The following is a 72,089-nucleotide window of genomic DNA, read 5'->3' on the forward strand; positions in this document are numbered from 1 at the left end:
CACCTCACTACAACACTTCCAAGTACTAGTGCCTTGCCTTATTATTCCTAGTGCAATAATATATATTTTGACATTGTAACATGGTTATTGGGCTTCTTATAGGATTCCAATCAATGATTTTTGCGAAGGATTGAGACTCAACACATTCATACAATTCCCAATACTTGCCAAATTTGACCTATATAGATGATCTATAGGTAGATCTGTGCTTTGCACATGTATTAATTGCCAAATTTGACCATTAAGTAGATTTTGGGGCATGGAAAAAGCTAAAAGTGATGATTGGTGGGCTTGCAACTACATCAAGGATAGTCTCATTAATGTGGTTGGAACCAAGATTGAGGTTCTACAACCACATGTAATTGGCAAGGGTATTCTCTCTTGCCCAAACTTTAGAGAAGTAGAACTATTTTATTGTGGTGTACCAATAGCTACTTAACTAACTCTAAGACCATTAATTTTCTTAGAAAAACAAAAAGGAAAGTAGTGCTTGAATAATTAAATTATGAAAACATGTAGTTGTGACCTCCTCAAAGCTTGAGCCCAAAACCACTTTCACAATTTGCACATGCATCATAGTCTATCTTAGAAACTTGAATTTGATTTACCTTTCCTTTTTGGTTACCTTAAATTTTTTGCGGGACCCATTCTCCACAAAGTGGCATGGTTTAAAAGAGGTTGAATGCTAAGTGATGATTGTAAGCTTAGTGACATAAATAGAGTTGTAACTCCCTTTGTTATTCTCACATTCATTTATTGGGTTCATATATATGTTAGCCACAGTATAACATTATATATCAATCGAATATAAAAGCTTATAGGAAATGCATGCATGATTATCACACTTAGCCGGAAACTTGGATCTGACGGAGCACATATTTTAATTGCAAAATGATTGCGACGTAAGCAACATAGAGACCTAATCAACAAACTCTTCCAACATCAATATGCTTGCATCCAAAGAGAGCATTATTATGAGATTATTGTGAAATTTTACAAAAGGATTGAGCCTGAGACGGGAGATAGTGCCTCCCACACACGCATCACGCTGATGAAGACGCTTGGGCCTTCTGAGATGTTACAGCCTCTTGAGTCACGGTCACACTGCAGCCTCCCGAGTCACGGTCACGCTGCAGCCTCCTGTGTTGGGATCAACGTTGCAGGCTGAGGCCGTCGGCCTAATGTGCTGATGAAGACGGAGTTGGGATGAAGCCGACTGTGGGAGGGATGAAGACGGAGGCGCATACAAAACTGGAGATGCCGAACTGTCTCACCGAGACAAAAACGCCGACTTGGGAGATGCTAATGTGGATGAAGACCAGCATGCATCCGAATGGGCATGGGATGCGCACTTTGAGAAGACTAAGACGCCGAGCTCTGTGGGTGGCGCACGCTACTCTGGTATGCACCGCCGAGTTGGAATGAAGCCGCCGAGCTAGGAGGGATGAAGCTGCCGAGTTGGGATGAAGTCGCAGAGCTGAGTGGGATGAAGCCGCAGAGCTCTCGGGGAGGGATGAGACGCCGAGCTCCCAGGACATGAGACGCAGAGCTCTCAGGGAGGGATGAAGTCGCAGAGCTCCCAGCTCGGGATGAGACGCAGGAAAAGCTCTCAAGGAGGGATGAGACGCCGAGTTCCCAGGGTAAGCCGCAGAGCTCTCAGGGAGGGATGAGACGCAGAGCTCCGAGGGTATGAGAGAGAGAGAGCTCACGAGAACGGAAGACGGTGCAAATGTGTAGATGAAGACGCATCTGGGACTTTGCATGCTCCCAGGGCTTGATATCACCTTGTTCGCTGGCGACGGCACATTCTGCGGGGCCCCTTCCAATTATAAGGAGTTAAGGCGTCTCCAGTTCGCATGCGCAGACACGTATCAGACGGCCAATCAACGGCGGCACTTTTCCGGCTGGTCTAATTTATGATTTGGGCGGGATGACCAAAGGAGGATGGGTTTAATCTCCCACGGGATCGACGTCTGTGCCGTGGTCGTGAGGAGGGGGATCAACGTGAGCCGTTGATCCCAACTCCCCGAGGTCATAATGACCCCGTGGGACTCTGGATAATGACCCCGTGGGACTCTGGATCGACGTCTGCGCCGTGGTCGTGAGGAGGGGGATCAACGTGAGCAGACGTCGATCCCGTGGGAGATTAAACCCATCCTCCTTTGGTCATCCTGCCCAAATCATAAACTAGACTAGCCGGAAAAGTGCCGCCGTTGATTGGCCGTCTGATACGTGTCTGCGCATGCGAACTGGAGACGCCTTAACTCCTTATAATTGAAAGGGACCCCGCAAAATGTGCCGCCGCCAACGAACAGGGTGATATCAAGCCCTGGGAGCATGCGAAGTCCCAGATGCGTCTTCATCTGCACATTTGCACCGTTTTCCGTTCTCGTAAGCTCTCTCTCTCTCATACCCTCGGAGCTCTGTGTCTCATCCCTCCCTGAGAGCTCTGTGGCTTACCCTGGGAGCTCGGCGTCTCATCCCTCCTTGAGAGCTTTTCCTGCGTCTCATCCCGAGCTGGGAGCTCTGCGGCTTCATCCCTCCCTGAGAGCTCTGCGTCTCATGCCCTGGGAGCTCGGCGTCTCATCCCTTCTTGAGAGCTCTGCGGCTCAGATGCGTGCCTTTTTTCGGGGTCAAGAGGAGCCGTTGATCCCAATTCCCCGAGGTCATAAAGACCCCATGGGAGATAGTGCTGAGGCACCACCACCAAGCACATTCCACTATGTGCACGTACACACTCTCTCTCTCTCTCTCTTTGTGTGCGGCCCCTAGTTTAGAAGTCCACTAACTACATGCCCACCACCAACAACTACCTAGCATACTCCGTTGCCCAATGCCTCCTCTCTCTCTCTCTCTCTCGTTTTAGTGAGGGCACATTAGGATTTTTGGGGCAATGCAGCAATGAGACCAACTGTACAACCTAGAGAGAGAGAGAGAGAGAGAGAGAGAGAGAGAGAGAGCGCTTTGCTAGTGCCTGCCTCTCTTAATTTGATTTTTATTCTCTCTCTCTCTCTCGCACCCGACTTATCGTGTCATCTACCTTCTCCTATGCCGTCCTCCGACCTGTGTGTCCTCCCACCACCACCTCTCTCTCTCTCTCTCTCATTGCTGCCACTTTAACATCCTCCTTGCTTCGCTCCTTGCTCTCACTCTTGGTCGCTGTCGCCCAGGCCAAAACTATCATCTCTACTTGATTGCCCTGCTGCTCTCCTCTCAGCGCAGGTTGCCACAGTGTCTTGGCCTCATTGCAGCATTGCCTAGCTGTCATGCCTTGCCTTAAACCCTCAACTGGATGCTTGTGAGTTATGAGGGAGAGGGAAGGCTCCGTAACATGGGGGGAGAGGGGCGAGGGACAGGGGTTGGAGAAGGGTTAGTGCACTGGTTGTCTGCTCATGCCCTAACCTGCTTAAGCGAGAGAGAGAGAGAGAGAGGACCAACTGCAAGCGTTGTCTTGCAAGCACCACCAGGTAGGTGCTGTGGCCTTGCTTTGACAATTCCACCCTATCACCGTGCTTTACGTGCACACCAGCCTGGGGGCCTTGGCCTGTCGCCCTGCTCTGGGGTCCCGCTGCCCTGCCCTGGGGGCCGAGAGAGAGAGAGAGAGTGCGCGTGCTCTCCATGGCCGTGGGCCCCATGGCTCCTACACTTGGCCCTTACTTTGATCCACTGGCCCTAAACTCTCAACTAGTGCAACCCACTATGAGAGGGGGAACTCCATAGCATGCACAGATAGTGAAAGAGAGGGAGAAAGATCGCTTGAATCTCCATAGCTTACGCAGAGAGAGAGAGAGAGAGAGAGAGAGAGAGAGAGAGAGAGGGGGGGGGGAAGAGAGCGCTCCCCATGGGTGCAGCTCCGTGTTGGAGAGAGAGAGAGAGAGAGAGAGAGAGAGGGGGGGAAGAGAGCGCTCCCCATGGGTGCAGCTCCGTGTTGGAGAGAGAGAGAGAGAGAGGGGTTTGGGGTAGAAGGGAAAATTCTTTACTTTCTTTCAAATTTATTTAAGCTTGGAGCATGGTATAGGTTCGGGAGGTCTTGAGGAGGTTTGGGCTCTTCTTTAGGGGAAAGGGGCTAATAGATTGTTATCTAACAATTCTTCATTATAATTTTTTTTTCCAAGTGAGTTGTATAAATATTTTTTAATGGTTAAATTATTTTGTATAGAGTTTAAAGAAAAAATATTAGAATATTTTGATATTTTTATCAAGTAGCCTTAGTTACAAATAAAAGGTTCATAAAATAGGGACATTGAGGGGCCAATAGAGGTCACTCATGGATGTATTGCTTTAGGGTTTTATAAAATCTAAAATATAAAAAAATTTATATGTCTCAATTGTTTGACTTAAGTTAAATTCACTTGTAATTAAAAAAATTTCATATTATATTGTTAAGTGGCTAAAAAAGCCACATCTTTCTTGTAAAATTGCCACTCAATTGGGATGGGGTGTGTTTTCCTTTTGGAGGGTGCTCTTTTATTGGCCCTTTTACCTTAGTCAAAATAATATATAATAGATAAATTATTACAATAGAAAGATTGCAAAAATCAATTTATCATCATGACTACATAAATCAATATATAAGATCTTTGAAGCTCTTTTGGAGGATTCTAACTGTGAGTTAGATGGAGGTTAGATGCCTTTAGATGCTTAAATATCATGAGCATCCATGTCCAACAACCTCTTGTCTAGACACTCAAACATTGAAAGACAAATAACTAACTTATTTTTTAGACCTCAAAACTATCAAAATAACATAGCAAAATATTTGTGCATGGTTAAGTGTGTATGTGTGCTAGCATATATGAAATATTTTGAGAGTTGCCATATGAAACCTTGTTAGAAGAAACAACTCTCTAAAAATGCTGAAAAGCCAATACAAAAGGCTTCAATGTAAGTGGGTATCTACATATGCAACTATCCTTTCACCATCTATGTACTCATGCAATTAGACTATTAGTGCAACATCATCCTTTGATATGATCATTAGCAATTGTTGCCTCTCTCCTTCCCCTTTGCGCGTGCATGCACAAATGCTAACCCATGTTGCTAGGTCCAAAGATTGAAGCATATATATTGCTATTAGCTAACATATTTTTTGTCACAACTTGCTTGCCATGCCAGACAACCTTCATAAACTATTTCATATGACCATACAAAGTACGGGTACTCGCCCTTAGTTTAGATTTAAAAGTTTTATTATGTACATCTCTCTCCTTGTTTCCATATGTGCATATGCATGTGCCACTTTGTATAGTAAATGTGACTTGTATCAAAATCATATGAAACTGCTCAATAACTTTATGATTATGATTGTACTCTCTCTGTGACAAGTAAGAAGTCCCTTAGAGCAATTCTACATATAAACATGTGAGAAACATATCCTATATCCTTAATCTCAAAGCACTTCTTAAGCTAATCTTCAAATCATCTAGCTTACCATGAGCACTCCCATCAATCAACATGCCATCAACATAAAGCACCAAAATATATAAGACTACCATCATAGGTTTTGTTCGTATAAAGACAGATCCATATCACTATGGGAATAACTCTGTGAATGTATAAAGCCATCAAACTTATGATACCATTTTTAGGTTCCTGCTTAAGTCCATAAAGACTTTTCCTTAACTTGCACACTAGGTATTCATTGCCCTTTTCATCAAAGCCCTTAGGCTACTACATATATATATCCTCATGCAGGTCCCCATGTAAGAAATCTATTTTAACATCCATTTACTACAAGTCCAAATCCATTTGTGGTGCAACCAAGGCTAGTACCAAGCAAAGGACAGTGATCTTGACCATTGGTGATAATATCTCATCAAAGCCAACTTTCGTTTCTTGTTTAAAATCCTTAACAACCAAAAGTACCTATATGATGGATTTGGGCGACTAGGGGTGCTCTTCAACTAATACACCCACTTGCATGGGAATGCATGTTTACCATTTGGTAAGAAAACTAAAACCCATGTATGTTTTTTTAAGTACACAAACAAAGGACATCCATGACTACACTCAACCCCATCGTCCAAAAGCGTGCCTAACCCGTGGGGGCCAGGCGCAGGAGGTGGCGGCATAGCTTCCATTCGTGACGGAGAAGTTCACTCGTCGACATAGACGTGATGGCCTAGGAGGCAGGTCGATAGCGACCTATCCAGCAGCAAGCATGCCAAGTCGATAAGGCTGAGCCTACATCTGTGGGGTCTGTCCTTTGACGTGTCTTCATCACCCGTGTGCCAACTCTCATCTTGCTTCTAACTCGCGTCTGTCAAACCCCGTCTTAACACCACCTGTCAGCATTAGTAGCAACTCCATAGCTCTATCATACGAGGAACGTCTCGAGGCCACCAACACTTGCGGAAGCACCTTGCCTACACTCTCTTCATCCATTGATCTTCTTCATCCCTTGGCTTTGAAAGGGAGTGGTCGAGATTGGGTGGGATTGATTGAGAGAGAGTGGCGCTAATTAATGAGCCCATATTTAGAAGAGAAGCTCGACTCATATTGAGAAGATACCCTCCACTCTGTCAGCCAAGTAGAGAGAGGAAGAAGGAGGTTGATTATTGAGACCATATTTGTAATACATATTTGGTTGGAGAGACAACAGGTTCAACATAAGCTCTTGTAATCAACAAGCGGCAGCTCTCATGGTGCTCATGTGCCATTCTATATTTGGTGAGAGTGGTGTAACATAGTTTGGTGCTTGTTGAGGGTTTTCATATTTTGAATTTTATAAAATCTAGGAGGTTAGGAATTACCCTATTAGTGCCATGTAGGATAGGATGTAGGTTAGGTGTTTCTTTCCATTCTAAAGCTGTATAGATTGATTATGAGGGGAGGTTTGGGATCATCGTAGAAGTGCCATGTAAGCTCAGTTTTAGGTTTGGGAGATTTGTGTATTATATATAGATAGTATCAATATTGATTTGGTAGAGTAAATAGAGTGGAGAGGAAAATATTAAGATATATGCATTATAAGATAGTATAGATTTGGGAGAGCAAATAGAGTACATTTCTTTGATCTTTAATATTTTATTATTAGAGAAAATAGAAAACATGGAGTGAGACCTTGATGAGGGTTTGATGCATCCCCAAAGTTTTCAAAGATCAACAAAAAGAAGACCCTCTTATTTCTCAAGTCGCCTTGATTCATGTTCCTCAATCTTATTAGGCCTGTCTTTAAAGATAATCTTCGATGTCATTTTCACCAATAGTAAGACCAAAGCAAAATTAAATAATTCATGATCTCAAGCTTTAAAAATGACAATTTAGACGAATAGTTATTGATCCAAGAGAACTCATTATACAATTGCCGATTAAAAAAATTTGTTGATCCAAGAGAACTTTCAACTCATTATACAATTACCAATTAAAAAAATTTGTTGATCCAAGAGAACTTATGATACAATTACCAATTAAAAAATTTTGATTCGAAAGAGGATTGATGATTTAGCAAAGATGAAAGTGCACAAACATAAAGAGTGGCATACACTAAGGTAGGGTTGCTACAAAAGACAACTTGGTAGAACAAAAACAAGTATCTCTAAGACATTTTGTTGCTCATGTTGCGAAAACAAACAACACATGGGTCAAAGGAATGTTCAATGTGTCTAGACATGTTTTCTTTGTAAACATTATCCTAAAGCACCACTTTGTGGAATAATTGATCCTTTTGGTAGAAAATGTGAGTCACTCAAGTTGAAGTTAAAAAATGTCAAGCGTTAAAAATGTGTAAATGCACATCTTATTAAAAGACTTGACATCACTAGGATTATTAACTAAATTGGAAAGCAACCATGTATATGACATTGCGTTTGTGCCAAGCTTACCAACTTCCTTTCAAGCTCCTTTACAAGTAAAGAGGGAAGAAAGAAACACTTGAACAAAGCAAAGAGTTTGAAAAGTAGATAAACTTATCCACGCAAGGTAGCATCAATAGAAAAAGCAAGAAGTTGGTACGTAGTGGGTAATTAGTATTGTTCAAATTGAATGATCCTTGAGTTCTTATCTCAAATAGATTATGCACTTATTATATATAGGCTACTTGATATTCATGCGTACAAGCACATATGTATGTATTTATATATGTCCGTGTGTATGTATGCACGTACGAATGTGTCAAATAAGTGCTATGAATCATTTAGCTTTTGACTCTCCTTAAGTTCCAAATGGAATGAAAACTACCCAACTTTATGAGTGGTTTCTAGTTCGTCGTCTCTAGCTTTCTTTTTCATAAAGGAAAAGATGTGTTAGGAATGATTAGCATCAACATCTCTTAACCAATGCTGAGACAACAAGAAGGCATGTTGTAGTGGGAAATAAGAATTGGTGCATTTTATTATGTTTTTAATGCAAGATACAATACAACATTCCAATGCTTGTCATGGTAGAGTAAGAAAATGTCAGCAAATCCGGAGCTTTGAATTTAGCATGCATGCACAGATGTGAAAACATAGTTGGTTTGCACACTACTAGTGAGTTGCATTGTTTTGATAGGTCCATATTGTTGATTGCAAATTGTTACATCTCTCAAAACTTGCATTCCTTAAATGGATTGATTGCCTATATATAGTAAATCGTCCCTCGAGTATTTTGATGCACACGGGTCAACAACAACTTCTTTTCAATTCACAGAAAATCATATTGGGTAGGAAAACATCCACCTTTAAAGTGGCAAGGCATTTGCTTGTTTAGATGAATTAATGCATCTCTCTTTTGGAGACGAATATATTGTTACTTAATAGAAATGTAGAACACGTCAGCAATGTGTGAGGGAAAAGGAAAATATGGCATGGTATAGTGAGAGCCATGTTAAATGGAAACTCTATGGCATGATTATTGATATAGTTAGAGCCATATTAAATGGGAATTCCTTGAAACGACCGCTTATCCAAGACTTTGAAGAACAATAATTGTGCCAGCATGTTGGTAGAGAGATGTTAAAGGGAAACTCCTCGACTGACATCACAATAATCGTTCCAACATATCTGACATTTGTGGGACGTTTGGTGGAGTTCTCTACGCTAAGGCAAGAAAGGGATATTGACCTACCGTCTCCAAAGGAAGGTATTACATATATATATATATATATATGTGCACACACACACACACACGGAGAGAGAGAGAGAGAGAGAGAGAGAGAGAGAGATTTCCCTTAGAGGCAGTCGGTAAATTATCAACATGGGCGATGATCTGCGTATGCCATCTAATATTATCTTCTACCTTGACATACATACATACTAGTTATGCTTAATATCACCCTCAGGCCTCCACCTTGTAGTAATTAATTATCATTTGTTCTGTCTATTATATCGACTGCAGGCAATGAGGGCACCGCCCTGCAACGACACGTGGCCTTCTTCGATCGCAATAAAGATGGCATCATCTATCCTTGCGAAACCTATCGTGGTATGATTCTTATTCCTATCGCTCGCTGCAGGCTTCTAAATTGCTTTTCCATCCATGTACACACATCATCATTCCGTGTTATATAGCCGCTCAGAATATAATCTACACACATCATCGCGCTTCGTCGTCACATTTGTGAATGTGAAACTGCCTTCTTGATCCGCGGTAGCATGTAATTATACCGTACTCATATACACATACATACCATGCCTATGCGTACGATACGATGTGTGAACCTAACTGGATGGCCGACGTCCCCGACCCGGCGGGATTGCAAAAAGCTCTCAGGCTTGTGTGTCACTTGCTTTGCTTTCTACCTTTGTCAGCTTCCATTAGCTCACCAAAAAGGACAAGTAGCACAACAAAATCATGCATTACACGTGTAGTGACATGCGAAACCACATCATGATCATGTGTGCTAGGGGTATATGTATACCCTCTATATCATGTACACTCAAGGCCTATTTACAAATAGTCTTATTTGAAGAGTTAATAAAATAAAATAAAATAAAACATACCATTTTTCTATTCAATTTGTAAACTATCCTTTTCTTTTTCATGTGCCAGTAGTGAGATACAAGTCAACATCAACCACATTCCATTGTGGGACCAAAGTTCGTTTCTTCCGAAGGAGTGAGGTTATCCGTTATAGTGATAAATAAAATGCTTGTGAGAAATATACACGGATTTTAAAATAGAATCAATATAATTGTTAGCCCAAATGACATGAGAATGACAAATCAAATATTCCCTTCAACGCTTGAAAATGCCATGCCAAACGTAGTTCACATGCAACTAATTGATCATTAATTTTGTTTAAGAAAGGTAACACATCTATTACAATCGAGTCTAAAGACAATTACAAATTACTTGTTATCCAAATACAAATTCAAGGGAATGAAATCCTAGACACACTCACTAGACATGTAGACATTCTTTGATGCATGAAAACATACATTACACCTTACATGCACAAAGAATGGTGCCGTAGCAAACACAATAACCTCAATGTACACAAAGGGAAAAGATGAGAAGAAGAAAGGGTAAATGCTTATTTGGTGGCGTATTAAATAATTATGCCACACATGCACCATTATTCACTTATTCATCAACCTCACATGCATATAAGAAACCTAACCAATTAATTGAGAGAGAGAGAGAGAGAGAGAGAGAGAGAGAGAGAGAGAGAGAGAGAGAGAGAGAGAGAGAGAGAGAGAGAGAGAGAGAGAGAGAGAGAGAGAGAGAGAGAGAGAGGTTTGCCCAAGGATGTGTGGTAAGAAGGATGTGGTACCAAGATATTTTGAGAGAGATATGGGTAAGTAGAGAGACCAAGGTAGATAGAGAGAGAACATAGAGCTCTATCTCATCTCATTTTAGGAGTTGAGAGAGATATGGTGTAAGTTGACAGATGGACATCGAGAGAACATAGAGCTCTATCTCATCCCATTGTAGGAGTTGAGAGAGATATGGTATAATTTGAGAGACTAAGGTGGACATCAAGAGAACAAAAGCTCTATCTCATTTTAGGTGACTTAATGAAAGCAAGCTCGTTCAAGATGTGAAACAAATAGGGATCAGAAGGATGATGCTACTCAAGCGATTAGCAAGGCCAAGGCTTAAGTTGTTTGTCCTTACAAAAAAGAAGAGTACGGGTTAGCAAAACACCTAGACTAGAAGGAGGCTGGCCCATTAATAAGGGATGTCAGAAAGGGAAAGCCAAGAAGGTGTATCCCTCAAGAAGCTGGCAAGCAACCCCCCTCTCCCCATTTTTATGCAATTATTGATGGTTTTGATGACCTTTTTGATTATGTTAATGGATTTTGTTAGCCAAAATAAGTAGTCTATCAAGATCATCCTAATCACATGGAATACGAGAGGGATAACCACATACATGCATCGAGAATGTGTGCTATAATCTGATTCAGAGACACAAACTAGGGATTGTTGTTGTCTAAGATATCAATCTTAATGATTTTGGAGAGTCAAAGATGCCCCCTTTCTTAGGTTCTTTGTTTGGTAGTTATGGGTAGTTGATTGTAGCTTCTATAAAGGATAATTTTGCACTAGATTATGCCAATACATCCCAAAGTCAACAAAAATTGCACTTGCTTAAAAATATGCTGGTTGCACAACATATACACTTGACATTGCACTTACTATATTAGAGGGGAAAGGAGCACCTTAAATCCCTCTTTAATATGAGCTATGAATATGCTCAAATGATTGAGTGTGATATCTATTGTGAGCAGACCTTGGTTTGATGCAGCTATGGTTGCCTTGTGGTACTTTACACTTTGAGGCATTGAATGGTATACCTTTCTTCAATAATGCCCAAAGTGTTGATACCTTAGAGATCTTTTGAAGTCCTCTTGAAATGATGCAAATAGCTCCAAGATTGGTTGAGTATAGAGAGAGAACTACGTGATACTTGCATCTAGGTAGGAGCTACAAAAAATAATGAAATTTTAGGTGGAGATAATAGCAAAAACCTATGACAAGATTAATCATAAGCATCTCAAGGTACTCATGATGTGTGCACACGTGTGCATATATGTTTCTAGGTAGAAAAAGAGAGAAAGTAAGATAAAATCAAGATGGGATGACAAAGAGAGAATCTATTCTATATATTATTTAGAGATTTGCCTTGGGGATCCCAAACCAACTAGAAAGCCTATATGGCACAAGGGGAAGAAGTTTGATATTCAAAAAATAAAGATGGTTTTTTCTTGAAGGGTGAGTGGGGGTTATAATTAGTTTCTATCAACTCTCTCTCTTTCTCTCTCCATTGAACACCACACACACACACACACACACACTCTCTCTCTCTCTCTCTCAAAAATAAAATAAAATAAAAATAAACATTACAATATGACCATGGAAAAGAGAAATGCGAGTCTTTGAAAAATTATACGGTGGCTCTCTCTTTTTTCACATTTTCTTAGAGAAACTAATGATTTTCTAAAAAAATAGACATATGATATGATATGATATTTTAATGGTTGAACATATGCATGCATGTGTATAGACTCCAAACATACAAATGCACATATACTATTAAAAAGAGTTGGATTTCTTTTTCCATTGTACATATAGATTGAGACAATAATTTTAATGGTTAAACATATTCATGCAATGCATACATACTCTTAAATCACACATAAATGCATATAAACGATTAAAATACATAAACAATACATGTATACATATGCATGTATGTGTGTACACATATATGCAAACACACATACATATATGCATATATACATGTATACATGTTCATAAACACATAAGAGGAATGCATGGTTACACACTTATAAAATATGCACTTATGCACATATGCACATACGTAAACACATACATCCACATACACACATATGTATGCATATATGTATGTACATATATATGCAATGTACATACATGTAGACATATGTGTATACTTGCACACATATAAAGTGAAGAAATATGAGAGAGAGAGAGAGAGAGAGAGAGAGAGAGAGAGAGAGAGAGAGAGAGAGAGAGAGAGAGAGAGAGAGAGAGATTTACAAGTCCATATAAATAGACACACATGTATTAAACATTTGTATATATATGTGTACACACATACACATGTATACCAATATATATGTATACACATGCGCACACACATGGAGCATAGAAAAAAAAAAGAAAAAAAAGGAAAAAAATATGTGTGTATCATTCATACGTACATACATACATATATGTGTGTGTGTGAGAGAGAGAGAGAGAGAGAGAGAGAGAGAGAGAGAGAGAGAGAGAGAGAGAGAGAGAGAGAGAGAGAGAGAGAGAGAGAGAGAGAGAGAGAGAGAGAGAGAGAGAGAGAGAGAGAGAGAGAGATTTACAAGTCCATATAAATAGACAAACATGTATTAAACATTTGTATATATATGTGTACACACATACACATGTATACCAATATATATGTATACACATGCGCACACACATGGAGCATAGAAAAAAAAAAGAAAAAAAAGGAAAAAAATATGTGTGTATCATTCATACGTACATACATACATATATGTGAGAGAGAGAGAGAGAGAGAGAGAGAGAGAGAGAGAGAGAGAGAGAGAGAGAGAGAGAGAGAGAGAGAGAGAGAGAGAGAGAGAGAGAGAGAGAGAGAGAGAGAGAGAGAGAGAGAGAGAGAGAGAGAGAGAGAGAGAGAGAGAGAGGAGGAGGAGGAGGAGGAGGAGGAGGAGGAGGAGGAGGAGGAGGAGGAATTCTTGATACAATTTATGAATTGTAAAATTTTTGTAATGTTCAGGCTTAGTGTGTGAGGATAATATACATGCCACAATAGACTCATTGTGAATAGAGATCAACATTAAATGTGTTTGTCTTTGAGAAACTTTGAGAAATGATCATAAGGGTTCTTTGAAGAATATATAGCTTAGGCTTAATCCTATTCATATTGGTCTTCCACTCTTTATATATCAGTGAGTGCCATATCTCCATGTATTGTATTTACGTGCATTCAATATTGTACTAGTCTAAATTACCAAAAATTTTTAAGTTAAAATTATATTTTTTATATTAAACTTTAATGAACTATCTTGCCACATCAAAGATGCTTTCAAACCCCGGTGATGAGAAGCACTAAGAGAACATCTGTGTGAAGCACCGAGAGAATCATTTCATTATGAAAAGGGTGCCTCTTATATAGGCATCTACAAATTTTAAGCTTACCTAATTAGTAACCTCATATATCAATCACCCTTTTTCAATTGCATAAGCTATTAGATTTGGATTTAACTCCCTTTTTCCACAAGATAGGGAAGGATTCATATGAGTTGATTTTGACATAGTGATTGAGGTTTTTGTTTCAATGACATAATGTCCAAAAGGAGGAGTTGCAAGTACTACATGAGAGAGAGAGAGAGAGAGAGAGAGAGAGAGAGAGAGAGAGAGAGAGAGAGAGAGAGAGAGAGAGAGAGAGAGAGAGAGAGAGAGAGAGAGAGAGAGAGAGAGAGAGAGAGAGAGAGAGAGAGAGAGAGAGAGAGAGAGAGAGAGAGAGAGAGAGAGAGAGAGAGAGAGAGAGAGTGTGTGTGTGTGTGTGTGTGTGTCTTTGTGTGTTCGTACATGTTGCAAGTTGCAAGTCTCTTGATGGAAATACCTAGTCTTACCAACCAAGTCATGTCTAAGAGTTACATGCATGTGTCTCTAAGAGTAGCAATCAATATTTTCCATGTAGGATTGGTGTTATGTATGATATTTGTTTCCAGTATGAATGAAGTATCTAATATATAAATGAGATGGTTTATGTCCCAAACACTTCTTGAAGAGAAAAATTCTCATGTTGGGTCTAGATCTTTAAACATCCTAGAAGTAGAGCATGTGTCTTTCTAGTGGCTTATAAGCTTCTTATAAAGGCTAAATAAGCTCCTTGACCTTTGGTTTTCCGTGACCCATAGATCAGTCAAGACCATTATCATGATATTATAGATATCTTACTTCAATAAATATATTTTCATACTTAATTAAGAATTCTATGTCTATATCCCATAAGTAGGTCATATATAAGGTCTCCTCTTGTATAGCAATTCCATGGTGAAACTTGGTTCTAACTACTTTAAGTCCTTTCGGAGTTCAAATAATTTTGCCATTTTTCCATAAGCTTACTTGGAATGCATGATTGTGCACCACTGTTATAATAGGTAGTGTAATTGGGGGAACATGTGGGGTGGCTCCTCCAACAGACTTGAAGGAGTCCTCTTAGTAGTCGGTCGAAATTCATATCCATGCACATCACCATCCACTCTCCCCATGGGAAACCTAGGACTTAGTTGAACATGGAAATCTCACTTCTACTTCACAGGGGAAGAATGGACAAGTCACCCCTAACAACAATCTAATGCCCACCTAAGAAAGATCACTTTGTAATCAATCAAAGGCAGGGATGAAGTTAACACTGCACTTGGTTCAAAGAGAGTGAGAGACGGGGGAGAGTGTAACTTATTTTATTTCATAATCCTATCGATATTGGGAGGGTCAGGATTTAATCTACTCTATCTAGTGTTGGTGGAAAGTTACCTGACTGATCGGGTCCACCCAGCCATAGGCGTTCGATCGTCAGGATCGAAGCCTCCAACTTTCCTCGATTGGGTTTGCTTTAGTTTTCTAATTAGCAAAGCATACTACCACACTATTTGGACATTTAAAAAAAATAGCTTCCTTTAATTACTTAGTTAAACTGGGTTTATTAAACTCAATCTTTAGCACATAACAAACAATTCGAAAATCAAATACTTTATTTCATAATAACAAGCAGAACCACCACTTCGCATAGTGGTACAAAACTGTCTTTTTGCAAAAAGATATTGTCCAAGGACCTTCCAATCTCATAGAATTGGGTTGTATGTGATTGCACTCCGTTTGCGATCAACAGAGAATTTACTGGCTTAGAGCCCCTCTAAGCTTCCCTGAGCCTCAGGAGCCATCCTACATTGCAAGGGCACTTATCACTCAGCCCTTTGCCCTCTCAGGTGCTCGAGTGATAAAAAACCAAAAGCACCTATCTCCCTCATCGGGAGCATAGGACCCCCACTCACCGTAGTTGAGTTTTTCTACACTCTGTAGAGTGTTTAGGGAGCATTGGGTTGGGGATCCCAATGTCCAGAACCACCAGAATCAACAACTCATTTGGCTATTACAAGCACATAATCATACGAGATATAATTTATCATTCACAAATCCAAAAGCAGACATAACCATAAAAATTTTTTAACTTACTTGTCAATGTATGCAATGCATAGAATCTATCCCCCTCATCAATTCCCATGCTCTTTCCTAAAAAACAATTGATAATACTAACATATTTTTATAAGTTTAAGTATATTTTAACTAATCGTAATCTATGTGACAGACTTATCCAATGGGTTTTTCTAACATTACTAGCTTATCCTTCGTTGCATCAATAGCAGAGAGACTTGTGCATGGGTCGTTTTGATGTGACGCTCTATCCTTGTTTATATAGTAATCGAGGGGGGGAGGGGGAGGGTAAAAGAGAGCGCGCTTGATTTTAGTGTTTTTGATGACATCATCGATGATGTCAGAGAGGGGCTCCATTTTTGGAATGTAGTGTGGAGATAAAGATAAGAATTTATGAATATATGACGAGCATAGCGCGTCGCGTCATTGGTGGGCGGGAGTCACTCCAAGGCTCACGACTTAAGGTGGCGGCGAAGGCATAGACCTTGGTGTCTTGGCCTTGGCATACTTGGCAATGGCTATGAAGGCTTCATTGGCGCAGTTGGCTGTGTGTGAGAAGTTCCCACTAGCTTGTAGGAAAAGCTTCCCAGGAGGTCACCGGTCCCGATAGTGTCATCACCCAAGTACACTTAACTGCCAAGTGACTATCCACTAGGCTAGTTCTTTTTGTTGTTCTATACTACAAACGTAGTTTTAATAAGCTTACCTTGGGAGGGTTTCCCAAGCCTTCCTTCAATTATCTTCATAGTTAGAGCTAGTTTTAAAAATGTGCAATCTTTACCATTTTGTTTTCAATATAAATCAATATTTGGAATGTATATGCATATTATTTATTAAAATAAACTAAGTAATGGGGACATTACAGAACATGGAGAAGAAAGAAGGGAATTGGGAGATTGTAGGTCCTCGTGAGAAGTACTTCGCCAAGCATTATAAGATATGAGTAACTAAAGTTGGATAAGTTTTCCTTAGTTTTCTACATGTTTTAAATGTTTTACAATTGAAAGAAGAACAAGCAATTGGTTCAATAGTCTAAAATTCTAACATTACAACAAAAGATACACTAAAGGTGAGTTTCATATGCACAAGCTAAAACACTTTTGAAGGTCCATGGGTATGGGGCTAGAACATCTTATTATCCTCTTTTCCTTTTCTAAGACATATTCACATTTAGAAGCTTGTGTAAAAATTGCAAATAGTTAGTCACTCACTTGAGAAACATGATAACAAATGCAAATTCAAACCTTAATATTGTTTATGTTGCACTTGTATGAGGTGAGAAAAGTGCTCAATGGATCCAACATTATTAGTTTCAAACCAATGTTAAAAAATAAGTAAATATCTTGGAAATTGTATGGACGCTTGTTGTATCACAAACCTCACATTGTGTCCTTTGTTTACCGCATTTACTACATATCGATTGAGGATTTTTGACTTACACAAAGTGTAGAAATTAGTATATACTGAGGTTACTACTTTTTATGGAAGCTCTCATGCATGCATTGATTAGATGGTTGGCAGCAAAAATCCAAATCTCATGCATACTATATTCTATAAGTGTGAACAACATCATTTGACATGTTTTGCATTGGGAGATAAAGGAAGAATTGAGATATGACCTAGTGACATTATAATGATAGGAATCTTGATGCCATGATCTCACTATATCATAGCATCTTAGTGTTGCATTGGACACATATATGGTTGCAAGTGGCCCGTTCTCGGCATTGTCTTGAATAAGGAATGCCTAACCTTAACTTTAGCCTTTCCTTACCAATATCCATATTTACTACTTTCACTTTAGTCAAACATATTTATTCTTTTAAAAACAGACTCTCGGGAGTTGAGTTCACAACATTAGAAATAGTTTGCTTTAATTTACTTTGCTTATTTAAACATAATTGTGAAAATGAATACATACACATGAGAGAGAGAGAGAGAGAGAGAGAGAGAGAGAGAGAGAGAGAGAGAGAGAGAGAGAGAGAGAGAGAGAGAGAGAGAGAGAGAGAGAGAGAGAGAGAGAGAGAGAGAGAGAGAGAGAGAGAGAGAGAGAGAGAGAGAGAGAGAGAGAGAGAGAGAGAGAGAGAGAGAGAGAGAGAGAGAGAGAGAGAGAGAGAGAGTGTGTGTGTGTGTGTGTGTGTATGGTTAGCTTGATGCAGTACACTCACTCTATATAGGTTTGCACACAAAATATAATAGTGTAATAAAATAGATTCTACTAGAAAGTATTATCTAATATGGCATACTTACAAAATAAATCATATCTTTCCAATTTTGAAGGATTCAGAGCAATTGGAAGCAATGTGTTAGTCTCCCTCATGGCAGCAACCGCCATCAACCTTAGCTTAAGCTACAAAACATTGGATGTAAGTATAATACTTCATCTAATTCAATTTAGTGGATGTAAATATAGTACTACTACTCAATTCAATTCAATTCCATACTTATTTTAACATTTCTTGACCCAACTCTAAATGTGTGCTTATTGTCTTCAGACTTGGATACCATCGCCATGTTTACCAATCTACATAAAAAACATTAGTAAAGCAAAGCACAAAAATGATTCAGAAATCTACGACTCAGAAGGAAGGTGGGACTCAACACATGGAAACATGCATGAAATATGGTGCATAAGTTGAATATATGCTTTCTTTGGCAAATTGATCATGTCAACATCTACAATTTAGACTCTAGCTAGAATTGGTCTTGATTTGGTTATAATTTATAATTAAGATGGAGTTTGTGGTATAGTTTTAAAATTTGAGTGTAGTTTGTGCTTATACACACAAAAAGTCATTGTTAGCAAATTAGTTATATTTTAAATTTATATTGGTATTATTTTTAATTTTAGGTTTCTTCACCAAAGATTTGAGGAAATATTTTGCAAGTTTGCACAAACACACCCAGATCGACTTTCTAATGAAGAATTTAAAGCAATGAGAAGATCATTTTGGACTAATCCACATGCAAGAGGGAGGTAAGGAGAGCCACTTGTCTCTATGTTTCTCAATAAACAAATCCTATCTATTTGCATCTAGTTCAATTGTATGAGTGAGACTCCACTGTCAAGTAAATACATATTCAATATTTAGTTTCTAAGCTCTATTCATTGTGTTTTTATTTAAATAACACATGTGTATCCAATTAGATATGTACACTAGTTTTAGATGATATATATCTTCCAAAGAAAAACCTAACCATGAGAGACTCCTTAATCTCTTAAAGGCCACCTTAAACATATGCCTCTTAGATTTAAGCTTGCCAAAAGGAGTGACATGAACTCTTTCTTGACTATCCCAATCAATTGTATAAGGGATACATTGAAGGGGGATTCTCAAATAAAATGTTATTTCCAATTAGCCAAACAACCTGAACCGCACTAGCTCTAACTCCTTTTCATGTCTCTTGATTTCTCATCTAATCTGCATTCAATACCTAAATAATGGATGAAGGAATAGTGTTGTTTACCCTCCTAAGTACCCATGCCCCAAGTTTCTACCAAATAGTGCATTAGTGTCCTTGAACTCCCAAAATAAATTTAGGATGCTTTCTATACCTCTCTTGTAGAGGAAACACATTGAGTCACTTGCTTGAATTTGGAGTCTATCTTTGGTAGGGAATTCATGCATTAGCAATTGCCAAAGAATTAAGCTTAACCTATCTGTAAGAATAATGTTTCATAGTTCCTTTTTTTTTGGCTTCTAGTTCTTCAATAATAATGAAATCTATTCTTTGCTTTTCCAAGCTTCTCAAACCCCTTATCAAATTTTCATCAATCAACTTTACATTTGATTTTTAGGGGGGCCATTATGTGTATCAAAAACACTGCTAAAAAGTGGCTACCTAATGTAACACCTTATGTACTCATGTTTTGACTAAAATCGATATTTCCTAGTATATATTAATAGAGAGCTCTTGATAATGAAACTTTAAAAGCATAAACACTAACAAATATTTAGTTGAACTTAATCCTAGAATGGGGGGAGGTTGTTGGAAAGGTGATGCATCCATTGAATCCAATTAAGGAGCATTACTCTTTGTTGATTATGATTAAGGGAGATTCTTAGGAAGGCTTTAAGAAATGAGGAAGCAATTGACAGGGATTACCTTGATGCTAGTGCTAGGCAGCTTGATCTCAACATGCACAAGGTGGAGAAACAAATGTGACATAACATTCAAGAGTTCTTTGCAAGGTGGCACAAGGTGGTTAAGGAGAAAGGTGCCAAGGTCTTTCAAGATCTTGTGGCCCTCTCATTTTAGATTAGAAAGAGATATGTTGATTTCACCATCTATGGCATGTTCTTCTACTTCATGGGGAGGATATTGGGGGAAGACGAGTTCCTTAGGTGGTTCATGCGAACCTATCATGAGAAGGCACTATTGTAGTAGTACAAGTTTGTGGGAAGAGGGTTCTACTTTGCCTTGGTCAACACCCAACAAGAAAAAGTTTTGATCGTTGCCTTAGTAGTCACCTTCAAATGTAACTATGTATATGCATTGCTACAGGGTCCTCATTTTAATCCAAATGACTCCTTGCAACATGAGTGCCCAATCTGGGCTATCTACTACCTTGCATTAATTACTTGATTATGGAATATAGCACACTATCTTTATCTCTAGCACAGGGACTATATGTCCCTAGCTAGCTAATGATGTCATCAAAGTGAATAAAAAGGCATGCATATTGTGGGATAGACAAAAAAAGATCCCCGAGTTCTTGGAGGTATATGATTTATAGGGTATTGAGGTGTGTGTGGGTGTGGAGGTCAAGTTCATTCAGTTCCTAGATTCTTGCTACATCTATTAAACAACCATGTCATTTGGCAAGGGGTTGCAAGCAAAAGGATGCAGATGAGGAAGAGGAAAATGTTAAAAATGAGAAGGAAAAACAAGTGAGGATATCAAAGGCTAATGAGGAACAACCTTCTGATAAGATGGAAAAGGGAAAATACCTACAACAAAAGGGGGGCAACGAGGCACAATCAAAACCTAATGATCATCTTGAGTTTCAATAGAAGATCAATAGTTAGAAAGATGTTGCCAAAGGTGAGGCTAAGCCTAGTGGCTTTAATGACAATTAAAATGGGCAACATAGCAAGGATCATCCAAAATCAAAGTATGGAAAGAAGGGCAATATCTCTCTCAAGAAATTGGCATGCACATCACTGATTGACAAGAATGTGTATGCTCCGTTGGCAGAGGAAAACAAAGAGTTTTACTCAAATTCCTACTATGGTCAACCTATCTAAGTTAAACATCATTTCTTGGAACATCAGAGGTCTTAGTTTGAAAAGCAGGAAGGTTGCATGTAGACGTATGCTAAAGAGGAGGAAGCCAAATATATTAGCATTGTAAGAAGTCTAGTTGAGTCCTGAAGATATCGAAGCATTGAAGATCTTTAACTGTCAACCAATACTTGGAGTAATTGAGAGAGGTAGAGGTGGGATACTAGTATTGGTGAAATATATGATGTGGCTACAACTATTATGGAAAGAGGTGGATGGCTCTGCAATCAGAGTAAATGTCACTGTTTCAAGTAGTGTAATACATGTGTGGTCAATGTATGCCTACAATGCCTTTGGAAATAGGGATAAACTAGGGAATACTTTAAGCTTGGAGCTCAAGCAAAAAATGACAATCATGATTGGTGATTAGAATATGACAAACACATAGCTCGATAGATCACACAAGGGGGTCATGATGATGCTAGTAGAAAGAGAAAATTAGGATAAAATAGATTCAGAAACATGGTTTAATATATATCTCTCACATGTGTGAATAAGATGATGCTAAAGCTTTCACATGGCACAATCGAGATAAGGATGGCTCATGGCATGTGGGAAAATTAGATCATGCTTATGTCAACAATCAAGGAGGATGGTAGGTTGTTCCATAGCTGAATCTCAAAGTAATGATAGACGTCACTAATGCAGATCATGCCCATGATTTCTGCACGCTTGAAGATGGTGCCCACAAGAAACCCTATAGCAATGGGCCACCCCAATTTATGTTTAATAATACGTTTCTTAAGGATGGGAGATTTATCCAAAAGCTAAAGGATAAGTGGAAGGAAGTCATTGCAAATGTAGTGGATTGATTTATGAAAGTGAAAGCTAGCATAGTAGTTGTGATGAAAGTTGCGAAGCAATATGGCCGTTCTAGAGCTAAGAATAGGCAAAAAAATTTTAATATGACTGTCAAATGTAGAGAACATGTGCTACCTACTCTTGATGTCTGTCCTCATGATATGTATATGGTTTGGATGTTGCAAAGAATTGAGGATTTTATTAAGTTGGAAGAAGAAAGGAGAGTTGTTGTTGCATAGATGCAGCTAAAGGGAGATTATTATACTAAGAGGGATGCCCCTTCATCAAGATTTTTCAATGCCCTCCAACTTAAGCACAAAAGGGAAAACATTACATTAAATGAGGATGTAGAATGCCCCTTCATAGAGCTTTTTCAATGCCCTTCAACTTAAGTAGAAAAGGGAAAACATTGTATTAATTGAGGATGCAGAAGGAAAAAGGTTTGATGATGACATGTCCATATCAAATGTCTTTGTGACTCACCTATCAAGTATAGTGGAGGTGGCCCCAACACAGGAAGTGGATAATGGGATGAAGCTATGCCAATTTTTGGCCCCAATGGAAGCTCCAAGGTAAGGAAATGGTTGCTATGATGGCATGCCCCTTTTCAGAAGATTGAATATTTTGTGTAGTTTAAAAAAATGAGAAAGGGCCATTCACTTGGGTCTAATGGCCTTTTAGTAGAGGTCTATGAGGCTATATGGGAAACATGTGTTTGGGTAGAGGAGTCATATCAAGATTTGCAAATAAGGGTTGTTATCCGTGCATGTGACTTCGTTAGTGACTCCTGTGCTCGCAACTCCAATTGTTGCTTCCACGTTAGTAGAGTCATTCACGATTTCTGCTTTTGAATTCTTTTTCTTCGGGGCCATGATGGAAATATGATTCGTAGAAAAAGAAGAATACGACAATAATACTGGTTGGAAAAGGGTGTAGGACTCTTGATGATGATGATGGATATTGCAGGATTCAATGATGTAGACCTCGTGGATGGTTCTTCGTGCCTCGTGGCAATACTTCTCTCTTTGTAGTAGATGGAATAAGGACGAGAGTAGAGGTATGACTTCTAACCGGATTGATAAAATATGGTAAATTTTTTCAGTGTCTTCTCTTCTCAGATTAGAGTAGAAGAGGATGAGAGACCTTTTGCTTATCCCCTTCCTTGGGTTGAATGGAATGATGTCTCTTCGTCTCTCAGAATAGAGTCTCCTCCTTCTCAATCAATGTCTCATCCTCGTCAGGATTGCTCTTGTTCCCCTCCCTAGTCATCCCCAGGCCCTTGATTTATAGTTTTGCAAGGGAGGTAAAAGAGAGAATGCTTGCTTTTTAGCGTTTTTCAATGACATCATTGATGACAAAGAGAGAACGCTTTCTTTTAGCACTTTTGATGACATCATTGCTGATGTCAGAGAGGGAGCTCCATTTTTGTAGCGCGAAGATAAAAATTTACAAATCTATAGGTGAGCACCATGTAGCGTATCATCGGGCAGTTGTCACTCCAAGGCTTATGACTAAGGTGGTGACTAAGGCATAGACCTTGGCATACTTGGCAGTGGGCTACGAAGGCTTCATTGGTGCCATTGGCTGCGCGTGAGAAGCTCTCACTAGCTTGTAGGAAAATCTTCCCAGGAGGTTACCCATCCCAATAGTGTCGTCACCCAAGTGTGCTTAACTGCCAAGTGACTATCCACTAGGCTAGTTCTTTTTGTTGTTTTATACTACAAACATAGTTTTATTAAGCTAGTCTTGGGAGGGTTTCCCAAGCCTTTCTTCCATGAATTGACATATAATACCTCATTACTAATAATAATAATATTCATAATGAGAGTCAATTTCATAATTAGAGCTAGTTTTTTTTAAAATGTGCAACATAAATCAATTTTCTTTGGAATGTATACACACATAAAATAAACTAAGTAATGGGAACATTACAATACTTAGCCTCTGTATTCAATAAAGCAACTGTAGGTTGCTTTTTGTTGCTCCATCTAATTGCTACACTACCAAGGGAAACATGAATCCACTTGTAGATCTTTTGGCAGACATGCTGCTACCCCAATATGCATTTGTGTATCTAAACACCTATATATATCCTCACTTGCCTCATGTAAAAGTCCATTATGCAAATTGGACTTCACATACCTAGATATGTATTTGACTGTATCCAAATGAGGCTTTCTAGGCATGTGCATAAAACTGATAGACAAGTCCAATTGCATAACTCAAGTTTGGCCTTGTGATAGTCGTGTAAAATAGTCTCTCTGCTATCCTCCTGAATATAGTAGGGTCTTCTATCCCATCCCCAATATTAGTACTCAACTTCACATTTTTCTCCAATGGCATTGAAAGAGGCTCATATATTGTCATATCATACTTAGACAACATATCCAAGCCATATTACCTTTGGGATATCTATATACCATCATCACATCTGATCATCTCAATGCCAAGAAAGTACATTAGCTCACCCAAATTCTTCATCTCAAACTTCTTTTTAAAAAAGTCCTTCACTCAATACCAAGAAAGTACATTAGCTCACCCAAACCCTTCATCTTAGACATATTCTTCAAAAATTCTTTAATTTCAACAATCCCATTGTCACCGTCACCGCCTGTAGTAATAATCGAGTCATCCACATAGATGACTATGATGATCAAACTTTTATCTCCCTTTCTCACATAAAGTGAGTGACCAGCATAAAAAATATAAAAGCCAGTGTGGATAAATCTTGTTAGACCATGCTCGAGGTGCTTGCTTCAACCCACAAAATGCATTCTTTAACTTGCATACATATGTGGGATACTCTAAATCCTCATAGTCTGATGGCTGCTCCATATACACCTCTTCTTGCAATTCACCATGCAAGAAGGTATACTTTACATCCATTTGAAGCAAACTCCAACCTTTGGTTGCTACAAAAGTAGTCACACATCTAATAGTGGCCATCCTAACAACTAAACTCAATGTCTCTTCATAACATATGCTATATGTTTGAGCATAGCCTTTTGCAACCAACCTAGCCTTATATCTGCTAATAGATCCATTTACAGTATGCTTAATTTTTTAGATCCACTTACATCTAATAACTTTTTTGCCCTTAGGCAATGGTACTAGATCCCAAGTCTTATTGGTTTATAATTCAGCCATCTTCTGATCCATTGTTGCATCCCAATGAGCAAGCATGACCAAAAGCATCTTCAAAATAAGTGGGCTCAACATTCTCAATCACCTTACCATAGAAGCATAATGGTAAGTTGTATAACTTTCAAAACCAAATATTTTAACAAGGTATTTGACCCTACTAGACTTGGGTACTAATGCAGCCCTTACATTAGCCTATGCTCTCTATACACCTGGTGTCATGATTGAAGGAATACCAAGCTCATCATCCAAATTCTCTAAAGGACCACTGGAATTTCACGTGGGTAAGTCACTAGCTTGGGTAAGTTACTCATGAACATATGTGTGTTTCACGTGGGTTCAAAATAATGTATTTTTAAAATATCATTTTTATACATTTTTTCATATAGAAGGGTATAATATAAGGGGTTATTTACATATTGAATAGAAAAAGGTTATGTTTTATACATGAAAAATTCAAATATAAGGATATTTGTAAATAGGCCTTGAATGCACGTGATATAGAGGATATACATATAGTAATTTCCTCGAGATAACTAGCAAATGTATCATTACATTTGATAGTCTACACTAGTAGATTTATCTAAAGATGTGGGACTACTCCTTAGTCTCCTAAACCAAGGGCTAACTATAGATGTAGTACCAAATGATGTTTCTAGTCCACTAAACCTCCATGATTCTTGCCTTTTTTTTTTACACATAACTATCGTGATCATCATTATCATAATCCAATACATCACCACTAGATGCATACCAATTGCACATCTCATAAAAAATAACATTCTTGCTTACTTTGAACTCGATTATGAGAAGGTTATAACAACAATAGTCTTTCTGCTCTAAAGAGTATCCAATGAAAATACATTTTTCAACCTTTGGATCAAGCTTCTTTCATAGCTCATTTGGCACATGAACAAAAAAACACTTTCAAGTGTGATACATTGAGCTTCTTACTTGTAAAGCATTCTTCGAGAGTCATTTCATGAACTGCAATTGTGGGACTTCTATTCATAATATAGATATCAGTATAACCATCTTCACACAAAAAATATTTTGACATATTCTTTTCATCTATCAATACTCGTGCAACTTCTACAATATGTCTATTTTTCCTTTTTGCAACCCCATTTTGTTGTGGGGTATACCTACAAGTTAACTGTCTCTTCATTCCATGAGACCTCAAAAAGTCACTGAACTCATTAGAGAGGTACTCTCCCCCTCCATTTGATCTCAAAAACTTAAATTTCAAGCCTATTTTTGTTTCAATAGTAGTCTTGAAAGTTTTGAAGTGATCAAATACATCACTCTTTTCCTTTTTCATAAAATATATACATAGCTTTCTTGAACAATCTTCAATAAATGTGACACAATATCTATGACTACTAAGAGATATGTTTTGTGTAGGTCTCCAAACATCACTCTTGAAAGTTTTAAAGTGATCAAATACATCACTATTTTTCTTCAAGAAATATATACATAGCTTTCTTGAACAATCATCGATAAATGTGACAAAATATCTATGACCACCAAGAGATATGTTTAGTGTAGGTCTCCAAACATTTGTATGCACAACATAAAGTATATTCCTACACATCTCTATCATGTAAAAAGATTGTCTTTCCTACTTACCAAAGTGACATGCTTCACACACTTTATAAAATTCTACAACTCTAAAAGTAAGAAATCCTATAACCAACCCTTTGAACTGCATTGATTTCAACCATTGTACATTTGCATACCCAATATATTTGTGCCATATTTCAATGTCTGCAATGACTTCTTTGCCTTAGCATACATAGCAATATTCATAGCAAGGATTCCAGCATATAAGGTAAACATGTGGCCAACCGTACTTCCTTTTGCGACCCACCTACACTTATCATTAAAATCTTCCAATAAAGTAGCCTTTTGTATTAAATTGAACCTATAACCTTGCTCTACCTTTGATCAATAGACACTAAATTCTTTGTGATGGATGGCATATGTAATACATATGATAAACTCTTTGTCCGTCGACCATCATCATGCAATGACAAGTAAACTTTTGTGATATGTGAAATTGGGTGGCATGAATCATACCCCGTCTACACATAATCTAGAATTTATAAATCCTCCATCTCTACAAATTATTGAGCATGACTGGTCATATGATTAAATACATGTGACTCAATATACCATACATAATCATATATCCCCTTTCCTCTAATAACATTCATCATGTGCTATGTAACAAACATATGCTCATCTTTATCTTCATTCTCTCGTGAAGAGGATGCATACTTTTCTTGCTACAATTTACCACTGCATATATTATCCTTCTTAGCATAACCATGTGCTACAATATATGACATGTTTTGCCACAATAATGATAAATAATACTAGAATTACTCGAATCTCTATTTTTCTATCCACCTCTTCCTCTAGAACTCCCCCTACCTCTAAAGTTTGTAGGGCCTCCTGAAATCTACATTTCATCGAATTGCTGATTTAATATGCTAGGTATCATTAGCACATCCCATACCATGGCCTCTTGAAGAGGATTTGCCATGTCTCCTTCCTAAACTTGAGTAAAATACTTGGACTTGTATACCACCTCATTTAGATGATTCACCTTGCATGTTGATTTCTTTAGTGATAATGAGAGAGATCAACTCATCAAAAACTAGAAATGGCTTTCATAAATATACAGAAGTGACAAATGGCTTCTAGGCTTTCTCATTATTAAGGCCATCCAAAGTAGATGAAAATAGATCACCATCATTAGGAAGTGCATCAATAGCTACTAAGGCATCTACAATGCTTCTCACTTTTAAAACATACTCATTTACATACATCTTCTGTTTCAAATTCTTTAACTCTTGCTTGAGTTGAATCTTTTGTGCCCTTGTATTTACTAAAAATATGTTCTCAAAATTATCCAAGCTGCATGTGAAGTTTTTGCATTTTTTATATGTCCCAACATAGTATTATCCAATGATTGTAGATAACCAATACATCGTCCTTTTGTCTTTTGTATTCCATTATTTTCACACCTTTAATTCATATGCAGTAATAGGGTCACTCAAATCTAGCTCATTTCTTCACTTGAAACAAACTCGAACAAGTCTTTTCCAATAATAATGTTTGTCACATAAAACTTTGATGATGGATAGTTGTTCTTGTCCAACTTTTCAATGATGAGGTTTCCATTGTCCTTTGCCATTATCACAAAATTGATACAAAATAGCAAGCAAGTCTTCTGCAATATTTCACAACAAGTGTACAACAATACACTCAGTAGTCTTTTTCACCCATTGCTCAATAGTACATATAATCTGCAACTTGTTTGTAGATAAAACTTGTGTTTGCTTCTTATGTTTTCTTCTTGGCAAATACCTCATAATGTATGGATTCGAAATCTATAACTTGTGCACCAACTTTTGGTCCACACAATTGAAAATGCAATACATGTTGAAACTACTATTCGCAACCTTATGGGTCTAAAATGGAGCCCAAAACGACCTCAAATAAAATTCATTCAACTAAGACAATGTACTCTAGATTCCAATCTAGTTAGTGTAAAAGTATGTTGCATTTCTTAACATAGCACTTTCTTTGTTTTTCGTTTTTGATTTTCCATGGAATTTAAGAACATGGGGATGTTATTGAAGAACACTAGTAGAAAGTCATCTAGCTAGGATAAAAAATATACATTGTATTAATTGATTGAAGCTAGCTAAGGAATTAGTCAATCCAAAAGCTATTATTTAGAATTCATAAGACACAGAGCATGCACTAAAGGTTATCTTAGGAATATCAAGATCCTTGACTTTGATATGATTAAATTAGTATTTGAAAATATTTTTGCTTCATGGAGTCCATTTAGAATTTCATCAATTTAGTAAACAAGATACTAGTTCTTTGTTGTCAATTTAAACTTTCGAAGTTGATACACAACTTGAAGGACCCATCATTTTATTTTTTCTAGAAGTGTACCCTCAATGTGAGTTGGGTTGGATGAAGCCTAGCTCAATTACTTAACTTAATGTTTTCTAGCTCTATAGTTGATTGTGATTCTCTAATTTGTGCTTCTTGATTTTAGAGTTTTGAACCTCTTTGAAAAAGTCTTGGCTTTATTGTATTTTAGCATTAACTTAGTGTTAATTTGATCTTAAATGTTATGAGCCATTGCATTTTTTTCTTTAGTTCCAATGGAGTAACCTTTCTAATCATGGACAATGTAATAAATTTTGGACTTTATCCTTTTGGGAATTCTCCTTTCCTTTAACATTATTACTCACCATCACCTCTTTTGAAATTTTATCTTCTTTGTGTTGGTTTGATATTTTTCTTTTCTAACTTTTGTAGACCCATTCACATCCTTTATATTAGACTTGATAACTTCTTGGACTTTACTTTCATTTAAAACCCCCATCCACACCCTCATTTTGCTAGCTTAGGCAAAGTTCTTACCTTGACTTGTTTGCTCAACAATCTTCTTTTATTCCAATTTTCTTTAGGACATTTTTAGCTTTCTCCATGACCAATCTTTGAGGGATTCATGATTACTTCTTTTGAGATATAACATGATTTAAAAAGGTTGAAAGCTTAAAATTTGAAAGAGTTCCAAGAACTTAGGAGGTACTTTTCAAGATTTCATAGTAAACATTATTTCTTCTATGCCATTTTGACTCCACTATTGCAAAGTGGTAAATGTAGAAGACATCTTACAATCTACACCAAAACCTTAATCTCGCCATCAAGACAATTTATAATTAATATTTGTATCTAACACTTATACTCAAATAGATCCCACAACAAGTAGCTTACAAACTAAAAAATCACCTAGAATAAGTATATTATGGAGGATCTATCCCATCACTATTATAGACAGATAACCTCGCCCAACAACCCAAGTTGTTTGTAGAAATAAGACAATTTAACTTGACTTTTGTGGCATTGGTATCAAAGACTTCCAAGAACACAAGAGTGACTTCTTAGAATCTCATAGTAAACATGCTTTTCTTCTATGCCATTTCAATTCCACTAATGCAAGGTGGTAAGTGCAACAAACATCCTATAGTGTACAACAAAACTTTAAGCTCATCGTTAAGACAATTTGTAATTGACATCCACATCCAATACTTACACTAAACTATATCCCACAATGAGAAGCTTGCAAAGTACCAAATGACCTAGAATAGAACTAGTATTAAGGGTCCAATGTCTCACTATTGCAAGCCCAACCAGGGAGAACAAGAAACTCATTTAAATAAATAAATAAATAAATAAATATATCACTCACATACACACATCATGTGAGTTCATCATGATGCTCTTGGAGATTCTTGTTTATAAGAAAATTTATGAAAGAAATTTTACAAAAAGCATTTTTAAAACTAGTGCTATAGAGAAATTTAAGTGCAATAGATTTTAGAATACCTCTTGAACATAAATGGTCCATGAGAATTCTTAGTAGTAGACCCCCTAAGTTGTAAGGCTAGTTATCCCCCAAAACCTCCCATTTGGGGAGAACCATGCGTGTAGTGCTAGGAAGTGCCATGTGTGAGTAGGTATTAAAGAGTCATAGAGTCCAATGGTCACTCTCATTGTACATGCCCTTCCTCTTCAAAATTTCTACCAATAATTCTACTTCTAGGAGAATAAGGCACTCAAAATTTGTTCTCCTTATCATTAGGAGACTAATTTTTGTATCATCTTTGAATCAAAGTGCTAAATACACATCATATTGCTCTAAACATGTTAAAATTTTTCATTGTAGATTGGCATCATTTTTAGAGTGGCAATTTGCTTGCAACCTTCTCAAAGATGATGCTGGTTATTTTCACAAGGAAGACATGCAACATCTCTTTGATGGAAGTATATTCTACAAATTGGAGGAAAAACAAAATGAGAAGAGACATCATAGAGGAAAAATGGAATAGCATGCACACTTGTGCATGGAACAATGTATTAATTTAATAAATCTAAGGTCCCCACCTGCATCCAATACCTTGTATGTTGATAACTTGAAAGGTTGCCTTCTTTAAATAAAGTGTAATGCAAACAATAAGTAATTTAACACATCTCTATCTCTCTCTCATGGTATGTACTTCTATATGTGTGTGCACATGTATGTGTATGTGCATGTAACTTCATTGGCACATTTAACAGACAGGATAAAATTGGATAAATGACTTTGATGAAATAGATATAGAATGACATCATCAATATGGACATCTTCAAAAGGCACATGAAAAGGTATGTAAATGTTAGCAAAAAAGGCATGGATGCTTTGAAATCATTTATATTAGCTAAAATGGACACCTTGTTTGTGCTACTATTTGTTATGATGATAAATGTGAATCCAAATGATAGTGTGCATTCAAATTTGTTAAGTGTACAAAGGGATGGATTGAATGTGCATAGTATGGACATTTTCTTGATAGTGAGTGCATGAGGCTACCAACATCCCCATGCAAAAGGTGAAAAAAATGTAACTAATGCACTAATCTTATAATAGATTTATTGAAATGTGATTTTTTTTCTCAATGCATCAAAGAATCCTTGGCATAAGAATAAGATTCAAGCTTATTGATTTCAATGTTTATGTAATAGGGTGCTTCTTAGAATGCAATCTTGCAAGAAGCTATTAGAAATCTTTGGAGAGCCAAGAAGTTCATTTTATAGAAGTTGCATGCAAATTTGAAAACATGAATTCCTAAGGAGATTAGATCCACTTGTTAGCCTCCAAAAATGCATTTGAAATTTCTAAAGAAAGAGGCTACAAAATAATCACATATAGATTGATTGGCCAACTTGAACACCTCCAAGAGATTCTTCTCATGGATACACATGCTTGAGGAAAATAACATACTTAGAAAGTGAATTACCTTGCAAACTCTCAAGAGCTTCATTTGCACTACCATCTTGCATATGTATTATTAGGGTAGAAATCATGATATTCAAGCCTTTCATAACATTACCCAACACTAAGAGGGGAATATGCTTGATAAAATTTTCAAGAGGAATACCTTAAGGACATAACTAAGCACACTTGGCCAACTCTATACATAATCCATCTTTCAAGGGAATCTTATATTGACCTTGCGCTTGCATTTGGCTTGTTTATTTCATGTAGCTTGAGTTTTATGTGTGTTTCCCATGTGCTTGAATGTCTCTCAAGGTATTCATTGACCCCTTTCACCTTTTTTGGATAATGATAGTTTGATCGATAAGCAACCCTTGGGATGTGGTTTGATGGTCTCCCGATGGTCTCAAAAGTCAAATAGTCTAATTCCTTGGTTCAATCTATACCTAAAAGCTAGAAACTTATGCACTTTACCATAATATTATGATGGGTGTTTAATGATCTCAAAACACTATAGATAGTCTAATTCCTTGGATCAATCTACACCTAAAAGCTAGGAATCACTCATGTTTCTCTATTATGCCGATTGTGTTGCATTTGAGGTATCCATAATATCAAGGTCCTTAAGGTTTGCAAAATAATTTATTTTCCAAAGGCCTTTTGAACCCTAGTCTTCTTGCAACTTGCATCAGTTACCTTACCCTATCTTGAATCATATTGTGCATGAGATCTTAGATTAGAGTGAGGCTGCATGGCATCTACATATATTGAAACTAACCATTTATGAACACTAGATCAAAGTTAAGAATTGATGCCCCAAAACTTCCAAATTTATTGCTTTTAAGTATGGCACAAATCATATGAACTGTGAGCTTAAAAATCCATCAAAATCAATAGAATCCAAATACCTTACCCTCATGGGTTTTTCAAAGGGATAGCTCAATGATTGATTAGCAACAACTAGAGTTGCATCCAATGCTTGACATAGCAAGAAGTGGTGGCCTTGTTTGGGGTACTTGAAACAGACATCGAGAAATAAGTTCTTACCCCTCGAGATAAACATAAGGATACTTAGAGGGTAGTTTAGAGAAACTAAGGGATGATCATAGATTGTACTAGCGACTACTATTATTGTTGCTACTACTACTACCACCATCACCACCACCACTTTACCAAGAGAAAGCATAAGTAGAGCTTCTACTTAAGGCCCCAACTTGAGTTCTCTGTTTAAATCCTTAGCTTGCAACAAATAGGTCCCTTAGGGGCTTCCCAAGAGACAACCTACCCCCTACTTAAGGAAACTCTCCTTCCAAGCATCCAAAGACAAGCTATTTTACTCCAAACATAGCCATTAATGGTTTCCCAAATTAATTCCAAACATAGAGCATTGTTGCCCCAAATCAAGCCTTGATGGTTCAAGCATCTCCTTCACTTAGATATAAATCTCGGACGACGATGAGAATAGTATTCACTTAGATATAAATCTCGGACGACGATGAGAATAGTAAATCTATCAACATGTGGATATCAAGTATAAATGTCACAAAGGAAGCTCAGATCCTCCAACTTTGTGACAAGGCTTCACTTCTCACACTCTTTGCTCCAAATAAAAGCTCCCATAAATGTCAAATACTACTTTGATATCAATTTTTGAGAGGGAAGTAATAGTGGAATGTGAGGTAGAAGCTATGGAGTGCAAGAAGGTTGAGAGAGAGAATAATATAAAAGAGTTAGGTGGGCATAAAATGAATGGTTCCCTTTTTCTTTGTTATCTTCACTTATATATGATTCTACAATGCATACTTATACAAGGGGTGCCATCCCAACTATAGGCCATTGGCCTTTACCCAATAGTATTGACATTAAAAGGAGTAAGATACAACATCTTCTTCAACATTCTTGCAATAGACCTACGTGTTCAATTTAGGAAAGTTAAACCATGCTTGACATCTAGGGACAAACACCTAATTAGAAGAAGATCTTATTAACCAAGGCACATAAAATACAATCTCTCCTTTATGGCCCACCAAGTAGTCCAATAAGCAAACACATTGTAATGAGTTTGTTTGATACAATCACACTCAATGTTTGATATAGATAAACAAAATTTGAGTAACACATGATAACACAACCTATGAAACTATTGGTCAGAAGACATTGGTTGAATTCTAAAACATAAAAAACAAGTTGCTCGAGCATGATGTGGCTTGTGGATAGATAGTAGATGGTGTTCATCTAGAAAACCTATATCAAACACTATCTTTTTCTTCATACAAACCATTCAAATCATAAATAAAAGATCCCATTGCATGGAATCCCATTAATGACTATGGGAAATTATAGGCCATTTTTCCATTTTGTATAAGGTTTTACTATGATGAACCAAAAGTGAGCTATATGCAAGAACTTTTTCCTCTCTCAATTCGTGTATTTATGGTGAAAATTAAAATGGTTTTAGATTCACATGCATGAAATTCTTTGGTACATGTGTGCATTGTTAATTGATGGCATTGGATTTAGTTAGCATTGTGTGAGTGGTTGCACTCTTATGTCTCTATTTATGTTCACAAAATTGTTGTGAGCATTTGTACATTCAATGCTTGTGATGAAGTTCTACTGATTGAATGATAACCTCTATGGCATTTGCCACCATTTTACTAATGGAGCTTGTGTTTATTAATGAGAAACTTGAAGGAATTAAGATAGATTGGTGTGATATGATGGGTACTTTAGTTTTAGATCTATTGCCTAAAAAAGAATAGACCCTACAAGGATACAGGAGTATAGCGACGGCCATTTTCGACGCAGATTAGCGGCGTCGCTATTTGCATCGCAAATGGACGCAAACAACGATAGTGCTCAGGTGAAAAAAAGTGGATCGAAACCCAAGCGCATTATTTTGCATGAACGAATGAAAGAGGGAGTGAAAGGGAGAGCAAAATGCATCTTTTGTTTGAGAGGGAGAGGGAGAGAAAGAGGGAAAGAGGGAGAAGGAGAGCTCCTCACCGCCACCGCCGCTATTTGCGAAGAAGAGGAGGAAGTGTACGGAGGGCGAAGAGGAGCCGTCGTCACAAAGAGTAGCCGCCGAATCCATCCTCGGACCTTTGTGGTGAGTGCATTGTTTCCTCTTGCTTTGTTTTTGTTTTTTCTCCTTTTCTTTTGTTTGTTTTTGTCAAAAATCATGTGTCTTGAGAGAGAAAGAGAGGAAATGAGAGAGGGAGAGGAAGAGAGAAAAAGAAAGAGGGAACGAGAGAGAGAGGGAAAAAATATTAAACATAATAGAGAAAGAGAGAAAGAGAGAAAGAAAGAGAGAGGGAGGAAGAGAAGAGAATGAATGAATAAAAAAAAAGAGAGGGTAAGATCATGCTCTTTAATTTATTATTTTCTTGTGTGTAGTAGTAGTAGTAGCAGTAGCAGTAGCAGTAGCAGTAGCAGTAGCAGTAGCAGTAGCAGTAGCAGTAGCAGTAGCAGCTCTTATTTTCTTGTTTGTAGTAGTAGTAGTGGTAGTAGTAGTAGTAGTAGTAGTTGTAGTAGTTGTTGTTTATTTCTTATTTTCTTTTTTTCTTGTTTGTTATTGTTGTGGTAGTCGTAGTAGTAGTGGTGGTGGTGGTGGTTGTTGTTGTTGTTTAATTTCTTATTTTCTTGTTTGTTGTTATTGTGGTAGTCGTAAAGTGGTAGTGGTAGTGGTAGTTGTTGTTGTTTACTTTCTTCTTTTCTTGTTTGTTGTTGTTGTGGTAGTCGTAGTCGTAGTCCTGGTAGTCGTAGTAATAGTAGTAGTAGTATTCTTGTTTGTTGTTGTTGTTGTTGCTGTAGTAGTTTTTTTTCTTTTCTTGTTTGTTGTTGTTTAGTTTTCTTGTTTGATGTTGTTGTTGTTGTAGTAGTAGTTGTTTGTTTTTTCTTCTTTTATTGTTTGTGGTAGTAATGGTAGTGGTAGTAGTCATAGTAGTAGTAGTAGCAGCAGTAGCAGCAGCAGCAACAACAACAGCAGCAGCAGCAGCAGCAGTAGTAGTAGTAGAGTAGTAGTAGTAGTAGTAAGAGAGAGAGAGAGAGAGAGAGAGAGAGAGAGAGAGAGAGAGAGAGAGAGAGAGAGAGATATATATATATATATATATATATATATATATATATATATATATATATATATATATATATATATATATATATATATTATTAAAGGAAATGAGAGAGGGAGAGGAAAAGAAAAAGAAAGAAGGAACGAGAACGAGAGAGAGGAAATAAACATACAACATAATAAAGAAAGAGAGAAAGAGAGAGAGATGGAGGGAGAGAATTCTTTAACTTCTTCTTTTCATAGTAGCAATAGTAGTAGCAACAGAATCAACAGTAGCAGTAGCAACAGCAACAGGAGTAATAGTAGGAGGAGGAGGAGGAGGAGGTTCGGTGGGGTCTGGTGCAATACCTCGAGACGGGAAACACTTCGACATACGTTAATTTGTGGGTGGGTGGAGACTTTACATATGTTAATTTTGTTGAGTTACAAGAGAAAAAATCCCTTCTCAAACAATTTAAGAAACAAAAAAAGAATGATAATAAAAATAAATTGTTTATCGTAATGTAGACCAAATGGAAAACGATGAAGGTTGTGATGTTCAAGATCACGAGGAGTATCTTTCTCAGCGTGTCCTATGTTCTTGCTCTCAATGTAAGCTGGCAATTAGATGAAAATGTCAATTTTCTATAGAACACATACGGCCCTTTGGTGAGTTTCAATCGGAGATAATTGATCGGGCGATCTCAGATTTTGAGCAAACGGTAAGAAAAGTGTATATCAATCATGCATTGTATTCACAAACTAATTGAATATCATATAGAAAAACATTGGGTGTGGCTCGCAAATTTTCTATCCAGGGAGGTGACGTCTCGTCCCAAGGAGGAGTGCACCCTTTGCGGCCAGTTAGAAGAATTTGAGGGCGTGCGATAGATGGAGTGCTTGAGCCAATCCACCACTTGGAAGGTACTACCCAATCTATACCGTCAATACTAGAGGAGACAGGCAGCCTTCCAAACTTTCCTACCGTTTGAGATGGAGGCAATGGTTGATGCATTGATGCCCATGGATATCGAGACATCTGATCCGAGGAAGCATCCATATCATTATATGATGGGTGCCGAGTATCTTGCCTGAAGACACTGCTTGCACTCCTAACTGTGGAAGAAAAATACGAGTGGAGCGATGCGAGTGTGATCGAGTAGTTTAGGTACCTTGTACATATGCTTCGTTGATTTATTTTCGACCCTATCATTAAAAAAAATTGTGCTTTTTTAAGGTGTTTTACAAAATTTTCAGGTTACTGAAGTATCATATATTACCACTTGCAAATACCATGCTTGAGTCTCATAACGATGCGCGACATGTTTTACAAAAGCTTGGCATGGACTACAATAGTATCCATGCATGTATCAACAATTGCATACTGTCTCGAGGAGAATATGAGACTATGGAGACATGTCCAAAGTGTGGTGTTCATAGGTATCGACAAGACTTGCAAGGGCAAACCATACCTCAAAAAGTTCTTAGACACTTTCCGCTTATTCCCCACATAAATCACATGTTTCGTACGTCCGGTATAGTGAGCTTGACAATGTGGCATGCACAAAATAGATCCAAAGATGGAGTTCAAGGAATATCAGTAGATTCACGTGCATGAAACTACATTGGCTCTACCTTTTTAGGCTTTGCCCAAGAGCCAAGGAAACTTCGGCTCGGTCTTGCTATGGATGGCATGAACCCATTCGGTCTGCGCTCAACTTCTTACAGTGTGTGGCATATAGTCCTTGTTAACTACAATATCTATCCATGGCTTTCTACGAAGAAAGGACATCTCATCCTTAGCTTGCTCATTTCCGGCCACTACAAAGTCAATATGGACGTGTACTTTCGTCCATTAGTCGATGAGCTTAAGATTTTGTGGGAGGAGGGGGTCACCATGGAAGATATGAGCAAGCGCGATGGTCAATGGTCCACCAATATTCAAGCCATTCACATGTGGACCATGCATGACTTTTCGAGATTCGGAGAGTGCGCAGGTAAGTAGGCTTTCGTTCTCATTAGTAATATCTATCATAGCTCGTTCAAGTTTGTATTCACTAGATAGAGGTGTTGGAACAGGTCTGGTTACCTCAGGTTATCATGCATGTCCATTGTATGGGCCACAGTTAGACTCCCGATGGTTACGAACCATGAAGAAGATGGTATATCAAGGACGCGCCACTTTCTTGCGAGAGGGTCATGAACTCAGGGAAGGTTTTCTTGGATGACCTCTAGCACGTATGAATGCCCAAAGTTGGTACGAGCTGAAAATGGTCCATACAGAGTCACATCCAAATGGAATGCAATAGTTCTCAATTTTCTACGAGTTGCCGTATTGGACCCACTTATAGATCAACCACTTGCTGGATCCCATGTATGTTTTCAAGAATGTGGGCAGCTTAGTATCGGACCACATCACAGGAAAGAGAGACACTATAGGGACACGAATGGATTTGAAGAAGGTAGGTAAGATGGAGGCGCTTCGATCGGGAGTCAAGTGCTGATGGTTGTTTGCAGCTACCTCGCGCTCCTTGGGTTTTTTCCACTAAAGAAAAGCGCATTGTGAAGCAAATATTCAAGTCTATCCACACTTCGACGAGTATGATGCGTTCTCTCAGGTCCACATTTTCTAAAGACGACCAATTATTAGGGCTAAAATTCCATGATTGGCGTAAGATATATCAGGTTTGTACTATGAATGGATTGTAACTGGCCTAGGTATTTTGCTATTTAGAGTGTAGTCATTGTTCATAATGCTTCCTCGTTTGTGGTAGTTTGTACTACCGATAGCGATCGTAGGATACCTTACTCCAAAAAAACGTGGAGCGATTTACAGGTTGTCAACTTTAGTGCAATGGATATCACAAAAGGAGATTAAGAAATCCTCTATTGAATCCGCAAGGCGGGGAGTAGTAGAGACGGTCTGTCTCTTTGAGAAATACATGCCTACCAGTATGCTCATGATACAAATCCACCTGCTTGTGCATCTTGTAGATGAAGTGGAGATTGCTAGACCTGTCCATATACGATGAATTTTCTTCTTGGATCTCTTTATGAAAATCCTGAGAGGATTTGTGCAACAATGAGTTCGGCTAGAAGTAGCATGGCTGAAGATTGGTTGGTGTCTGAGGCGTTAGTGCATATTTCATAATGGCTACCAACGGTGGATTCAGACAATAGTATACTATGGTCGTTGAAGGATGATGATAGACTGACCAGAGACGTGGTGGTTGGAAATGGGGTAGAAAAAAGAATGGATGCTGCAATGGAGGAGAAAGTGAATCGATTTTGTATGTTGCACCATGCCTCCATGGAGATGTGGCTCGCTAGGTACGAGCAAGCTAGGAAAGGTCGAGAAGAAGCGCGATCTAAATTTTGATGTAGTACGCTCCATCGATCGATTCAATATCCTGAGGGCATGGAGGAGATGCCGCGGTTTATGTCAACACAATGGTTGCATGGATCTTTGACCACAACGTCTCGCGAAGGAGCGGAGGTCTCAACCGCGTAGTGGGAATTCTCGAGGGGATGTAGTCCAAAGGTGATGATGTGTTTAGGGTTTGTCGTATCTATATTTTATATGCGACAACTAATTGAGTGTTTCAATGTACAATATAAAATATATAGTGCGGCGTGGTTGCGTGGACGGTATTTCTGCGTGGAGCGTATCGACAAAATGTGCTCCATAACAGATTGTGGTATCATGGCAAAGTTCGAGCAAGAGAGCTAACGACAAGCAACGGATCCAAACATGGTTATAGATGAGATGGAGTATCTTGAGAACTTGCAAAGTATTATCACAGTGGATTACTGTAGCTTCTCCATGATCCTATTCGATGCGCAGTGGTTCAAAGTGGTACTTGAAGGAGCTAGAGCAACAGTTCAACGAGGTCCATCTGGATTTCTCAAAATAGATTCCGAAAAAATATGGACAGATTTATGCGACACGTTTGTGTTGTCGGCCAATTGTGAACATGTGCATGAACTCATGCTTTTTTAAATTTTATTACAACATGGTACATGTCACAAAAGTTAAATCTCTCTTGTATGTGATTTTGAATAGGTAATTTTATATCCAAACCCCCAACAACCTCGATGGTGATATGTTATACCTTCAGCTCTCCGAAGTGCAAGAGTATATGATCAAAGCGATGTTCCGAGCGTAGATGAGGACAGTATGCAAATAGAGAGGTCGATATTGTAAGGGGTGAGACCACCTGAAGCTTGGAGCATGTAGAGGAGCTAGAATCGGGTAACAATGATGGAAATACAGGAGTCCAAGAATTCTTTGAGAACGATGGGGACTCATCCTTTTGTGGTGACATGTCTATCGACCTTCCAATGTTTGTAGAGTTGTGTCAGGAGATTGACATGGGACCATAGGGTACTTCATACTTGGAGCATCCACCTACTCAATTTGTTGACGAATCACTTATAAGGGTACATAAGATATTCATTTTAAGTAAGATCATTTTTTAAAGATTTATATTACCACGCTTTGTATGATTTATATTGATTATGCTAACATCAATTTTTGTCTGTGCAAGTGACCTTTGTGGATATTTAGATCAGCATGATGAGTCAAGGGATGAGCGACGAGGAGCTACAGGAGATCTTCACATGTATGTCTCAAGATCAGATGGCTTGATTCAGAGATATGGCAGACCAGGAGCTATCTCGAACACCATCAGGCTATTCTATTAGATCTACTTCGGTGCGCTCTAATGCTTCAATTTTTCCAGTAGACAAGGTCAATGCTTAAGACTTGGGCCAGACAGAGTGAGTGGTTCTGGGGGATGCTGCGGAGACATGGATGCAGTGAGCCTACGGTTGGCTCGGGATACAAGTGCTACTCCTCCCTCTTGTGGTGGTTTGAGAAAGCATGGCTTAGGTGGTTATTGTGGAGATATTGACACAGTGTCTCCGTCTCATCGTTCTGCTAGAGTTGCATCACCTATGGGATTTGTCACACATGTGGAGATGTCTACTCTAGTCACTCTAGCTTTTGCTCAGTCGTCCGTAGGTGGCACCCTTATGGGTGCTACTCTGAGAGATACTACCCTCGTAGCTAAACCAAATGTACAAGGGTCTCTTGGATATGCCCAGGAGCATGATTGCAGGTGGGAGAGAACACATCTTAGGCATACCCCATAGGGGTATGGATACCTTGTAGATGATAGGACATGAGCCATCATCATGAATGATGAGGGGAGGAGGGTGATGGCTCGTATGAGAGAGTTGTGCCAACAAGTTTTTCGGCACAACGTCTTGGATCATTGGAAGAACATACCGGAGGGGAGCAAGGACTACATAGTAGTATCCTTACATAAGGAGTTTCTGGTACCTGTCGTAGCAGATAAGTTTTCCACAGGCTGGATGATGGAGTACATGCATGCGTACATGCCACACAGACGATCTAACGCACGCAAGGCACTTAAGAGTGGGGTCTTAAAGCCCGAGTAGCTAGACACAGACGATTGGTGCCGACTCGAGGAGGGGGCTACAGATTCTTTGGGATGTTGGAGACAGCACCGCGAGGCGGCGAGGGCACGATTGGAGGCAGGAGTGGTCCATCATCTTGGAAATGGCGGCCACATGACATATCTAGAGGGCTTTGTAAGTTTTTCTTTTGTTCTACTTGCTTTTGTTTTTTGCAATACCCCTTGTACTTACAATTGTGTTTCTAACAGTTGTATTTTTTTTTCTTTGCAGCATTCCATTACAAATCGTGATCCCATTGGCCTAGAGACTCAATATGCAGAGAGACACGGTCTCATGCATTGATTGACCGATTGTATGGACGCGATGGCCCTGTATGTCACTCATCTTTCTTGTCCGTAGTTACTAAATTTAATTAAAATGCATTATTGTATGGTGAACTGATGTGTAGTTTTTTTTTTTTTTTGCAGAGTCCGTTCAATGCTCCTTTGCGATGGGACGAGGTTTGGGATGGTGAGGATCTATAGCTCGCCCTTGGATTCATAGAGCTCACATACTCTTCTTTTTTGGTCACGTGATTTGTGTAGGCATTTACTATGTAGTAGTAGTATCTTGCCATGATTGTACTGTCGCTTTCATTATGCGATCATGTATTTATTTCATGTATCAGTGTTATGATTCAAGTACACTTTGCCTTCATTTACATGAGCATTGTACACATGACTGAAACTCTTTGCTGCCTTGCCACAATTTTTTTTCCCTGTTACCATCACTATTAGCATCGCAAAGTGTCGTTATCATCATCACTACTGGCGTCGGTATTAGCAAATGCAACACTGATAGCAACACTAGTAACAACACTGATAGCGACTGTTCTATGGCATCGCCAATACCGATGTTTTTTGTGACGACGGGGGCAAATTTCTTTATGAACATTTTCATCACTTTGAACGTTGGTATAATGCCTATATCTTGTAGTGAGACAACGCAATGAACCATTGAATGGCATAGCATATGTGGTGAATATTGCTCATGTGGATGACATGGAGTTTGAGTTGCAAGGTTTATAGAGATTGGTGTTAGAATCAATATTTCTAACATTTTTTAATGAATCAGGCTATGAATTTAATAATAAGATTGAACCTACTATCTTGCCTTCAACTATATGACTTCTTGTCAATCTTCGTATACATGTATATGATATTGATGAGAATTGCCCTTGTAACCTTGCATTATGGCAACATTATCAAATTTATCGACAAATTAACCCTCAAAATTCTTATTGCATTCATGCATGACTTACATGGTATTTTGTCAGAAGTAAGTGTACTAGCTATTGGACCTAAATTTATCTCTTTATGTTCCACAAAATTGATGTGAGTATTTGTATATTCAATTTTCCCTCTCTTCATCAATGATATGTTCCTTCTTTATCAATGGCCAAATATTCATTGAAAACTGATTGAACAATGCAAGCTTTCATCCTATTTGAATGGGGTTGTGAAGTTAAAGAGTTTCCCTTTGTATTCTATCAATGAGCAGCATCAATGATGAACTGCGGACAATCAAAAGGAGGGGTGAACAAAAAAGGTATTGTTGTTTAAAGAAAAGGTATGCACCAATGGAAATATTTATTTGCTAATCAAACACTCATTGGATTATGCCACGATCCCTGTCTCCTTGTTGATTTCACGCACAACTAGATTCATTTTAATTAGGAATCTTTTTTGGGGGGGGGGGGGGAAGTCCCAATTTCCCAATATTTATAGAATACTTGTTTCTTTCAATTTCAAGGTCCTTGCTCTTAAAGTCATGAATTATGGGGAATGGATGATTAGGAACTTGCCTCTCTCTCTCTCTCTCTCTCTCTCTCTCTCTCTCTCCAAGTGGGGGATTTGCTTTAACTTGAATGGCCTGAAACCAACCAAAGTCCTTGTTTGGGTAGAACTTCCTAATCTAGCAACATATCTTCACCCTTTCTTGAAACAAATAGCTTCACCTCTATGTGAAATCTTAGGGAAGAGGCCAATTAGTTTTGTTAACCCCCATTGGTACCCATAAATATTGGTAGAGCTAGACCTAGCAAGAACTTTCCAACTTCCTAGAAATATATGATGAGTTTGGCACCCTTGGACATGGTCAACTAATGGTTTACAAAAATCTTCCCACTCTTTCTTTAAATGCTACAAGTAAGAACATTTCATCAAAGATTATCCCAAACTCAAACCACTTGAGCCTCCCAAATAAAATGTGAACTAATAATCAACCCCTGATGGGTACCAAATAGTCAATAATATGAAAAATAACAATAGAAATTAGAAACAATAGATCATGAAATAGTTAAAGCCAAGACTCCAAAAAAAAATCTCTCCTCTCCTCATGGAGCTTGTAGATCTCCACTCTTTTGGCTCCCAAGAACCCACAAAAGACAAACCATCTAAAGCTAAAGAAAAAGAGATTGAATTTCCCCCACAAAATAATTCCCTTGAGCTCTCATGTGATGAAGCTAACCATGAATTTATTGATAGCTCCCAATTCATCAAAGACCTAAAATCAAACTCAGACTCGAAGTACACTGACCATGATCTAAACACCCCTCCCACCAAGGAAGTTGAGATGTCTCATGTGGGTGAAGAATCCCTTCCCCATAGACCTCATAGAAAGTTGAAAATTTCCTCTATTGGGGACAACAACTCAACCTCCAAAAGAAGACATTTTAGAATTGGTCCTACCTCTCCTCAAGTCAAATCGAAGTCATCAACCTCGAAGAGACAACAATTTGAAAAATAATTTATCACGTTTAAAGCATTAAAGATAATTTCTTTTAACACTAAGGGTCTATCATATCCCATTAGAGCTAAAACCACTAAATTGTGTTTGAGTTAGAATGCATGTTCTCCTGATTTATATGCTTATTACAAGAAGTTAAAATAGGTGGTGTTGACTTAGAAAGGAATTCAAAAAGTATCTCCTTTGATTACTTTTTGTCTTTTACTAGTCATGCAAGCCGAAATGGTGGTACCTCCATATGAGCTCATGTGAAATGGAAAAATATAATTTCTCAAGTTTGCTATGACACCAATCATCAAAGGGTTTCTCTTAAACTTAAAATAGAAGAGGAGTTTGCAATAGTCTTTGTTTATGCTAATTTTCCTTCACTTAGAGACCTAAAATTTGGGTCTCTCTAAAGTTCTTTAAGTGCCCAATTGTCATTCTTAGTGACTTCAATATGGTAGAAGACATTAAAGATCGCTTCCTTGGGAAAGGACAAGCGATCTCAAGGAAAGAAAAGGAAATGTGGGTTAACCTTAAAATTAACTAGAGTGTGGTTGATGTAGATAGTGAGACACTCATCACTTGGACCTACAAACAAAAGGGGGGGAAATATGAGAAAAGCTAGGCTTGACCAAGCCTACATATCCACAACATATGTTAGTGCTAATACTGAAACCCATAGAGACATTACTCTGTTGAATCACTAGCCAATACAACTCACTTTGTCGAACCAAGACAACATAAATAGATCAAGATGGTTTCACACTAATCCTAAGGTGTTCAAACTCAGTCCTTAGAACCAACATTGAGCACATTTGGTGCATGTCTTTCTCCTCCCTCCTCTCTCCTACAATTTCTTGGCAATAAGTAATGAAACAAACATAGGATCTTCTCAAAGAAGTAAAAAAATAATTAGTTTCCACAAAAAGAACTCGAGGACATAGAAGTATGCTAGATGTGAGCTCTTGGAAGCCCAAATTGAACAACTAAAAAAACTAAAGTACATAGGTCTATCATGTATACTAAAACCCTATGGGCAAGAAAAAGTGATAGACCAACCAAAGAAATGTTTCATCTCCTTCGTAAGAAAAAGGAGAAGGAAATTCTCCCCCTACTTAGCAATGGCAATGGAGAGAAAGCCTCCAATGAAAAGGAGAACTTGAATTTCATCCATGACTACTACTTTCATTTTTAGTACCCCCGTCTTTCTTTGGTAGACAAAACTAGATCCCAAAGCCAATATTTCCCTAACAAGACCAAAAGTAGTTCCTTAATCCACCACTACTAACATCCTAAACCAAGACCTCTGGATATGAGAACTATTCAACACCATTAAAGAACTCAAAAGAGGTAAAACCCTTGGAGTAGATGGCCTTCCTAAGGGATTCTTTCAAGAATTCTAGGACATCATCACTCCCCCCTATTGGTTGTATGAAAGGAGTCTCTCCACTTTAGGGCACTTTCTCGCTGCCTTAAATCTAGGGTCATCAAAGCTAATCCACAAAAGAGATGACAAAGCCCAACTAGCCAATTGGCAACCAAAATAACCTCAATGTACAAAAGTTGTGCTAAATTATTAGCTAAAAGAATCTCTGGGCATCTTGACCAATGGATCCATAGGGAGAAAAAAGGATTCATCAAGGGTAAGTACATCTTGACTAGATTATTGCACTCTCAGAAGGCATGTATTATGCTCAAGAAACCAAAGAGGATTTCATTTCCTTCAACATAGACTTTGATAAAGAATATGATGGGTTGGATGGCATTATATTTTCCAATCTCTTAATGACATGGGGTTTGTTAGATCCTTTATCAAATATATAATGACCCTTTTCAAGAATGTGTCCACTAGAGTTGCAATCAATGGATATCTTTATTGATCATTTTCCCCTTAGGAAGTTCATCTAACACAAATACCCCTTAGCTTCTCTGATTTTTGCCATTGCCACATATGCCTAAGGTTTGGTTAGTCCAAAAAGAAATGGATTCAAGCAACATTAAAGGAATTATGTTGTCAGATGGTAGTAAGAAAATTGTCCTTAACCTTTTTGCAAATGACACAAATGGCACAATAAGTAATGATGAGATCTTGCCTAGTTCCTTGTGGAGTTGCATCAAAGATTTTCGCTATGGCTCAGGGTCTGTGGTTAACCCTTATGAGATAGGTATCAAAAGCCTTATAAATCCTCCCCCCAATTGGCTTATTGAAAAAGGCTGTAAGATCATAAAAGAAGGGCAAATCTTCCATCTGATCAATATCCCCATGGGATTATGGTCTCGATGAAATAGAGATGGCAGTGGGTACTTTCAAATATAAAAAATGAATTAGACTACTGGAAAGACTTTCAAGGAAACCTTGCAAGTAGGATTGTGGTTCTCAAGCACATTATCATGGCATCCATGGTATACTTCCTGGCCTACTGGAAACCTCCTACAATACCTTTAAAGAGCTAGAAAGTTTTTGTAGAGATTTCTTATGGGGATCAAAAGATAACAATCAAAGGATCCACAAAGTAGCCTAGACTACATATATTTTACCTAAAGAGCAAGGGGGATTAGGTATCCTAGACCTCACAAGCCTAGCAAATAAATTTGAAGCTAAAGGGATCATCAAAAGCATCCAATTTTCCTAGGAAGGCTAGGCCATGTTGCTTCACAGATATGTCACAATTTTTGAGGTCAAAGGTCGCCCAAAGTGGAAAAACATGCCAATCATTATTGCAATATTTTTCAAGGTGTTTGTTACAATGAGAAAGTCATCTACCTTAGCAAAAAATATGTGCAAATCTTGGTTCAAGTTTAAGGTACATATTAATATCAAACAAGCACCTAATCTAGTGTTCCCTTGGGCTAACCTTGATTCCATTTGGTTTAGTATGCCAAAGTGGCAATGTACAAAACCAACACCTCACGATAGCTTCATTTCTATATAAGAAATGTGTATAGCTATGGGAAGATCTTTAGGACTTTTGTAAATGTCAATGGCTATAGCCTTGAGAGATTAACGAGCATTTTAAAGCCTTGAGGGAAAATTTTCAATTAATTTAGGAAATAATCTTGGAATGGCCTAACAATACTAGTTGAGCCATCCAACTTCAAGGATCTTTCAACAACCTAAGAGCCTTCTCACGGGAAAATGGTTACCCCACTACTACTTGTTATTAATACCCAAACATCCCCCCATAAGCTTATGTTGAAACTAAATGAAATATGCTTACTCAACTAGAAATTTAACCACTGCAGTTATAGATTCCCTCATGTGTGGTCCCTATGTTTAGGAGCAAAAAAATCAACTATTTTATGACTAATACTACACAGAGGTTTATGGACATGTGAATATGATAACAAGATTAAGTTTGGAGATGGATGATGCCCAAGGGGTGTAAAAGGTGTTAGAATATTAAAATGTACTTATATGAACATGTACTTAGAGAATGTCAAGAAAGACAATATCTAGATATTTAGGAGAACTAGACAGGATGGATCTAGAACATGTGGATGATACTTCACTGAGAGAACCTACCATATCCACACCTTCATTGTATATATATGTCGCATTCTCTCTCTCTCTCTCTCTCTCTCTCTCTCTCTCTCTCTCTCTCTCTACAAGTGGAAGAAGCAGCTGCTGAAGGCTGAAGTGACAGTGACAGTAGTGAGCTGTGAAAAGACACTATTGTGGCTCTGGTGACTCTTCATATGAGACATATCTCTTGGGAGGTGCATCCACAAACTAAGAAGGATTATTGAGAGTTATTATGAGAGTATTTTAGTGAGGAGATGATGTACTATTGAGAGAGAGAGAGAGAGAGAGAGAGAGAGAGAGAGAGAGAGAGAGAGAGAGAGAGAGAGAGAGAGAGAGAGAGAGAGAGAGAGAGAGAGAGAGAGAGAGAGAGAGAGAGTCAGAGATAGCCAATTCTATCAAAACAGTATAACTGTATATGAGAGATTGAGAGAGAGAACTATGAAGACATTGAAGATGAATAATATGTGATTGATTTCCATTCAAAAATGGTGTATTCCTTTATATTCATTGTTCCATTGATGAATTCTATGAAGATGTTGAAGATTATGGTTGATTCTATCAAATCCGTGGGAGAGGTCTATTATGATGCTGCGTGAAGATTTGTTGTTTTCTTGGTTTTGGTCATCAAAAGAATGAAATAAAAGCTTTTTGATGTTACAAGATAGATTTTCTTGCAAGAGAATTTCCTTTTCCTTGGTGTTCCTCTTGGGGCTCCATGTTTTTGGTGTGCAGTCAGGGAAACTTGCCATCAACAAGCACCAGATGAGGCTGAAAATGAAGGAAATGGCATTGCCAAGAAGAGGAGAATCCATTGTAAAGTTCCTTCTTCCACTGAAGAGTTGGAATTTCTCATAATCAAAGCCACTTTCCACAAGAATTTCATCCCAAAATGGCAGAAACATATCACCATCATGATGCATGCTCTATGTGGTGGACTGTTTCCTCTTCTTGTTGAAGCAGCAGACCCCTAATGAATGACGCAATAAAGAGGCAAGCATTAGAACGAGTCCAGAGGTACGTGAGAAGAGAGAAGGCAAAATCAAAGGTGAGAACAAGCTTGCAACAGAAGCCTCCTTTGACGCCCTAAAAGCACTCTTTACAGAAGTCCCCATGGCGACTCAAGGTCCCCTTCCTAGTCAAATTCATCCTGGAAATATTGATAATAGGCCAACAAATGTAGTCCCATTTTCCAGTTTTTAAGGGAGAGTACAATGAAGACCTTGATCTTCATGTAGCAGAGTTTATGGTAGCATGTGTGGCTAACAATGCCAGAATCCGTGAGCATTGGTTAGCAATATTCCCCACCACTTTCAAGGGCGCGGCGTTTCAGTGGTATGAGAGACAAGCAGCATGAACTTTTGGCACATGGGACGACATGAAGTTGGCCTTCCTCACTAAATTCAGGCGTGAAGGTTTTGAAGAGCGGATGTGAGAGGAGTTTTGAACCTAAGTCAGTCCTCTGGAGAAAGAGTAGAAGCTTATGTCTTGCGAATGGAATCCATCCTGAAGAGATGGACTAACCATCATTTGGACAAAGGAATCCAAAAAGGAGTGTTTCTCAAGGGTCTACAACCAGAAGTTCGCAAGTTCGTAGAATTGAGAAGACCAGTCAATCTGCAAGTTGCAGTTGAAGGTGCAAGATTGTATGACGAAGTTGAAGAAAGGCTGTCAATGACTCCAGGAAGAGGAGTCTTACCTTCTCCCATACCTGGAATGGTATACCCACCAAATGCAGTCCCAGGGAAAGTTCCCTACCCCTATGTCCAAATGCAAACAATGCCGCAGTACAATGTATCTAATCCAGTGTGGTCACTGCAGACGACAGTGCCTCAAATGATGGTTCAACCACAACAACAGTGGCCTCAAATAGTTTCTCCAATGGTGACTCAACAATAGTGGAATTCTACCAACTGGAATCAACAACCCCAAGTCTCAACAGGGACTCTGAATCAGAACCAGAACAGAGGACCTTCTGGATCGACCCAACCAGTATAAGTAGTAATTACAGACGCTTCCCAAAAACCCACTACAAGTACTTCAGGAGGTGAAAATATGAAGGACTACTTATCTAACTCCGTTGCAAGTATCAAGAAAGAGCTTCTAGATGTGATTATAGAGCAGCTACAGACGCTGAAGGTGAATACCGCCAATATATCCACTCTTGCGGGAGCTAAAAGAGATGTGATGCTCTCTAATACATGGTACGAAAAGTGTCATCAAGTGGGCCATTTAGCCACTGAATGTACTCGAAAACCAACCATTCCTAGAGCCTTCTATTCCTAATGTTTGCGGAAGAACCATACAGAGGATATTTGCTCCCTGAAAGAGATGCATGAACGAAGACAGAAGGATGAAAATGCAAGATTCAATTTGCTAGAATCCAAAATGACAACACAAGATATTGGACCAAAGCCTAGAGAGTTTGGTCCTAATTTCGGTCCAAGGAGGTTTCCCTCTCAAAGTTACATAGGATGACAGTCTGGTGGTGGTCAGAGATCAGAGGTGGAATATTACAGGTGTGGAGAAAAGGGCCATATCTTCCCAAATTGTCCAAACCCTAGATGATCTGTGGATTACAAGCCCTTATGTAGTCGGTGTAAAGGTGAAGGCCACACTACAAAGGACTGTCCTAGTCTAGCCCCTGTAAAGGCCAATGCCACTGATAGCCAACAGAAGGTACAAGAGCTTGCTTCCAATTTGGTTGAGTTGGAAGTTGCCGCTGTTACACGCACCAAGAAGAAGGAACCAGTTGTTCAAAACGAAAATAACTCTTCTGCCAAGATTGTGAAGTTTAACCTGCCAACAGAGGGACAGAGTAGTACAGAACAGAACAGTGCAGTATAGAGCATTGTAGTGCCACAGAGAGCTACAGAGACAGTCCCAAAGACAGGACCAGAGGCCCAAGAGATGGATAATACAGAAGCGCTTCCAGAAATAGAAGAAGTACCGATACTACAATTATTAGAAGAAAAAGGAAAGATGAAAATGGTTGTAGCTTCATTCCCCAGTCGGCTGAAGAAGTTTGTGGATCCTATCAAAGATTATGACTTGGTCAAAGACCTAGACACTTTTAAACCAAACTTAACATTTCGACAGTTGTTGCTGATGCTGTCTCCCAACTGTCGAAAGAAATTCAAAAGCATCTTGACAAGAAGACGTGGACTAAGGATCGCTCCTTCAACATCGACCAAAATCAATAAGGCCCCAAAACCTATAAAGGAAGTAGATGTGGCTAATGCCTTTCTAGATCCTGGAACCCCAAAGATTAGTGTATGGATAGAAGGATACTTCATTTCAGATGCATTGATTGATGGAGGCTCATCAGTAAACATAATGACAGATGTCACAATGAAGGATTTAGGGTTGCAAGGAATTCAACCTACACAGTGGCTTATTAGATTGGCAGACCAAAGTAGAGTTACACCGTTGGGCATCCTCCCATACGTAAAAACAACCCTTGAAGGAAGAGATTATTGGCTGACATATCTAGTGGTCAAACCAAATTCTTATGGAACCTCATACCCTCTGTTGTTAGGAAGACCTTGACTTTTTGAAGCCAAGACAGACTGGTTCAAAGGAACCCTAACCTTAGGTAGAGGACCCAAAAAAGCGGTGTTAAAGCTATATGGATCGCAAAAAGGCAATGGATCCACATCCATTGAAGTCATAACTGACTCCTCTAACGAGGTAATAGATGGTACATCAGGATATGAAGAGGCTGTTAAGAAAATATTTCCTAAAAAAATAGAGGCACAGTCCTTAACAGTGGGCACTATAAGCCAACTGCCAAGGGAAGCAAAATCCTTGTCCATGGGTGAATACCTCTTGCCTCAACTAGAATTAACTTCTGAAATCACCTCTGACAGTGAAATAGAAGCATCGATGTATTGTTATCCCTGTTACATGACAGTCGCGCAGAGACAGTACAATTATAGAGCAAAGACAGTACATAGGTAGAACAGATACAGAGCAGATATAGAACAAAGGAAGAGCGGATACAAAGACAGTTACAGAAACAGTAACATAGCTAGAGCCAGAGCCAGAGCCAGAAGCAGAGTCACAAGCTGTAACAGAAGCAGAAGTAGACGTAGAGGCAAAAGATATGTTCTTCTCCTACAGAGCCTCTACAAAAGCAGAGAGACAAAGCTTTCCAAAGGAAGAGGATGAAAATGATGAGGAAGAAAAAGAAGCAGGTTATGAAAGTACAGATGAAGAATTTCCTCTGATAACGGATAATCTTGTTGATGTCCTTACAAAGACCTCAGAGGTCAAAGATTGGAATGGCCATGGTTCCATTTGGGTTGACCAATGGACCACAAAGTATGCAGAATCTGTATAAGCAATGGATTAAAAGCATAAAAATTAAGCTCACCAGTGGCTCCTGTCGCCTTGACTATTCAGTCCAAAGAAAAGATGATGATGATGCCTCTTGCCAACATAAGCCAAAGTCCTCAGAGCCACGGCCTCTAGCAGGTCCATGCTATGTGACATTCTTGGATGCATCTTCGGAAGATGAATCCCTAAGTCCAGAAGAAATCACCACTCAAACAGAAGCAAACAAAGCTCTGATACCCTTCTAGCAACCTAAATAGACGAATGAGTCATCTGTTCAAAAGGAGGACACTGGTTCTAGTGGAACATCAGATGAGGATACTACTCTCTTGAAAGAGTCAGACCTCTACCCAGAAGCAATCTATGGGACATTTATCTGCGAAGTGGAAGGTGAAAGACAAGTAACATTCTTGGATACTGACGGTACTAAACGTCACTTGAAAGTGGGTCTCAATCTTCCAGAAGAAGAACTAGTGGTCCTGTGAGACCTACTCAAAGAGAACTTAGATGTGTTTGGTTGGTCATATAAAGATCTAAAGGGGATTGATCCCACAATATGTCAACATCACATTGACCTAGAGCCTGATGCCAAACCGGTCTATCCCGTGGCTAACAGTGAATGGGTTTCGCCCATTGTGATAGTACCTAAGAAGAATGGGAAACTTTGAATATGTGTTGACTTTCGGAAGCTGAATTCGAAGATGAAGAAGGATCATTTTCCTATCCCTTTTATAGACCAACTGTTGGACACAATGGCAGGCCATGAGCTTTATTCCCTCTTGGATGGATTCAGTGGATATAACCAAGTCCAAATTGTAGAAGAGGACCAATCCAAAACAACCTTCACCATAGAATGGGGGACTTATGCCTACAGAATGATGCCATTCAGGCTCTGTAATGCTCCTGCCACCTTCCAACGAGTAATGATGGCTTCCTTCCAGAATCATCTACATGATTTCATTGAGGTGTATCTTGATGACTTTTGTGTCTATAGTTTGATCCGTGCGCACTGGGGATGTTTTGGCAGATGCTATGAGTATGGGATCTTTCTCAACCCTGACAAATGTGTCTTTGGCATCTCGTCAGGAGTTCTGTTGGGTCATATTGTCTTTGCGCAAGGGATTGCAACAGACCCGGCAAAGATTGAAAAGATTGCCGCCTTAATAGCACCAACAAACCTCAAGCAATTCAGAGGATTTCTTGGACATGTGGGCTACTACAGAAGATTTATTGCACATTTTGCAACCAAGGAAACCCCTCTGCACAAGCTCCTAAGGAAAGAAGCTGATTTCCTTTGGACTGATGCCTGTGAAGAGGCCTTTAATACCCTAAAACAGTGCCTGATCCAAGCACCTATTTTGCAGCCTCCTGATTGGACGAAGGAGTTCCATGTGCACACTGATGCATCAGTTGAAGGGCTAGGTGCTGTCCTATGTCAAAAGGGTCCCTCTAAATTAGATCAACCAATATATTATGCAAGCCGAAAGGTCACTGATAGGGAACAAAACTACACAGTGTGACAGAGCTTGAGTGCTTGGCAATGGTGTTTGCACTGGAGAAGTTTCGACACTATTTATTGCCAACACATTTCAAGTTCTATGTGAATCATGAAGCCTTGTCCTTCCTGATGAACAAAGCCGATGTTAAAGGACGATTGATAAGATGGTTGCTCCTATTCTAGGAGTTCGATTTTGAAGTAGTCATTAAGCCTAGCCATTCCCATGTCCTAGCCGACCATCTATCACGGATCCCTCAAATAGAAGAAGAGGAACAGAATGATCCAGACCTTCCTGATGCTTCCTTGTTTCTAGTTGAAATAGTTACTCCCTGGTATGCAGACATAGCCAACCTCATGGCAACTCAATAATATCCTCCTGGCATCTCAAGCCGTGAGAAGAAGAAGCTTCTGTTAGAATTAGCCCCCTATACCTTGGTAGGCAGTGCACTGTACAAGAGAGGCAAAGATGAAGTGCTGCGAAGATGTGTTGCAAGGGATGAAATCGACATAGTATTGAAAGCATGCCATGACGAACCATGTGGTGGACACTTCGCAGGAGAAGCGACAGCCAGGAAGGCTCTGTTAGCAGGATACTAGTGGCCGACCCTCCACAAGGATGCATATGATTAGTGTAAAAGATGTGATGCTTGTCAGTGAATGGGAAAACCCACCAAAACAAGTGCCATGCCATTGCAACCCATTCTTTCCATAAAGCAGTTCGAGAAGTGGGGGATCAATTTTGTGGGTCCCATTGATCCACCTACCAGATGGAAGCAAAACAGATACATCTTAGTATGTATGGATTATGTCACAAAGTGGTGTGAAGCTAAAGCCCTGAAGCGGGATGATGGTAACAATGTAGCACTGTTCGTGTATGAGAATATTATCACCCGTTTTGGCTGTCCCCTCCAGCTGGTGAGTGATAGAGGTACTCATTTCCTTAACAAAATCATGAAGGAGCTGACGGAACTGTACAAGATCTGCCATCGCAAGTCCACTCCCTATTACCCAAGGGCCAACAGTTAAGTTGAAGTCACTAATCGCATCCTTTGCTTGATTTTGACAAGAACGATTGCCGCACATTGTTGCGACTGGGATGATCAACTTACAGAGGCCCTCTGGGCATATTAAACCTCCCATAAGGCGGTTACATGACATACCCCTTTCCAGCTAGTGTATGGTACAGAAGCCGTCTTCCCTGTTGAGGTGGAATTGCCCTCTTTACGAGTGGTAGTTAAAGAACGCTTGGGAGATAATGTGTCACTACAACGCCATCTCCTGCACTTGGAATGCTTGGATGAGATACGGCGGATGGCTCTACAGTGCATCGAAACCACTCAAGCGCGACGCAAGGCCTATCATGACAGTTTCATCAAGCACAAGGAGTTCAAAGAAGGTGATCTTGTTCTAGCTTATGATTCGAGATTTGGCAAGTTTCTTGGCAAGCTTCAACAACGGTGGATGGGCCCGTACAAGGTACTTGCTGTCAATCCTAATGGCTCTGTTTAGGTGCAGACCGTTGATGCCTCTGATGATCCATTCCTCATCAATGGCTATCGCCTGAAGAAGTACTTCCCTCCCTGGGGATCTTGAAAATCACAATCAACCTACCCCTTCCCTTTTGGGCATCGCACTGTCATTCTTGTCGTGCTTCTGATAGCCATTATGATTCTCCTCATGAGGCGGTCTCGTTCTACTACCCCCTCGCAGAAACATCTCAACTCGACATTGTTCTCTTCTCGTCCGATCCAACAACGGTGGCAAGGTTGGTCTTGATATATGGCATTTCTACCATTCTCTTTCTTAAGAAAAAAAACACAAGAAGAAAAAAAAAGAAGAAAAGAAAAAAAAGGAAAAAGAAAACAAAAAAAGGAAAAGAACAAGAAAAAGAGAGAGAAAAAAACAACAACAAAACTGTTATGGGAGAAAAGGAAGAAAATTCCCTGTCATAGCAAGCCTCATTCCAAGAAAAGGTGGAAACACCCTTGGGCAGGAAGCTAACTATGGAAAAGGTGGTAACATCCTGCAGTTTAGGATAGCTGACTCACCAGCAGAACCTCTTTAGCGAGTAATTTGAAGCCACCTCCCTTGGTGCGTTGTCTCTGCAATATCATTCCTCCTGCCCTTCTTAATAGACGACCTTTCTTACAAATCATTGAAGTACGAGACTTGTAGGCTGCCTCCCTAAGTACGCCTTGTCTTCAAGATCCTCATGACAACCACAGTTGACATGATCTTCATCACCAACCCCTTGAGTGATGCGAGCTTTCATCCTTATAGGATGGGGACGTGAGTATGGGCTGCCCTCTGTATCTATCAGAGTGTGAGACAGAGGGTAGGGGGAGTGACCAGTCTTTCCCTTTAAATCAAATGAGAGGTGAGATGTGTGAATGGAGTGTTGCATACACAGGATGGGCCTCTCAATACACAATGCACGATCTGTTCTTGTGCACTGCACTATAAGGTTCCCTGGCCTTCCTTCTTGCACTGTATGCTGGCACAGGGTGGGATGCACATTTGCGCCATCAATTGCACACAAGGCATACCACCTTTACACAAATGATAGCGAGAATTACATCAATGGGTTTCAGGAATACTGCCCTCTGTATCTTTCAACAGAGCGTGAGACAGAGGGTGGGCTGAGTGGTGTGACTGATGTTTCTTCAATCAATTATTGAGAGGTGAGGATTGAGGGACGTTACAACAATTGGAGTCAGGTACGTTTCCATTTCCCTATGCACCCACAGGCTGGGTTTCTGCCATTAGCACATGACACGTCATTCCGTTCTGTACACTGCACTGCAAGGCTCCATGGCCTTCCTCCTTGCACCTATTCCAGACAGGGTTGGACACACTGATGCACCATCAATTGTACACCCTGGCATACTCCCTCCACACCATCCCCTTGTCGATTCGTAAAACGGGTGTGAGCTCTGGGTTTTCATCCTTATTTCCTCGAGTGATGTTACTAATGGGGCAAGTGCCTGCTCTTTCAATCCATTTGAGTGATCGTGAGTTGAGTGCAATATTCCTCGCCATCGATGAATTTCCTGTGATTCTTTCAACTAGCTACCTCCCTAGGTGCTACGGCACGATCCCTGCCACAAAGGACATTGGCTGAATGCTGTAAAGATACCTTGTTACCTCCTGCAGCCAGCCGACGACGACACTAGACGCAATCTTGATAGTCGACATTCCTCCTCGACAATATGGGCCAAGTTTTTAGTACCGGTCATGTCTTAAGTGTGGGGACGTCATGGTTGGTCTGATGTGAGGTACCAAGTCCTTGATATTTGGGTTACCCTTCCTGTTAAGGTTTTAAGTGTGGGGATGCATCCATGTGCATCTATGCTGCATACCCCCATATATATACCCTGTTATGATCATGCATCTATGCCATGACTTCATTTTACCTTGATGGGGTCCCTTCCCCACCCTTCCGTTCTATTTCACCCTGTCCCTGAGGTTGTTCCTTGATCGTTTGCTCTTATTCTTGGTTTTTCATTTCTTTCATACGAACGGACCTTACGTTCACCGGAATTCCAATCCAACCTTACAGCCCTGTTCGTCCCTTCGAACTGCCTATTTTTCCTTTTTGCCAATACCTGTTCCAACAGAAGGTTCTCAAGTTATTAATTTTTGAAGCAATTCCCGTAAATGGGACGGTTTTCCATGTGAACACATCTTTATTACTTCAGAACCCTGATCTAATGTGTCAAGCCTGTCCTTTCCCTTCCCCTGACATTTTTTCATTTTTTTCCGTGTCATTTTGATGCACGGTTGATTCGTTATTAATTTTTTCGGATTTTGAGTCTTTTTCCTACTTATTTTTCACATTTTTCCATGAGAATCCGCCCTATTTTCACCGGAATTCCAGTTTGATTTGACATTTGTATCCTGCCAACATTTCCCCCACTTTTTCCTTCTTCTTCCCCCCTTTTCCAACTGCCGGATTTTTAGTTATTAATTTTTCAAAGCGTTTTCGCATACATTTTTCGTGTTTTTTTTCCATGTGAACCCATTCTCATTTCCCCCAAATTGAGTTTTGATGCACCAACTGTGTGAATTCCTTTCTTCCAAACATTTTTCCTTTTTAGTGCCTGCAATTTCGACGCATGGTTTTTCCCGTATTAATTTCCGAGTCCCTTTTCAGGCCCATTTTTGGGTTTTTTCCCATGTGAACGCGTCCTATCTCGATCGGAACTGTGTTGTGTCATGATAACCTTGTCAGACACATTATTTTGTACACTTTTTCTTCTTTCCACACTTTGTTCCGATGCACGAATTTTTCAATATTAATACCCGTAGGTGTTTTCGGGTTTGTTTTTTGCGTTTTTCCCATGTGAACACCCTGATTTTGCCTCGAAACCTATGCTGCTTGTCTCCATCCTTTTCCCCTCGTCTCTCGACACACTTTTCCTTTTTACGGAATTTTGATTCGACGAACGGTTTGGATTTTATTAACTTTTCTTCATTTTTCCCGTTAACCACGTTTCTCGTGTCGTGCGTGAACGCTCTTGTTTCTGGTTTTACGCGCCTTGGGATGCCCCGTGGCATCCGTGGCTTGCGCGTCACCGCCCCTACTCATTTGACCCCATCACTGCAAATTTTTTTTACCCCTGCCCAAGCATGCGCGCAGGCTGGGGGTGTGTTTCTTGCCCCTCCATTTTCCATTATTATTATTATTAGTTTATTTTCCATTTAAAAAAAACATAAAACATACGCAGCAAAAGACCAAAAAAAAAAGAGAAAAAGAAGAAGAAGAAGAAAAAAAAAACCCCACCTCGAAAATGAAGAAGAAAAGAAAAGAAAAAGAAAAAACCGGGACACACAATGAAAAATAATAATAATCCTAATAATACATAAATCCAACAAATGTATATATATATATGTATATGTATATGTATATGTGTGTGTATATATATATATATATAAAGCAATAAAGAAAAAAGAAAGAAAAACAAGAGAAAAAAGAAAAAGAAAAAGAAACCGAAAAAAAAAGAAGAGAAAAAAGAAGAAAAAGAAAAAGAAAAAAAAACACATACATGTGGGTCGTTGCGCGCCCGCGTCCCCCCCTTCTTCCCTCTCTTCTTCTCCTTCCTCTTCTTTCCTCCTCCCCCTCCTTCTCTTCTTCCTTCTCCTCCTTCTTCTCTCCCCCCCTCGGTCGCCCAGCGCCTGTGCCGCCGTCTTCTCTCCCTCGACCGCCGTGGACGCCCCTTCGCCACTGCTTGTGAACGTCGCCTCCTCTATGGCCTTGCGCCTAACGGATGCCCTCCCACTGTCCCCTGCTGTCTGCTATTCGATGCCCAGGCCGCCTCCTTGACGGCCCTACGCCTGGCACGCCCTCTAGCCCTCTAGCCGCCTCGCTGCCCTTCACTCCACGCCTTGTGCCGTCGCCTTTGACCTCACCCTGCAGCCCCTGCGCCCGCCGTCTGCTGCGCTCGACGCCGTCTCCTACCCATCGCCGTCGCGCTCAACGCCATCTCCTATCCACCCGCCATCTCTTCCTCTCCCCTCCTCCTCCTCCTCCTCCTCCCCTCCTCCTCCTCCTCCTCCTCCTCCTCCCTACCCTCCACTTCCTCCACCCTCTCTTCCTCCTCCCTACCATCCACTTCCTCCACCCTCCCCCACCACCACCTCTTCCCTCTCCTCCTCCCACCACCACCTGCTGCATCTCCACCCTGGTTAGTCACTAACTAACCTTAGTTAGTCCTAAATTAACCCTAGCTAATCATTTAAACTAACCCTAGTTAATAACCTAACTAACCTTAGTTAGTACTTCACTAACCCTAGTTGACCCCCCACTAACCTAACGAGGGTTAGTTGACTAACCCTCCCCACTAACCTAACTAAGGTTAGTTCCTTAGTCACTAACCTAACTAGGGCTAGCTGACTAACCCTCCCCACTAACCTAACTAGAGTTAGTACCCCCTAACCTAACTATAGTTAGTTCCCACCACTAACCTCCCTCGAGTTAGTTGACCCCTAACCTTACCCTAGTTAGTTCACCCTACTAACTTAACCCCTAGTTAGTTTACACCCCACTGATGACTGAACCATGGTTAGTTGACTACCCCCTAAATAACCTTGGTTAGTTAGTCTAACCACATCTAGTTAGGACTTGACTGCCTACCCTGACTAGACTAACTAAACTAGACTAACCTAACTTACCTAAACTCCCTAGACTAGACTAACTCACACTAACCTAATCAACCCTGACTAACCTAACTAGATCAGACTTGACTTATCCTAACTTAATTGACCTACCTAGACTAACCTGACTTGACCTCACTTAACCAACTACCCTGATTTACCTCATTTAATTGATTTAGTTGATTCCAAAAATTCATTTAAAATCAGAAAAAAATTACAGAATTTTTTTTGAACATTTACCAATATCTCTGCAATTTTTTAGAATATTTTTAAGGTGGAAATTAAAATTAAAAAATTACAAAAAAATTAAAAATCTGAAATTTCATTCAAAGTTACCTGAAAAATGGGCAAAATTCCTTCAATATTAGTAAAAATAGAGAAATAAATTCAGAAAAAATCCAAAAATTTCCACAAACCCACTGCCCTTTTTCCACTAATTTCTCCACTGAAAATATTTCCATTAAAAAAAAAATCTCTGAAGAAAAAAAACCCTAATTTTAATACTACCTATCATAAAAATTTATTTTAAATCCTACAAATCATCTGAAAATCATGGCTGCATTAATATCAATTGTGGACACTTCCTAACTGGCTAAAATTTCATTCTTCCACTTCATAACATATCCATGTGTTATATATCCTGATTTAATTATTATTAAAAAAAACACACCTAGCAAAATACAAAAAAAATCAAAATAATAAAACAAATTACCCAAACCAAACAATAAACACACCTAACATAAAAATAAACAAAATAAAATAATAAAATAATAAAAATAAAATAAAAATCAATAAAAACACTAAGGTGTTTTATTTTTTGTTCAGTTAGTGGTCTTTGATTTTGTTTGACTGAATTCATTACTTTTGGGAGAGTACTCCATGCGCCTTCAGTCCATTGCATACACACCCCTACTAGGTATTTATTTTGTGAGCTTTATTTATTTTCATTACTCCCTTAATCACAATTAATTGCTAAAATACACTATTCATTCACCCACCTTTTTCACGCGCATTCATGCTATTCACACAATTTAATAATTTAAAAATAAACCATCCGTTCACTTTACACGCACTACTGCGCTTAAGAGGCATCTTAATTTGTAATAAAAATGAACCAGTCGTCACAAAAAAGCACGTGTTGGCAAAAAAACGCTCCACATCACTATTAATTTTTAATTAAGGAATTTGCATTTAGAGACCTAGTCTGGGAATCGTAGTCCGGGTTGCGATAAAGCACCGTTTCAGTATAATAATTTGTAATTAAGATTTTAAGAAGGAACATCTATTTTCTTATTAAGGTTTATAACCTAATAAAATGTTACCCATTGTTACTAATTTCTTAAAATGAACCCTTCATTAAAATAATTCTCCCTCACTGCACTTTTTCCTCCTTTTAATAAACACGTTTCGTGGGATGGATGCGTAAAAGTCTTTTAGTTGACATTGATGATAAAGGTTATGCTCCGGTCTTGAGATACATTTTTATGGTATTCTTGTTTGTCTATGTGTTACGATTACTGGTGCAGTGTGTAGTTCTTTCTTTCTTGCTTGATACGAAGATTTGGGTGCTTGTTTGTTGCATCACATGAAGTTTTCGATCGCATATGTGTAGAGGTCATGCCAAATGTTTTCTAGGATGTGGATTGTTTGGGGTGGTAAATGGGTTAGTTACGTCTATGTACGTGTGTCCTTATTTTGATTGATTTCTTTTTTATCGCCCTTTGGTTGTTTTGCAGGCATTCTTTGTGATTGTCTGTGTTGTGCTGTGTGTGTTTTCCATCTGAATGGCACCTCACACTCCTCCTCCTATCCAGTATGTCCCGTTGGTCAGTAGGGATTATTCTTCCCTACTGGCTTTTGAGCCTATAGCGAAAGTAAGACTCGCGACTTTCATGGCTGCTTCATTCCCCTTGATTGCAAATGATCCATCCATGTGTGATGAGTTCCTTGCATCATACAACAAGAAGTCGGGATTGGTCCATGGTGCTTCCATGACATTGACACCCCGAGGGTTAGGAAAGGCTTTGTCTCTTCCCTACAAAGGAGAGCCCTTTGTTACAGCTAGACAATTATTCTCCAACGATGAGATTTACAAGCTGTTACAAAAGTAGACCAATGAAATTTTGGATGTCAAGAAAGTGATTAACACTTCAGGAGTCTCTTTTTCCATAATTACTGATCCTGTGTGGAAGTTGGTCTGCCAGTTTCTCCAAGACAGGTTTATGCGTGCCAAAACACCATTCCATTACTTATCCAAAGAGCTCTTTACAGCTTCCACGATGGTGTTAAAGGGAGTGGCCATTGATTGGAGCACTTACCTACTTACAAAGATGGATCAACATTTCGTCAAAGTAATTAGAGGAAATGTCACAAATGTTACCTATGGATCCTACCTGTATGCTTTCTTGACGTACTCAGGCCTAAAGAAGGGTGTGCTACCACCTCCTCCATCTGATCCAGTACCTCCTCCACCACCTTCAGAAGAGTCCGAATCTATTGATATAGAGGATCTTGATTCTCCTCCTCCACTGGTCATTCAATGAAAGTGCTTGAAGTGTGTGGCAGATAAAGCTCCTTCAGTTCTTCCTTCAATTACAATTCCTGCTACATTTGGCAGTGACCTCCCTGATTATCTCACATGTAATAACATGTTCAGAGCACATAGAGAGGGTTCCTTGGACATATCAGTCCCTTCATTGAACAGTCTAGTGTCGAGAGATGCCATTCCATTCCTCTGTAAAGACATCCGGAGTCCGATTGAACTTTCAGTGAGACAGCCTATGCTCAACAGCTATATGCTTCCTTTTATGAAGAATTGATGCAGTCCAAAGACCAGTTGCATAAGGAAACATCAAAGTTATCCTCTGCTAAAGACACACTAGCAAATCTGTTTAAGCAGATGGAGCAACATATCCAAATGATTGAGACCCGAAGAGAAGAGATATATTCTTTGAAGATTCAGTTAATAGAAGCTCAGTCAGAGGTCACTAAAATCTCAGAGGAGAAGGAGAGGATGTCCAAAGAAGCGCAAGAGTTTCAAACTCTTTGAGATGCAAAACTCTCAGCCTTACAGACTACTCAGGACACAATGGAATCACAAGCTTCCCAAATCAAGTAGATGCAAGACCAACTGACGCAGTTACGGTCTGTTCCTCCAAGCCCTAATGTTCCACTAATCCCTTCTCTCTCAAAGCAGGACTTGGAAGTTCTTCAGAGACAGGCCACCTTTTGTCCTTTGTTCCAAGATAAAGTGGAAAGATTGCAGTCCAGGATGGATTTGTTATGGTCAACATTTGAGCATTTCCAAGAATATGTTCATCTGGACCATTCTTTCTTTGTCCACTATCAATTGCAGAAGTTGGCCTTTTACATGAAGCTTTCAACGATGGATCTTCCTCTTCCCGAGGATGGTTGGAGTGGGGCTTGGTCTCTTGAGTTACTAACAAAAGTGATTCGTATGGTGTTTGAAGGTTTTGTGACAACCGATACCATGTTGCTGTCATATATGTATCTACGCGGAGATCAGTTGATTCCAGATGAAGTAGATATGGCCTGGTATGTGGGAGACATGGTGTTGCAAGCTGTTTTGTATATCAACTATTTGGAGTTGCGAATAGATGACATGTTCCAGAGTTACTCCTCAAAAGTGGCTACTTGCCCTAATAATTCTTGGCACTTAATGATTGATTATGTGGTCCTGAATCAACGACATAACACAGCTTTTACCTATGTACAGAGCACTAACCAACTGAGGGTAGATCTCTTAGCACACCTTTCCAAAAACCATCCATTTGATTCAATCTTTTTTTATGCCTATTAGAGAAGATCTATCTTAGGTCCCTCTGTTCCTAGCCTATTGTACTACCAACAATGGCTCATCGTTATGATACCTATTTTTCCCTTTATCAAACCAATTCAACAGCAATCTTACCCCTTCTTTTCCAACCTCAATCTTTTCCTCAAATTCCCATATTTACCTATTGCTCTTTTATCGAAGATAGAGTATTTTCCCCTTCTCTACCATGCCCTTCACCATCCATCCAATACCTTCAATTTTTCCTATTTATCAATTAACACCTTTCCTAACTGATTCCCTAAAATTTTCAGCCACTCCTTCTTTAACTTATTCCTCCTTTTATAATTTTGCCTATTCCTCTCTTCATCCTCTTTTACTTATTCCCCTTCCATCTCCTACCATTTCTATCTCTCAACCCCCTCACTTGGTTAGTGAATATGAAGGATTTGATCAGCAGATTCTAAGAAGAAGAGGATGGAGCTTGACTGATTCTCTTACAGAACCTCAGATTAATTGGCCAATAATTCCAAGAGATTGGACGACTGCTAATCAAGCATACCAGAACTACCTTCATTTTTCTCACCAATATTCACAATCTCTAGATCCTTCAGTGAGATTGATAGCTCATTTTGCTTGGTATCTAGCATACATGCATAGGCATTCCCATAATGATCAAAAGGCCATTCCAAAACTTTGTATGAATGTCAATGTAAACATTGACTCCCACCAGTTGGATGTCCTGTATTTTCATGCCCTATGTCTACCTAGTAGATATCTTATTTTGCTAGAAAGAATGTGCTGCCTGCAGTTCTTTCAAAATCCTCCAAAGACATTTGTAGATGAATCCTTCTCCATGGATCATTTTCGAAACCACCAATCTTTCAAAAGGGATCATCTTCATTGATGCCTTTGCAATGTATTTTGGAAGATTCTTAATGATATATATCTTTCTTTTTGGAGGTGTCATTCAGATGGTTGTGTTGACTTGTTCGAGAGCTCTTTTCAACTGCTTGATGATGGATGAAAAGCCTATAGTGGAAAGTTGAAGAGAACCTCTTATATCCTTTACAAATTTGTTATGGCTATTTAAATGATTAATCAGATGAGTTAATGACTAACGGGAGTTTTCCTTCAGTAGTTTTTTCTAAAGATACAGGTGATAAGTTGGGGTTGTGGTTTGGTGAGATTATTGAAGATCTGACGGAAGATAAAATTGAGCTCTTTAATGAACTTATACTCTTCTTTTCCTTTGGTCGTGAGGACGCTTCCTTTTTAAGTGTGGGGATATGTTGAGAGTGGAAAAAGATTGAATTTTTGACTGATTTTTGTTGTTTTTGAGGACTGAATGATTGATTTTTTGATGGATTTAGAGTGATATATGGTTGTTAATGGAAGTATTTGAGAGTGTTTTGTATGATATTGATTATTTTTTGGACGTTCATGATAATTCTCAGTGGAGATATGAAGCTCTATGATGTTCTGATAGGTTCTGATTGGTTTTGTATACCTTTTGTATAGGTTCTGTTTTGTTTTGATTTTCTTCTGTATGAAGCATGGATTGATGATTGATGAAGATTGAGATCTTTTGAAAGCTTATTAAATATTTTTTGATAGTTTGGAATGGTTTGAGTATGAGTTATGAGGTTCTAATGACATTCTGTAGACGCTTTGTAGAGCCTCTGTCTCTGTACTATAGCTGCTCTGGTACTGTACTGTAACTGTTTTGTAGACCTTCTGTAAGTGTTATGTAGAATGTATGTGTGAATTTGGGAAATTTTTCTAACGAAAGGATGAATCTAAGTTCAAAAGAGCTAAAACAAGTGGAAGAAGCAGCTGCTGAAGGCTGAAGTGACAGTGATAGTAGTGAGCTATGAAAAGACACTATAGTGGCTCTGGTGACTCTTCATATGAGACATACCTCTTGGGAGGTGCATCCACCATCTAAGAAGAATTATTGAGATTTATTATGAGAGTATTGTAGTGAGGAGATGATGTACTATTGTGAGAGAGAGAGAGAGAGAGAGAGAGAGAGAGAGAGAGAGAGAGAGAGAGAGAGAGAGAGAGAGGGATAGCCAATTCTATCAAAACAATATAACTGTATATGAGAGAGAGAACTATGAAGACATTGAAGATGAATAATATGTGATTGATTTCCATTCAAAAATGGTGTACTCCTTTATTTTCATTTTTCTATTGAAGAATTCTATGAAGATATTGAAGATTATGGTTGATTCTATCAAATCCATGGGAGAAATCTATTATGATGCTGCGTGAAGATTTGTTGTTTTCTTGGTTTTGGTCATCAAAAGAATGAAATAAAAGCTTGTTGATGTTACAAGATAGATTTTCTTGCAAGAGAATTCCCTTTTCCTTGGTGTTCCTCTTGGGGCTCCACATCTTCACCTACTCTTATCTTCTTCATTATCACCTCTCCTTAAGAGTGAGAAAGATTTTTGTCCTCTTTATCATTATTGTCATCCTTATCTCATCTTATCTCCTCTCTCCACCTATCTAACCCTTTGGTCCTTTGCCATATTAAGTTTTAAACCCCTTCTCTCTCACCCTAATTTGTGGCCCACCCATCCATTACCCATTAAAGTGATCTCCCACACACAATACATTTAAGTTCACCCAACCTTATCCTCAAAGAATCTTTTTCCTAGCCACACATTTGGATGGTACTTTAGTGGCAAGAAGATGGCAAAACCTCATTACTCTGATACTTAGCAATGTGGGTACACCTACTATTCCTCATAAAATCTTATTGGATATTTCTACCAACCTTCAAGTTCACTCCCTCATTAGGTACGTTTCTTTTGCTTCTCTTACATCTCTATGTTCTATCCTATTTCCTTACATTTGTCACTCAACATCTAGTCTTTATCTAAACTCTGCTTCAATCTCAAGATCACATCTTGATCCTTATCTCACACTCTCTCTATGAGCTCAATATCCTCATATTCTGATGGTCACACACACACTCTCTCTACTTCACATGTGTGCCACTATCTCTTAAACAAATGCAATTGCACACACTCTTGGCTTCCTCCTACACATTCGGGATTCTCAAAATGTTTCCAAGTGCACATAAAAATCCTATCTCCTTGAGTTTCTCATTTTCACATCACTATTTATCAATGTGCAATCCTGAATCCCTACACATGATGCTATTTTTGGGAGTAAAGGTGCCTCCAAATAACCACACATGTATTATTATATTGACACTACCCTTGCCTACACATTGCAAGCGGCGGGCACCCATCATTGTCACTTTATTCTTTATTCTTTTAGTAACAGATGAATAAAGGGAAGGTCGGTCACACATTGTGACTGTTGGAGTTCCCACATTGTGAGCCTCTCTCTCTCTTTCTCTCTTTTAGTAACAGATGAATAAAGGGAAGGCCGGTCACACATTGTGACTGTTGGAGTTCCCACATTGTGAGCCTCTCTCTCTCTCTCTCTCTCTCTCTCTCTCTCTCTCTCTCTCTCTCTCTCTCTCTCTCTCTCTCTCTCTCTCTCTCTCTTGCTCTTGCTCTTGCTATTTCTCTCCTGCCATAGCTCTCCCGTGAAAGATTCAATTCTTCTCACCTTTCAACTAGTATTAGAGCATGGTTTCTTGAGCACTTGAGCTTGGTCTGTGACTCCTCAAGCATTCATTCGAATCCCTAAACCATTGGTTCTCACTCTTGGCAGCCATATCTGACTCCTTCAAGCTCTGATCACTCCTCGGCTTCCTGAGCACCCACCCGGCCCATTTGGGAACCCTCAAGGTATTCCTTTAGAGCTATTGGAGCTCTCTTTTGTTATTTTACTTTAGTCCATAGGTTTTATGAAGCAAGGCAACCATGTCCTCTCGCTTCTTGTGATGCCTACACTCTACCGATGATTTTTCCCTTCAAGAGAAAGCTCCTGGGGGTCCTTGACTACTCCCCCAACCTTACCTTGACCTTTTTCAACCCTTCCATAGGCCCCAGATCAATTTGGGCTAGCTTGAAGACCTACAAATTTATTTATTTTAATACTTTAGCCCTCCCTTGGCACTCATTGGCAGCTTGAAAACACTTCATCTGGCACTCGGGAACACCCCTTTGATGATCGACATTGGTGGTTATCATTGGCATCAATTTGTTGACTGATTTAGCTCAGTGCAAGACTATTTTCCACAGTCCACAGGCAGCCACAAATAGTTTTACATTAGCACTTTATGTTTATGACTTGTTGGCATTGACATTTGATGCTCGGTTGGTCTTAGGGGAATGTATGCCTATTGATTGGCCATCATTTGGAGCTGATTTAGTGGCTTGAAATACTTAATTTTACACAATAAATCACTAATGTACACTCTAGGGCTGAAGCTTATTTAGTTACTTTATGCTTTGCATATTGGTACACGTGCTTTTCGAGTGTTTCATATGACTATTGGGATGCAAATGAAGGTGAAGATGATTCTAGAATGTATTTTGAGCCTTGTTTGAGCTTCGTATTGGTGGGCATTTACTTTTGTGATAGAGGTTATACATACGGTCTATGTATGATCCATTGGTACATGCTTGATGCTTATGTTACCTACACATGCTAGTTACATTGTTTGGACTTGAATGCTACTGCAACTTCGTTTGGGCTTGATTTTGGATATTCTGGAGCTTATTTTAGTCTTTCTTTGGCTTGTTGAAGATTGATTAGGATTTTTTAAATTAAATTGGAGGCTATCATTGGATACTTGACTGCTCATATGCTCTGGATGTCTTACTGATGTATGATCTTGGATACTCCATCTCACAGGTGCTCTTACATGCTTTGTTTGAGCTTATTTTCTTGACACTTATGGCTTTTGTGCCAGTGGGAGTGTCTTTGTATGCTTATCAGACATTGAGCAATGTGGATTATGCATATTGAGCTTTTGGATCTTTGAGATCGGGATCTCCTTGTGGATGATGTATGGCTGATATGCCTTGGTTTGTGTAGATGTACTTGGGCTGATTCAGCTTTGTATTCAGTGAGCAAACACTTACTTGTGTTAGGTGTACATTTTGCCATGTTGATTGGAGGGTGTACTGACTTTACTAACGGACTTTGTTTGACATGCTTGGGTGTTGGCTCATGTTAGTTTGACTGTTACATGCTTATTGATGCCCACTTTATGCTGGTTTTGCATTGACAGTCAGTGGTTGACTTGGATTTTTTTTTTTGCCTACTATCAGCTCTTATTGTACACTATTGCAAATTATTACATTAAGCATATATCTCCGGACTGTGATGTATTTTTCATGTCGAATCATCTTGGTTTGATGTACTTATGATGGTAATTGGTAGGAAACATCATTAAATGCTAGTTTCTCCCCATTTTCCCTTGTTTTGGTGGTCTTTTGGTCATTTTCTATAGTTTACAACAAGCAATTTTGAACTGTCTACACTGTTTCAGCTTGTAGTATGGCATCTTCTTCCACTGACAATGCTATCTTCAACATCACTAAGCCTAATGGTACAAATTATGCCTATTGGAAGAGCCAAGTTTGGCAGGATGGTGCAAAAATCAGAGATAAAGCCACTAAGATTGAGTGGGGAGCAGCCTGAAACTATGACTAATGACGAATGGATGGAGCTTGATGAGTTATGCAAGTCCACCCTCATCTTGTCTCTCACTGAACATGTGCATTACAATGTGGTTGGAGGAAGCACAGAGTGCTTAGCAGCTTTGGGATAACATCAAAAACCTCTATGACAAACAAAGTCGTGCAAGTCAAATGTATTGAGACTGAAACAGCTTATGGATCTCTGCATGAAAGAGAATGTAACCATGTCAACTCATCTAAGCCAGTTTCATGATATTCTTAAGAACTTGGTTTCACAAGGCATTGATTTCAAAGAGAATGTCATTCCATTGTTCTTGCTTGAAACTCTTAATGAGTATTAGGATGTATTCTGCACTACCTCATGTGCTTCTACCACTACGTTAAAGCTATCTGATATTGAGAGCTCTCTTTTGCAGAAAGAGATAAACCATAAGAATTTGGATGCCTCTCCTATGTCTCATGCTTTGACAGTTAGAGGCTGACATGATGGAAATGCAAAGAGTGACCGTGGTAATGGCCGTGGATGGGATTCGCAGAAACCTCAATCCAAGTCGCATGGCAAGTCACGCAGTAAGTCTTATGTGAGAAATGCCAATCTAACACGTTATCATTGTGGGAAGAAAAGTCACATAATATATCATTGTGGGAAGAAAAGTCGCATAATATATCATTGTGGGAAGAAAAGTCGCATAATATATCATTGTGGGAAGAAAAGTCGCTTTATCATTGTGAGAAAGCAGCCCAAGGATAGTGATGGGGATTATATCCTTGCAGCAGCTTCATCTTATGCTTCGTAGATAACAAAGATACACTCTATGTATGCATAGTGTTGGCTCTTGGACTTAGGTGCGTCCTTTCATGTGACACCTTGCCGAGAGTGGTACCATTCATATCGTTCAGTTTCAGGTTTTGTGCACTTGGGTGATGACATGTCTCTTGAGATTGTCGACATTGGTAATGTTAGGTTGTAGTTTTCTTCTGTCAGTAGTTTTGTTATGCACGATGTACATCATGTACCTGCATTCACACATAGTCTCATGTTTGTTGGATAGCTTGATGATGCACGATATCATATATCTTTTGGAGACTCTGCATGGAAGATTACTCATGGCAGGCTTGCGCTTGCGAGAGGTGCCAAGGATGGCAGCCTCTACCCCTTAGTTGTTTTTGGATCTACAATTGATCATGTTTTGTCTGTGGGATCTTTACCTTATGTATCTCTTTGGCATGCTTCTTTGGGACATATATCTGTTAAAGGAATGAAAATGCTTTCTGGTTTGCAATACTCACCGCCCCTTGGCTATTCTCATTTTGATATGCCAGGCAGACTAGGTCTATGCAAAGAAGTCTGGTATGTCACGCATGAGTGAGCCCTTGGCCTTGGTTCATTCTGACGTATGTGGGCCCATGCCTTGTCAGTCTATGGGTGGTGTGAAGTATTTTGTTACTTCATGGATGATTTTTCACATAAAGTATGGGCTTATCCCATAAAGCAAAAGTCCGATGTCTTAACAGTTTTTTAGAGATAGCTGCCCTTGGAAAAAAACCAGTTTGGGCATAGGCTGAAATGCCTTAGGTTAGATAATAAGGGTGAATATGTATCACATGATTTTGAGTAGTTATGTGATGAGAGGGGTATTAAGTGTCAGTTGATTGCCCCTTACACCCCTCCCCAAAATGGTATGGCTGAGCAGATGAATAGGACCATCCAAGAAAGGGTTCGCAGTATGCTTAGCCATGCAAGCCTAACCCAACACTTTTGGGTTGAGGCAATTACGACTACCATGCATATCATTAATAGATCACCTTATAGTGGCATTGATTTTCATGTTGTAGAGGAGGTATGGACAGGAAAGCCTCCCTCTTATGTGCATTTATGTGTCTTTGGATGTGAGGCATTCTGCCACGTGCCCAAGGACAAGTGTAAGAGTGTTAAATGCATATTCCTTGGTTATGGAGATGTAGAAGAGATGGATTATCGTCTATGGGATCCGCAAGTGTGGAAAGTCATCCACAACCATGATGTAGTCTTCCATGGAGACAAGATGCATAGGCAGCTTGAGAGAGTTGTGAAGATACGTAGGGTTATATTTCAGGAGAGGAGCCACGAGTTCCCATACAACCAACCGGACACAACCTGCAGCAACACTAGATACCAGTGTGTTGGACAAAATGTTGAACATGTAACAGAGCCTACATTATAGCATTCTACTAGAGATAGACACCCACCTAACAGATTTCAGCCCTCCATGGGCTATGTTTGGTTACAGATGCAGGAGAGCCTCTCACCTATGATGAGGCTATGTGCACGGGTGACAGTCACTCTTGGGAGAGGGCTATATAGTCGGAGATAGACTCCTTGCATAAGAATATGACTTGGGATTTGGTTTCCTTGCCTGTTGTCAAGAAGGCTCTGCCATGTAAGTGGGTGTACAAGCTAAAAAGAACCCTTGGACACCCCAAGCCGGCATACAAGGCTAGATTGGTAGCAAAGGGTTTAAACTAGGATCATGGTATTGAATTTGATGAGGTCTTCTCTCCTGTGGTTGAAATGACCACCCTATGCTTAGTATTGGCTTTGGTTGCACAATTTGACTTGGACTTGTATTAGATGGATGTCAAGATGGCTTTCTTACATGGGGAAGCCTAAGGGCTTTGGAGAGCCTGGTAGGGAGCACCTAGTGTGCAAGTTGAAGAAAAAACTTTAAGGCTTGAAGCAGGCACCTAGGGAATGATATCATAAGTTTTAT

The 72,089-nt window shown here is 39.2% G+C and overlaps 1 protein-coding gene and 1 long non-coding RNA gene across 3 annotated transcripts; both read left to right on the forward strand.

Moving 5' to 3' along the window:
* The first annotated feature begins 9,080 nt into the window (after positions 1-9,080).
* On the forward strand, positions 9,081-31,414 carry LOC148035592 (peroxygenase-like). Of its 2 annotated transcripts, XR_015690846.1 has the most exons (7): positions 9,081-9,190; positions 9,316-9,402; positions 18,403-18,488; positions 18,618-18,712; positions 18,974-19,099; positions 23,175-23,265; positions 31,111-31,248. XR_015690846.1 is itself a non-coding variant. In XM_087677557.1 (6 exons), exons 1-6 carry the CDS (start codon positions 9,175-9,177, stop codon positions 31,271-31,273), a joined length of 573 nt encoding a protein of 190 aa, XP_087533683.1. In that variant the 5' UTR covers positions 9,081-9,174; the 3' UTR covers positions 31,274-31,414. The 2 variants fall into 2 exon arrangements, 1 of the variants encoding a protein (XP_087533683.1); XM_087677557.1 differs by lacking the exon at positions 23,175-23,265 and having other exon boundaries at positions 31,111-31,414.
* A 6,330-nt stretch (positions 31,415-37,744) lies between these two features.
* Positions 37,745-42,382, forward strand: LOC148035593 (uncharacterized). The gene is made up of 3 exons (XR_015690992.1): positions 37,745-41,866; positions 41,963-42,063; positions 42,160-42,382. It is a non-coding gene; the product is annotated as an uncharacterized LOC148035593 (long non-coding RNA).
* Positions 42,383-72,089: the final 29,707 nt, after the last annotated feature.

Source organism: Lygodium microphyllum, chromosome 5 (assembly GCF_053477565.2).
Source record: "Lygodium microphyllum isolate KBCC chromosome 5, Lygodium_microphyllum_v1.1.10, whole genome shotgun sequence".
In the NCBI taxonomy this organism is placed as follows: domain Eukaryota; kingdom Viridiplantae; phylum Streptophyta; class Polypodiopsida; order Schizaeales; family Lygodiaceae; genus Lygodium; species Lygodium microphyllum.

Excerpts from the sequence above, each read along its gene's own strand:
- LOC148035592 (XM_087677557.1), top strand. Across the intron at positions 18,713-18,973 it reads ATCTACGACTCAGAAGGAAG|GTTTCTTCACCAAAGATTTG; the intron begins GTGGGACTCAAC and ends TTTTAATTTTAG. Across the intron at positions 19,100-31,110 it reads AATCCACATGCAAGAGGGAG|ATTGGCATCATTTTTAGAGT; the intron begins GTAAGGAGAGCC and ends TTTTCATTGTAG.